The sequence below is a fragment of the Melitaea cinxia genome, chromosome 20 (assembly GCF_905220565.1).
Source record: "Melitaea cinxia chromosome 20, ilMelCinx1.1, whole genome shotgun sequence".
Lineage (NCBI taxonomy): Eukaryota > Metazoa > Arthropoda > Insecta > Lepidoptera > Nymphalidae > Melitaea > Melitaea cinxia.
Genome location: NC_059413.1, coordinates 6,533,252 through 6,600,405, shown reverse-complemented (window position 1 = coordinate 6,600,405; position 67,154 = coordinate 6,533,252). Strand labels below are relative to the sequence as shown.

The window sequence follows — 67,154 nt, the reverse complement described above, 5'->3', positions numbered from 1 at the left end:
TATCACGCGATACTCGTCCTAATTTCATTACAATGCAACTCAAAATAAACGCGGCGAAATACGGCGTGATAAGTTATGAAAAATTAACGTAAAACTAAAAAACCTCACGTCAGATTTTTTCATAAAAACTAAACTGCATAATTCTAAATTTTGGTCAATTGTTTGTATCATGTACTAAAAGTAACATAAAAACAATAAATATTCAATTTATTTCATTTTTAATATATATGGGCTTTCATGAATTCATAATAAGTGGTAATCAAAAGCAATATTCAAAAATGTAACTAACTGTAACGCGCTATCATGCGATATGACGCGGACGCCGCACAAAATTGTGATGTCACACGCTGGTAAAGATAACAAGGAATTGAAAGAAACTCCAGTCAATGCGAAGAAAAAAATTTGGTAAAAATAATAATGATTCAGCCTGTAACATCCCACTGCTGGGCATCTCTTTCTCCATATAGGCAAAGAGTTGGTGCTTAATTCAAAATCTATAAATAATAGTAAAAAAAACAATTTCTAAACAATACGATACTTGTATATAAATAATATTCATTCAACATTTAAAGGATAATTCACGACAACATAAATTTAAAAAAATATTTTGTATGCATAAACAAACGATTGAAGACGCTTTGGGTGAAGACAGAAATAGACGCGCGTGCGCTGAATACGGCATGGCATTACTATAGTGAATCATTCACGTCACAGGAGAGTGGAGATTTAATATTCTATAAAAAATTAATAACAATGGGGGTTGAAAATACCTTCAACTTATACTTAACTTATAATAAACTTCAACAAACATCTCAAACCAAGGGTACAATGTACTTTTTTTTTGCTGTAGATGACCCTTGAAATTGAGGAATACGGCGAAAATAACACATAATTTGAGTGAGCTTTAGGTATTCGTAGCATGGGCGTTGTATCAGGGAAGATAAATGACATGTGTAAGTAAGACAAAAGAATAGAGACATGACGACTGGGCGGAGACAGTGGAAGAAAAGAATACGACCCAATATAAATAACAGTCGAATTATGATCCAAAGAGTGTATATATAACTAATATGTAAACTATATAAAGGTAAAGGTGACTTGTCTATTTGTGATTCCTATAGAGGCATATCACTCCTAAATGTGGCAGGTAAAATTCTCTCCCACATCATAAATAAACGCCTAGGTAAGATAGCTGAACAAATCCTACCGGAGAGTCAGTGTGGTTTTCGGCCTAATAGGGGAACATCTGATGCCATATTCGTCGTCAAACAGTTGCAAGAGAAAAGCCTAGAACAACACCGTGATCTGTATCTGTGCTTTGTCGACCTCGAAAGGGCGTTTGATCGAGTCCCGAGAGCTGCACTCTGGATAGTACTTAAGAAAGTGGGTTGCCCAGAGAAGTTTATCAACATAATACGACATCTTCACGATGGCATGTTTGCCAGAGTAGTACATGAAGGCTACTTCTCTGATCAATTCCCGGTGACCAATGGTGTCAAACAGGGTTGTGTTATGGCACCTACACTTTTTGCTCTCTATTTCGCTGCAGTGCTGAAGGATGCGCTCCGGAGTAGCAGCGGTCAAATAGTTATAAATACAAGAACTGATGGCGGGATCTTTAATTTGTCTCGATTTAGAGCCAAAGGCAAAGTTCAGCAGCGTCCGGTACTGGAAATTCTTTACGCCGATGATATCTGTCTAATGGCTGATAGCATGAGTAACCTCAGGCAGTATATGGAAGATCTGAACAAATCTTGTCAAAGATTTGGATTAACGGTAAACGCGTCTAAGACGCAGATATTAAAACAGCCAGCTCGAGGCATGATTGCTGATCCGTCCGCTATACACCTTAATGGAAGGGAACTTGACGTAGTCTCGTCATTTAGATACCTCGGAACATTGCTCAAAAACGATAATCGCTTAGATTCTGAAATCGCCTCGCGTATAGCAAGAGCTGCGGCTGCATTTGGAAAACTACATGCAAGGGTATGGAATTCGCATGACCTGACGCTTAAAACCAAAATAATAGTATACAAGGCAATAATACTTCCAACCCTAATGTACTCCGCTGAGACCTGGTGTACATACAAAGGTGATATTAAGCGACTTGACAGCTTTCATATGAAGTGCTTGCGTACTATTCTCCGAGTGAAATGGCAGGATCGAGTGTCTAACTCTGAGGTGTTGCGAAGGGCGGGAATGGAAGGTATTGAATGCTTACTGATGACCAACCAACTTCGATGGTGCGGACATGTAGTACGGATGGACGATACCAGACTGCCAAAGGCATTGCTTTGTTCGGAGCTTAGTTGTGGGAAGAGGAAAGCCGGAGGTCAATACCTCCGATATAAAGACGTCCTTAAGCGCCACTTATCGGCTTGCGGCATGTCTGTGGACTCGTGGGAGGAGCTGGCACAAAATAGGACAGAATGGAGACGAACCATCAAATCAAGTATATCAATCTTTGAATCCAGTCGCTTGGCAAGCCTAGATGCTAAGCGCGAACAACGGAAATCTCGTCCTAAGCCCTCCTACGACTACACATACAATAAAGACGGGCAATTGTACTGTTTCTCTTGCTGCCGAACGTTTAAAACAAAGTTTGGCTTCGCTAGTCATCTCAGAGCGCACGCCAGGCGCTAACAGAGGGTCGCCGTAGACGGATACGTCTTGGACGACATCATCATCATCATATAACTAATTAACTATATAATTCGATGCCTAACAGCCAAAAAGGGTTAAGCGACATTTTTTGAGAAACTGAGTTATATATATATATATATATATATATATAGTTGTATTCGATTCTAACTATATATATAACTCAGTTTCTCAAAAAATGTCGCTTAACCCTTTTTGGCTGTTAGGCATCGAATTACATACTGTACGGTTTTATGCAAAAACACATAATTATCTTGTCCTTGACCAAGTAGTAATGGTAGTTATTAATAGTAGTCGTGTTTTGGTGTGGTTTATTCATACTCTTTATTGTACATGACAAAAATCAAAAGAATAACATATTACAATTAAAAACGGTCTTATCGCTAGAAGAGCGATCTGTGGTACGCATTAGACAAACAAAGAAAATCTATGCTGCATGGTGGATAAAAGAGATTTTTTTATTTACAGCTGTAAATTCACAATACTGTCAAAATATTAGAAGCAAATAATAGACCGATTTATAGTCCCAAAAATCTTAAGCAGCTGCTGGCCATAATATAAACAAGTGAAAACGACTTTATTATCAACTCGCTGCGCCCGCTACTTCGTGCGCGTGGAATTTAACAAAATAGTTATTGTTCAGTTCACAGTTATAAAATAAATAAAATAATCAAAAATAAAAGTAACCAGAGTTACTCCTTATTACATCAGCTATCTGCCAGTGAAAGTCCCGTCAAAATCGGCCCAGCCGTTACGGAGATTAGCCGAAAAAAACAGACAGACAAAAATTGTAAAAAATGTTACTTTTGGTATATGTACCGTGTATAAATCCATATGAATTTAGTAGAAAAGCGGCTATTTTAATATTATAAACAGACACTCCAGCTTTATTTAAGTGTATAGATAAATTTTTTCAAGTGTACAGATCGATGGAAATTATAATAACAGCGGTTAAATGGTGCTTATGCTTTAAAGAAAAGTACCAAAAAACCCTTTACGAACGTATTAGGAAAATACCTTTTATGTAATATAATCTATCTCATACTACGAAACATATTTCATTTAGGTCAATAAAACTTTGTTAATAACAACAACAAAAAAAAAAAATTAAAAATGTATTTCAACAATAAAAATGTGTTATTAATTTTGTACAGTTATGCGAATCGCTCAATACTTGTACCTACGCACGGCGCATACGAGTGAAGTCAAGGGCATTTGCATCTGCGTGCACGCATCAAGGCATCCACAGGAACGTATTTTTATCACAACATAATTTTAGGTGCAAAGAATTAACACTAACTCTATATACCTACATAGATCTTTCTTGATAAATTAGGATGCCTAATGAATAAAATTTTTATCATCCTCTAATTTTATTACAGTTGACAACCTGCAAGTCTCTCTCTGCTGGGTAAAGGCCTCTCCGCTTTCTACTAGGGTTGAAACGTAACCCACCACGATGCTCTATTGCAGGTTGGTTCATAATTACTGTACTAATAGCAGTATTGTTAACAGGTGTTAATAATAGCAATCAGGAGCGACGGTTTTAGATATTCTTCGAAACATAATAAGTGGCCTACAACGACTAACATCATCACTTCAGCCTATCACAGTCCACTGCTGGCTGACTGCCTCCACAAGTTAGCGCCAAAAATGGCGTGAACTTATGTATGTTGCTTATAGTCATCACGCTGGGCAGGCGGGTCGGTGACCGCAGGGCTGGTTTTGTCGCCCCGAAGACGTTGCTGCCCGTCTTCGGCCTGTGTATTTCAAAGGGAGCAGTTGGATGGTTATTACGCCATCGGTCGACTTTTTAAGTTCCAACGTGGTAGTTGAACTATTTTATCCCTTAGTCGCCTCTTACGACAACCACGGAAAGAGAGGGCGTGGCTATATTCTTTACTGCCGTAGCCGCAAAGGTAGACCAACATACAGAACAAAAACAAATATTTCTAGAAATGAAAATAACCTTTCTGAGCAAGAATCGAAGCCAAATCAGCCGGCGACATATCAGAATATTAGTCCCTTTTAATATAGCAATAGCAAATGTAGTAATAAAATTTAATTTGGTATTTAATTAAATGAACACAAAAATACTTTTTATTTTTTAACACAAATTCCTTACGTTATCGCGCACTTCGATTAAAGTAAGCATTACAAAAGTAGCTTTATAAATAAAAAAACGTGATGTGTTTGCTTATTATGGAATGAAGGAAAATTACTTCTATAAATATAAATGATGACTTATAGTCTAAGATACGAACTACACATGATCATCACCCACCTGCTTAGTGACGAAACTGGTCGACCACACATTACAAGTGCAGCATAAATCAGAATCCTGAAGAAAATTATCAAAAATAATCGTCTTGCTCGAGCTGGAGAACTCACAGTGCAATGGAAGGACATGATTCACAAAGACGTCTCAGTTCATACTTGCAAAAGAGTCCTAAAAAGAATAGGTTACCGATTTTACACCGCTAAGGAGAAACCACTGTTGACTGCTGTACAAAAAAAAAAGAGGTTGAAGTTTGCTCGTGATCATTTAAATTGGATTTCCGAACAGTAGCGTAACATCATTTGGAGTGATGAGTCCAAATTTGAAGTGACAGTCGGCGATGAAAGGAAAAAAGTGATTCAGAACAATGAATGAAAATGAGGCATTTCATACTGATTGTCTCAAACGAAAGTGAAGTTTCCGACGTTTCTTATGATATGGGGCTACATGTCTGCACAAGGTGTTGGTGGTATGCAGTTTGTGGATGGTTCTATCAATTCTGCAAGGTATCAAAATCTTTTGGAAGAGAATTTACTGCCCTCTATTCCGTCACTCAAGCATCAAGATTCCTTCGTTTTTCAACAGGATGGTGCTTCCTGCCAAACTGCAAGGTCAACAAAGACGTGGCTTCTGGCGAAAAGCATCCCTACAATCGAATGGCCATCTAACAGCCTGGACTTGTCGCCGATCGAAACCCTATGGTGGAAAATGGATAAAGTTCTCCGTAAAAATCCATCAAGATCGAAGAGCGACTTAAAGGCTAAACTCTTGGCTGTCTGGGAGTCAATTACGCCTGAGGAATGTGCAGCGTTGGTTGCAACCATGCCTCTTCGCATCAAAGCTGTCCTTGAGAGCAAAGGCGACACAACTAAGTGGTAGACGAACTATTTTGCGTGAGTGACAAGGGTAGACGAATACTTTTGCGTTATGTTTTTTAGAATATTTTTTTAAATTTTTTATGTTATGTAAAGTCATGAAAGAATTTCAGTTATGTTAAAATAAACATTAAAATGTTCGGCGAATTGTGGTTTACTTTTTATTAAACGTTCTTAATTATTTTACCAATATTTACTTTCTATATTTTACGCACTGCACTACTTTCCATACTACAGGAACTATTTTGCATCGGGGCTCGTATATATAAATAAAAATGAATGTTGCTAAGCGCATAACTCGAGAATAGCTCGACCAATGCGGCTAATTTTTTTTTGTATGTTCCATAAGGCCCACGGGAGGTTTTCATACAAAAAAAAATCTTTTTAATTTTTACGATTAACTATTGACAGAACGAAGTCTGTTCGGGCAACTAGTATAAAGTAAAAATAGAAACAGTTGATGTACTCGTATAAAATACTTGAAGTATTTATTTTTTAATTATAGGTGAAGGTGGCGATTACAGAGGTAAATAGCAGTAGGTACATAGGTATGGACAAAAAACTTTACGATGTCTTTTGAAACAACAATACAAAAATTCGCTCCAAGCGGGAAAGTGCGATTCTATTCGATTCAGCCTATAACATCCCACAGCTGGGCATAGGCTTCATTCTCCATGTAGAAGAAGGATATGGGAAAACCCGCGAACGTCAACTTATTTTTCGTCATCATTATTTTATAACTGTCAAATTAGATTTGTTTAAAAAAGGTTTAGATAACCAACGATAAGTCATGAGACTTATTAAAAATAAATAGTACGTAGGATTTAAGATTACTCCTCAATTTTAATTATTTAATATTTACGTATTTTCCGGTTTAATTTACTCTACGTGTCGTTACGGACCGGTTTCACCAGGTGTGGATAAAGGTTATCCTGCACATAAGTTACGAATCGTCTTTAACAGCTGGAGGTAAAATAGGCCATTAGGACCAGATTCTCCTTAATTAATTAACTACAACTTTTAGATTCACTATTGCGTATAGAAATATTTTATAAACACAGTAGAATTTAATTGTAAAAAGAGAATTATATCATAAACTTTTATCTATTGAATACCGTCATCTGTCGATAGCGTTATCAACAACCGGTGAAATTGGTCCTAAAATTTAACATTTACTATGATTTTAAATTAACCTAACGTAAAAAGTAAACTATTTTAAACCATTTAATATTATTTACTACATTTTTGTTAAGTAAATTATTCCTACGATTATGTGAATCTAGTTGTTTGTAAGATTGATGCATTTAAGAAAAACAGACAAAGGAAAAAAATTATTTTTCTTTCATCTCCAGAAGTCTAGGTTAGCATAATCAATCAAAATTGTTATTCATCAATACAAACAATGCAATTATTTTATCTGACAATATTACCGTCCACAATGTTCTAGTCACTGCTGAAGATAAGTGGAAAGTTTATTTTATCCATTGAAGTCACAATTACCAGACTATTCTTCAAAACTCTTTTAAAAAATTAAAAAATGCAATAAATATAATAAAGTGAAATTTTTTCCGTCGAAATATTCCGCTCTTTTATGAAATTGATAACACGCATACGATAATTTTACGTTAAACAAAAGCTAACGGGATCTAAGCACTATTTACCTACGACGACGACGTATTGACACTATCGTTACTCCACCCCTCACTACAGTCATAAGTTTGCATAGTATTTTAGCTTATAAATTACTTGTGGAAATAAATTTTATGACGCTATAGAGGTATATTAAAAGGAGTAGAGATTATATTTTACCCCGGGTAATATCCAAGTTTAGCGCGGTCAAGGAAACCTTTAAAAACTCTACTGTACAAAAAGTACTACGGCCACCAGTAGAACTGAGTAGACACGGCTGGTACAGTTTAGCTCAAACAAATTATATAAATTAAATGAATAAATATTGTCATCTTTATAGACTATTTGCGATAAGAAAATAGTTAACGCATGTCTGAATGGCACACTTCAACAAGTTTTGAGTATAATATGATTCATTAAAATATTTCTCGTCGACCTTCACAAAAGTTTATGCGTTGTGTATTCTAAATTAATATATATATATATATATATATATATATATATATATATATATATATATATATATATATCGTTATCGATAATAGACTCGTAGTTTTGATTAAAAGTTTAAAACCTCTTACATATATCATGAAGTGAAACCACTCACATAAAGTTTAACGACGTGTAATCAATACATATCATAAAAATGTAACAGGTTGCTGGCTCTACATTTAAAATATATGAGAAAAAATATTGGGACCTTTAACAACGCAAATAGAACCCAAAACAATGATTGCCACATTTTTTTTCTGTTTGTTTGTGCGTTTGTGCACGCTAATCTCAGAAACGGCTTATCCGATTTAGATGTGGTTTTTACTACGTTTTTACTTTTTTGTGGCAAGCTTAGCTTAATATTTAGTGTTTGTTCCATGGTAATCGGTTCATAAACAAAAAAGTTATGGCAATTTAAAGAATCACGCAGAACATGTAGTCACTATTCCACGCGGACGAAGTCGCGAGCACAGCTAGTTTGAAATAAATATTAAAACAATTCTTATAACAATAACGTTGATAGAATATTTAAATTAAGAAGGTTTTATTCAATTTATAAATTAAATTATAAAAAATAAACTGTCAATGTTAATGATATGAACAGAAATAACATACTCCACCTGAATATTATCTAATATATAAAATTCTCGTGTCGCGGTGTTTGTAGTTAAACTCCTCCGAAACGGCTTAACTGATTCTCATGAATTTTTTCTGCATATCGGGTGGGTCTGAGAATCGAACAACATCTATTTTTCATACCCCTAAGTTATGGGGGGGGGGGGTTAAGAGGGTTAATAAAATATATGGCAAAACAATGTTTGCGGGGTTAGCTAGTTATTATATAATACTATCAAACAAACAGAAGTTCATAAGATACAATCAAGTGCAACACAGTTTCAACATAGTTTATAATGCTTAAAATCCTATGTAAACAGTTTGATAGATATTTTCGAAAAGACGAACCTATTCGAGGCGGATGCTATTGTACATATTGTACATAGCGCCCGAAGGCTTTTCATTCACTGCGTGTTTCTATATGAGTAATAAAAATAGGTAAAAAACTTTTTAAGTTAAACGGTTTTATGTTAAACATACATTGCAATGTTTAAGATAAATGTACTAAAAACCAAAAAATAATAAAATAGATACAGTCGTGGGAATTATAAACATATGCATAGACTAGACTAAAATAAAACCGTGGGGCACGTCAATTGTCTACAAATTATCGGCTTAATGTGCGATAGAAGAATCGTTTAATTCGTCGTTAAAATAGGCAGTTGGCCCGCAGACGGTGAGGAAATTACTTACTATTTTCTTGCTCATGGAACATGAAACCCTAAAACTCGCTTATAATCGAGCTTGCTAGCTTGTTTCCACATTCTAGCCCTACTTATCACACGTCCATCTTTGTCGGTTGAACAACTGCCTAATTATAGTGTAACATTACAAAACAAACATTTTAATCAACGATTGTAGACAATTGACGTGCCCCACGGTTTTATTTTAGTCTAGTCTATGCATATGTTTATAATTCCCACGACTGTATCTATTTTATTATTTTTTGGTTTTTAGTACATTTATCTTAAACATTGCAATGTATGTTTAACATAAAACCGTTTAACTTAAAAAGTTTTTTACCTATTTTTATTTTCTAGTTTTTAGTTTTTATTTCGCATTCTGTTTAATTCATTTAGTGCTTCATTATTGCAACACTTCAGCCTATCGCAGTCCACTGCTGGACATAGACCTCCCCAAATTCGCGCCACACATCCCGGTCTTCCGCAATCCTCATCCAGCCTACACCGGCAATCTTACGTAGATCGTCAGTCCAACGGGCCGGAGGACGTCCCACACTGCGTTTGCCAAGACGCGGTCTCCACTCTAGGACCCGTCTACTCCAACGGCCATCGGTCCTGCGACACAGATGACCAGCCCACTGCCACTTCAACTTGCTAATTCTGTGGGCTATGTCGGTTACTTTCGTTCTCTCGCGGATAGTCTCATTTCTAATCCTGTCTTTGAGAGAGACCCCAAGCATAGCCCGTTCCATTGCACGTTGAGCGACTTTAAACTTGTGGACCAGTCCCTTCGTCAGTGTCCACGTCTCGGCTCCGTATGTTAACACAGGCAGGACGCATTGCTCGAAAACTTTTGTCTTCAAGCATTGCGGAATCTTCGAAGTGAAGACTCGACGGAGCCTGCCAAACGCCGCCCAGCCCAACCGAATCCCCCTATCGGCCTCCTTCTCGAAGTTGTTGCGGCCTAGTTGGATAGTATGGCCTAGGTAAATATAATCCTGAACAACTTCGAGAAGGGTACCATCGACCGATACCGGTATCGGTATGACTTGGTTGTTAAACATAACTTTCGTCTTATCCAAGTTCATACAGAGACCGACACGTCGGGAGGACTCGTTTAGGCCGGCCAGCATTTGGCCTAACTCATCCAGCGTCTCCGCAAAGATGACAATATCGTCGGCGAAACGAAGGTGAGAGATGAATTCACCATTGACGTTGATGCCTCGTTCCCCCCAATCCAAGGTCTTAAAAACATCCTCTAGCGCAGTGGTAAACAGTTTCGGTGATATTACATCCCCCTGTCTTACCCCACGCCGGAGGGAAATAGGTCTTGTTCTTTGGTCATTGACATGAACGGTCATCGTCGCCGCGTCGTACATAGATTTCAGTACCTCGATATATCGCCAGTCGATATGACATCTCTGCAGAGAGTCCAGGACAGCCCAGGTCTCGACAGAGTCGAAGGCTTTCTCGTAGTCCACAAATGCCATACACAGCGGTTGATTATATTCTTCCGTCTTTTGGATAATCTGCCGAACAGTATGGATGTGGTCCACGGTGCTGTAGCCATTTCGAAACCCAGCCTGCTCTGGTGGTTGGAATTCGTCGAGTCTTCTGGCGAGACGATTCGTAACAACCCTCGAAAACAGCTTATAGACGTGGCTCAGAAGTGAGATCGGTCTGTAATTCTTTAACAGAGACTTATCGCCTCTCTTAAAGAACAGCACCACCACACTCCTGGACCACGCCTCCGGCGTGGTACCTCGGTGGATGACGGCGTTAAATAGTCTTGCCAAGGCTTTCAGGACAGGTCGCCCTGCGGCTTTAAGGAGTTCAGTGGTAACTCCGTCATCCCCCGGGGCCCTCCCGTTTTTAAGCTGTCCGAGCGCTGCACTAATCTCGCCCTCTTCGAAGTCCGGGATACTCTCCGAATAATGGCGCAACAATGGTGCCCGTGGATCTTCGGTGTCCCAAGTCGCAGGCTTGCGTGCGCTCGACGAGTACAGCTGTCCATAAAAATTCTCAACCTCTTCTCGGATCTGAGGGCGAGAGCAGACGGTTCTGCCATCTGCTGTTTTAAGCTTCGCAAGAAGGCTTCTCCCCAATGGTCTTTGAAAAACTTTGGACCCCCTATTCTGCTCAATCAGAGTAGTAACCTCTCTGGTATTTGAGCAGCGGAGGTCTCGGCGAATAAGCTTCCGTATCCTCTTGGAAAGAGCCCTCTGTTCTGGCGAAGCAGCCGGCAACTCGTGCCTCTGCCGCATCAGATCCAAGGCTTCGGGAGAAAGTTTGGACTGCTTCGTTGGCTTTGTTGGTGGAAAGTGCCTGCGACCCAGTGTACACACCGTCTTCACCACGTAGTCGGTTATCTCGTCCACGTCGCTAGTAGTTTCCAGCGAATCGAATCGGTTTTGGAGTTCCAATTGGAACTGCTCGGAGCCACATAGTATTTGGGGCAGCGTAGGTCGGAGAGTAGATTTCATCAAGCGGGTCCGCTCCTTTCGGAGACATATATTCAGAGTGCCCCGTACTAGCCGGTGGTCGCTGCCGGTGTTAAACCTGTTAATCACTGAGACATCTCTGAATATATGCCTTTTATCCGCTATGATGAAATCTATCTCGTTCCTCGTCACAGTATCGGGGCTTTGCCATGTCCACCTCCTTTGGGGCTTCTTCTCAAAAAATGAGTTCATCAAGAAGAGCCCCTCCGATTCGAGGAAGTTGACAAGCGTCTGCCCCCTGTGATTCCTGTGCCCCAATCCGTGTGGTCCGATGCTCGATCCGTCGCGGCCTTGTACTCCCACTTTAGCGTTGAAGTCTCCCATAACAACGCTGTAGAAGGTCGAAGTAGTGCCATGTATGGCCCTTGTAATATCTTCATACAAGGCTTCGACTTCATCGTCAGAGTGTGCCGAGGTCGGCGCATATACCTGTATCACTTTCAGGGAGTACCTGTCGGTGAGCTTAAGTACAAGGTACGCTACCCGGGTCGACACACTACTGACTTCCACAACGTTGTTAGTGAGAGTCTTGTGAACCAGAAAACCGACGCCACCTTGGGAAAGCCCATCACCTTCACGGAAGTAGAACAAGTGCCCGGAGTCCAGGATCATCGTGTCCTCACCCTGTCTTCGGACTTCAGACAACCCCAGTATGCTCCACTTAATGTGACTAAGTTCCACTTCAAGTTCGGTAAGGCGATGGTCCAACCGTAGCGTGCGTCCATTATACGTAGCCAGGTATAATTTATGGCAGCCTCTCGTACCCCGGTGATTTTTAGCACCCTCTACCCCACCGTTACCTCGGCCGCTGCCATAGCCGGGAATAGTGGGGCTGCCGGGAACTAAGGGCCTAAATTTTTGGCGCGAACTCATGGGTTTTTTTGCCCGTAGTCACCACGCTGGGCAGGCGGGTTGGTGACCGCAGGACTGACTTTGTCGCACCGAAGACGCTGCTGCCCGTCCTCGGTCTGTGCATTTAAAAAGCCAGCAGTTGGATGGCTATCCCGCCATCGGTCGGCCTTTTAAGTTCCAAGGTGGTAGTGGAACTGTGTTATCCCTTAGTCGCCTCTTACGACACCCACGGGAAGAGATGGGGTGGCTAAATTCTTTAGTGCCGTAGCCACACAGCACATATTATCATATCATTATTGCAAGGCCCATCTTAAATATTGAGGTTGTATAGTGCACTGTATTCTTCTTGTCAAGCCCTTTTATTTGATACCCATATTGGTGGGATTGATAAAAAATTGTTATCAGACATTTGGTAGCGGCGGCCAGCTTAGATTTCAATTTTGCATAGTAAATTGTATTCTACTTGTTGAGACCTTTCATTTGATACCCATGTTGATGGGATTGATAAAACCTAAGTTATCCGCCATTTTGTAGAGGCCGCCATCTTGGATTTTAATTTTATATAGTACATTGATTATACTGGTTGAGCACTTTCATTTGATACCCATATTGATGGGATCGATAAAACCTACGTTATCCGCCATTTTGTAGCGGCCGCCATCTTGTATTTCAATTTTTTATAGTATATTGTATTCTGCTTGTTGAGCCCTTTCATTTGATACCCATATTGATGGGATTGATAAAACCTACGTTATCCGCCATTTTGTAGCGGCCGCCATCTTGGATTTCAATTTTTTATAGTATATTGTATTCTGCTTGTTGAGCCCTTTCATTTGATACCCATATTGATGGGATTAATAAAACATAAATTATCCGCCATTTTGTAGCGGCGGCCATCTTGAATTTATAATGATAATGAATAAACATAATTGTATTGTCACCAAAATCCAAAGTGTATACAAAATTTCAGATTAATCGGTTGACAGGAAGAGGGTGAAATTTGAATTACTAAATTTGACCCAAGAATAAATAATAAATAAAAGATTAAACAAACGGGGTGAGCTAAATAAAACCGTTTAAAAACAAACAGATTGATGTGCTAGTACGACTTGTTTTGCAAAAGACGAGGTTATTGAGAAAGGTCGGATCTACTTTGAACAAGGTTGAATCAGTTCCTGATCCGGTATCCTAGAACGCGAAAATAATAACTTGCGAATAATAATTAAAGAATTTGAGAAAGTGTCATTTTTTACATAAAATAAGAAGTTCTAATTTTTATTTTATTTTATTTTTATTTTTATTTTATTTTATTTAGGAAACAAACAGTACAGTAATACAAAGAAAAAAATCATATAAAACTAATACATAAACCAATAAAGTTTCCAATAGTAAACAATTCATTAATAAGCTAAAAAGCACACATTAATAAGAAATAATCGATACACACAAAAATATAAATAATTCAAACAGTAGTAAATTGAATAATTAGGTAAACATGTACGAATAGAAACATTTCATACAATCATCAATTAAATAATAAATAATTAAAAGATAATAAAATTCAGATATATACAACATTAAAAATTAATCATACCAACTATAATACAATCATAATTAAATTAATTTATAACAAAATCAAGCCAACCCACTAGAAATTCATGAATTATGTAAATAATTAATGATAAATTAAAAATTTATTGCATATCGTAATTCACTCCTTAAAGATTGCACTGAACAAGTTGCAAAATCAATGTGATGAAAACATTGGTTGTACATTTTACATGCTCTAAAAGTAAAATTATTCTGCGTATATTTGGTCCTAGTTCTAGGCACATAAAATAGGGACTGATTACGTGTATTAATTTTGGGACACCTAAATAATATATGACTAAGTAGATAAGGGGAATCAATAAAATTACGAAGTAACTTAAATAAAAATATTTGGTCTCTCTCCAATCGACGATTTTCTAAAGAAGGAATATACGGGATATCTTGAATATGCGGCGAAGCTTTATAACTTAAAAATTTTATAAATTTATAATTAATTTTTTCCAATTGAGCAACATGACATTTGTAAAATGGATTCCATACAGTTGAGCAGTATTCCAAGATAGATCTTACAAAAGAGTTATAAAGGAGAATAATTGTGCTGACATTTTTAAAATCACGTCCCACTCTCAACACAAAGCCAAGCATTCGGAATGCTTTAGCAGTAACATAATTAATATGTGACTTAAAAGTCAATTTGTTATCGATGTAAACACCCAAGTCTCGCACCTCGGTAACTCGTGTTATTGGCTCTTGATTAAGTTGATAATTAAAATTAATTGTGTTAGTCTTACGAGAAAAGGATATCACGTAGCATTTTTTTATGTTCAGATACATAGAATTCACTGAGCAGTAATCACACAATTTGTTTAAGTCACTCTGAAGTAGTATGCAGTCAGAATTATTAGATACACACCTAAAAATTTTCATGTCATCAGCATAAAGAAGTATATCTGAATTCTCGAAAATTTTATGTATATCATTTATAAAAATATTGAAAAGTAGAGGACCAAGGTGCGAGCCCTGGGGTACACCAGAAGAAACGGGCACAAACGAGGAAACATGCCCTTTCACTGTCACTGCTTGGCTACGGTTATATAGGTAAGAAGAAAGCCATCGAAGTAGATCGCCATGTATACCGACTCTTTCTAGTTTATTTATCAATATTGCATGCGGTATCTTATCAAATGCCTTAGAATAGTCGGTATACACGACATCCACCTGGTAACCCTGATCCATAGCAATAGAAACGCGATGGACAAACTCACACAAATTACTCTCCGTTGATCTCCCGTCCACAAACCCATGCTGCTGACTCATTAAGAAAGGTCTAAGACTCGGATAAATATTGTCATACACAATTTTCTCAAACAATTTAGCAACAGTAGACAATTTTGAAATCGGTCTGTAATTTTCAACATTATGCCTATCACCAGACTTGTACACAGGAACAACGTAAGATCGTTTCCAAATATCAGGCATGATACCCGATCGTAAAGATAAAGAAAACAAAAGCAGAAGCGGATAAGCTAAAGATTTGTGGCACAATTGCAAAAAAATAGGTGGCAAGCCATCCGGTCCCGAACCCTTATCAACTTTCAACTGCTTGAGATATTTCATAACAATATTAATGGTAAGCTCAATACGTCCTAACGACAAATTACTATTAGAAGACACATTACCTTGGGACCCATAAGAACTAGCAATGTTAGGCGGCGCTGAATAGACAGATTTAAAGTGTTCGTTAAAAAATTGACATATTTTACTTGCATCGGAGGTGCACTCATTCTTGAAAAAAACATCTTTAGGTATATTTACTGAAGCCCTTTTAGACCTAATGAAAGCCCAAAAAAATTTACTATTCCTATTAATTTTTAATTCTGATTGATATATATATTTATCATAACACTCAATTTGGACGTGTTTTTGACGGTTTCTCAGATAGCTGAACATGTTGTAGTCAGATACTCGACCATAGATTTTCCATCGCCTATGACAACGCAACTTATCACATATTATTTTTATTAGACCATTAGTATACCAAAAAGGATACCTTTTATCGCCTTTTAAAGTTTTTATTGGAACATATTGCGAAATTATGGAGTTAATAGTATCATAAAATAAATTAATAGCATCAGAGATATCACCGTTACTAAGCAAATGACACCAATCAATACCAGATATGACTTCATTTATTTCATTATAATTAGCATTTCGAAATAACCGTACCTTACGAGGAATGGAAAAAGTAGATCTATCATAAGCAATACTTAATTTCACCTTAAGTGTGGGATGATGGACATCTTCCTTTGTAAGAGGAGAATCATAGCGACTCACAACACAGTGAGAGTTGCTAATTACTAAATCCAAATATCGCCCATTTTCATTAGGGACACTATTAAATTGTTTTAGGTCTGTAATATTTAAGAAACTGAACAAAGAATCAACTCCAGGGTCACTATCATCGAAGTTACACATGCGCATAAATTTCCCATCCAAATCCCAAATACAGTTCGAAATGTTAAAATCTCCAACTATAAAAAAATTATCATCGGGATGCGTCAAAACTTCATTTGTGATATGTTCAAAACAATCACAGAGAGATTCAACATGGAATCTACTGTGAGGAAAATAGCAACAATAAATATGAAGCTGCTTAAGGAGAGGTCCAATTTCCAAAGGAATAGAGACTTTAATTACTTCACCAGCAAAATTCTTCACATCAATTGATACTGACGATCGAACCGGTATATCTGTCTTAACTGCGACTAAGACACCCCCACCCATACTATCACCACGATTTTTATACTCACGATCACGCCGATATACCAAATATCTAGAATCAAACAGTTCTTCGCTGAAAATACCATCACAGAGCCATGTTTCAGTCAAACAGATAAAATCATAATCCACACCCAAGACGCTCCTAAAAAATGAGTTTGTTTTAGTACGTAAGCCGCGGACGTTCTGATACAGAATTGAGAAATTCTTAGCCATTAACAATCAGTTTAAAAATAATCACAAATATAAAGGTCAAAACAAGAGAGAGTCCAATATTGTACTCAAAGAAGAGTATGTCCCAATATATAATAATAATGTACCCAAAACCAAAACGCAAAAACACACGATATACCATGATCAATTTCAACAATAATAATAATAACAATATAAAAGTAAACACAATCAAACACACATTAAAATTAAAATTAAATAACATAACTATATGTACAATAATCCTCATGCAATTTTGTTTAAATCTTTCAAACTTGTAAAGTGCAAAACTGGACTAGTATCGGAACGACGAGCCATAATACTGCAGTTTTTCACCCACACATATTTATAATTCTTATCACTTGCAGCCTTCTTCACTGATTGCAATAACGTTTTATTTGTGCTGGTGAGATGATCGTTGAAGAATATCGAACTGTTACCATCATTAAAACCAATATCAGTACCTCTGAGCTTTAATTTTCTGACAACTGATAAAAATTCATCTTTCTTCCAGCGGCATAAAAAACGTACAATAATCGGTTTGGTTTTCTTATTTTCAGACTTTTTAGAGGCAACCCTAGTAACGAAATCGATATCAGTACTCATATTTATTTGTAGATCTGTCTTATTAACTATAGTCTGTAACAGAGAAATAAGATTTTCATTTTTCTTTTCGGGAATTCCATATATTTCTACATTAGACTTACGAGCCCATTGTTCTCGATTATTGTTTTCGGACTCGATTTTTTCAATGGAACTACTCAGTTTACCGATTTCGATACATTTCTTAGATAAAACCTTAATCTCCTCCTGAAAACTATCCGTGCGCTTAACCATTTCTTCGAATTTCGTATTAATATATTCCAAACTTTCTCTAAAATTTTCAAATTCTTTCTTAATTAATTTTATTTCTTCTTTAATTGGATTCATAATAACATTGATTTCCGCTTTAAAAGATTACTAAGATTACACGTAATTACAGAAACAAAAGATTACTTTGAAAATAATCGCTGCAGGTTTTGAAAAGGTTTAAAAAAATAATGAGCAGACTGCGACCTCAGCGTCAAGTCAGTCCTGGATTTATAAATAGGCCGTATAGGCCGCGGCCTAGGGGCGGCAGCGTCCTAAGGGCGGCAGATTTCAGAGATTTTCTCTCTTTCTTAATGACTAATTCATTCGTTTATTTAACTTGGCATGGTTGCAACCAAAGCTGCACACTCCTCAGGCGTAATTGACTCCCAGACAGCCAAGAGTTTAGCCTTTAAGTCGCTCTTCGATCTTGATGGATTTTTACGGAGAACTTTATCCATTTTCCACCATAGGGTTTCGATCGGCGACAAGTCCGGGCTGTTAGATGGCCATTCGATTGTAGGGATGCTTTTCGCCAGAAGCCACGTCTTTGTTGACCTTGCAGTTTGGCAGGAAGCACCATCCTGTTGAAAAACGAAGGAATCTTGATGCTTGAGTGACGGAATAGAGGGCAGTAAATTCTCTTCCAAAAGATTTTGATACCTTGCAGAATTGATAGAACCATCCACAAACTGCATACCACCAACACCTTGTGCAGACATGTAGCCCCATATCATAAGAGACGCCCGAAACTTCACTTTGCGTTTGAGACAATCAGTATGAAATGTCTCATTTTTGTTCTGAATCACTTTTTATCTTTCATCGCCGACTGTCACTTCAAATTTGGACTCGTCACTCCAAATGATACTACGCCACTGATCGGAAATCCAATTTAAATAATCACGAACAAACTTCAACCTCTTTTTCTTTTGTACAGCAGTCAATAGTGGTTTCTCCTTAGCGGTGTAAAATCGGTAACCTATTCTTTTTAAGACTCTTTTGCAAGTATCAACTGAGACGTCTTTGTGAATCATGTCCTTACATTGCACCGTGAGTTCTCCAGCTCGAGCACGACGATTATTTTTGATAATTTTCTTCAGGATTCTGTTTTCTGCTGCACTTGTAATGTGTGGTCGACCAGTTTTCTTCAAACAAGAAGTTGTTCTATTCTTTTTATAGTGCTGAATGATAGATTGGACTGTAGACCTGGGAAGTATCAAGTCTTTACAATTAGACGAACTATTTTGCTTATAACTTCTTCGAATTTAAAACAGGATATGTATAAATTTAAAAAACTAAAATAGATTATTGGTTCATAATTAAAAAATGGCATAAGTAACGCGACATGCGATAGTAGAACAGCTTAATATTTTATATAGATATACTCGTACAAAAATAATGAAGTTAGAAAAAATCTCACAGAGAAAATTTCACGCTAGACGAACTATTTTGCATCGGTTCTCGTATTATTTTAAATTTATTGTAAACTTAGCTGAGCCCGCGACTTCATCCGCGTGAAATTTAACAAAAGAGTTATTGTCCAGTTCGCAGTTATAAAAAAAAATCTAAATAAAAGTAGCCTAAGTTACTCTTTAGTGCATCAGCTATCCGCCAGTGAAAGTCCCGACAAAATCGGTCTAGCCGTTTCAAAGATTATCCGGAACAAACAGACACACAGACAAACAGACAAAAATTATAAAAAATGTTTTTTTGGTATATGTACCGTGTATACATACATAGAAATTTAGTTAAAAGCGGTTATTTTAATATTACAAACAGAGTCCAATTTTATTTATTTGTTTAGATCTAGATAAATCCGGATAGTCCCTGGACTTTATAAAAGTTAAAAGAGAATAAAAACTCCGAAAATAAATTAGTAAAAGCTAATTAGTGTTATAGTTTTATTATACATGCAAATGCAAGGATTTCTCGAAGGTTCAGAAATTTCTAACGAATATGATATTACATTAGAACATTTAACTACTCTATACCTATATATGTATTTTTTTTCAAACCAAACAAACGACTTCAATTTACACGTAAAGGGATAACTGAAAAACTTTTTATCAAATTTCGCTCAATTTATGGATGGAAGAATATGGATGGACATGGAGATTTTTTTATTCGGTTAAAAACAAAGATGTTTTTAATGTGTGTCACGTGTTTCGAATTGTATCAGACCTTGTCAACAAATCTATTCTTAGTTATGAATAGAGTATTGTGACATGTTTTACACAAGGGACCTACGGCGCATACATTTTGCAACATGCTTGCAACTTAATACACACTACATTATAAGTACTCAAATCCATCTAAAAATATATCGTTGACAATAAGATGATAAAGCCCGATTCCTTCCTATATTCAAGAAACTATTTTTTTTTTAATTATGTGATATATCCACAGGCTTATTATGCCCGTGCCTTTGTTATTCCATATATTATTATTATTATTATTTTAACATGCATCGGTACTTCACCGCAACTTAGAATCTAGAAGCCTTAATAACTAGTCTTAAATTTCAAATTTCTAAAAGTCGACGCGAGTCCACTGACCAAGACTATTCTACATATTGCTTTTTTATATTGCTATATACTAATTATTTTTATTATATTTACACTTATTTGCTAACTACAATTTTGGTTGTCAATCAAGAAACTATTAGTTTTGCTCACGGATATTTAAACTTAGAAGACAAAAAAGTTTGCGGTAGGAATGTGCATGACAGAATAAAACGATCACCAGGTTAATGTTCTTGACGTACTCTCCGGTTTATCTCTATAATTACAGGTAATTTTCTAGCACAAAACTATCGATTCAGCCTGTAACATTCCACTGCTGGACATAGGCCTATCGATCGAAGGATAGGATCGAAGTTTAACCCAACACGCTGCTCCACTGGGGTTTGGCGTATTCTCTACTATGAGTAACAACTGCTATCAGGTGTATATGATAACAACCGGGACCGACACTTGCCCAACGTGTTCTTCGAGGTACGGTAGGGAGAACCGCAAGTGCAAACATCAAATCGAAAACAAATATTGTAAAAACACAAATATCCATCTCAAGCGGAAATCGAACTGAAATCCACCGGTGGTTAGGCGTCGACGCACGCACGAAGTGGTTGTTATAAAGTAAAACTAAACATCGTTTTAATAAACGTTCCCGTAGAACACATTCGAGGCCACCGGAACGTTTTTTTTTTACCATACAATTAGGTCGGCAAACAAGCGTACAGCTCACTGCAGGCCTAGCATGCGCGCCACGACAAAATTTTGTCTACCCCTTTTCTCGTATTATCTCTCTATGTCTACAGTAGCTAACATGCGTGCACGCGATACTCTTCTCGTTACGTCAATAGAAGAGATAATCATTAAATTTTAGTGATCTGTGATATTTATCTCTACGGAAGCTAACATGACATCGTAATTTTGTCGAATTTTGTCGTTTTAGGAAGAGAAACTTCTCGTTTTCAATATTATCGACGAGAAAGACGATAAATAAAACCGGGTGCCTATTTTTTGTATACCATGGCGTTTCCCTATTATAATTATATAATTTCGGTATACGAAGAGCGGGAAATGCGAAGTCGAGTGAAGTGTGCCATATAATGACACAAAAAACGTATTTGCGCCCTGTTGCTTCTTATTCTAAATAATAATAATAATAATACTTTATTTCAGACCAAAGTATAAGTCCATATTGGGTTAGTACAACAAGGTAAGACAACATTCAGAATAAAAAACAAAACAAAATTATATTAAAAAAATCAATAAGTAAAAATAAAATTAAATAGAATAAAAGTAAAATCAATAATCAAAAAAAAAAAATCAAAAATTCAAAAAATTTTAAAAATTAAAAAAAAAAAAAACAAAACAATGCGTGATAGAATTACAATTATCTAATGTGCGACAAGATATAAAGCACAACACGAGCATATTGTTTTACATATATAATTAAATTCATTTACTTACGCCGTTTTATTTTCCATATTAGATTTTTTAAATTACACTCGCGTGCAACTGAATCGACTCAAGCCGTATATTGGTATAAAAGTTCGATTTTTAGAAAAATGGCTTATCCGATTTTCTTGTTCTTTTTTTTGTTTGAAAGCCTAATCTTTTCTCTTAAAAAATGTTATCCTAATGAGAAAAATCGGTTGAGTATTTATTGATAAAATTTAATTTGACAGAAATGCATAAAAAACGAAGAAAAATGAAAACAACAACATAATGAATAAAAAAATTATTTTTGATAGAAGTAAAGAAAATTAAAATTTTCAATACTTTTTATTGCCTCCCCTAGCTTTTATAATGGCTTGCATGCGATTTTTCATTGATTTTATCACTTTTTTGATAAAATCTTGAGGTATCGTATTCCATTCTTCCTCTAGCGTAGTTTTGAGCTCGACGATGCTTGATGGAGCCGTATCTCTAGCTCGCACCCTCCGTTTGAGCTCATCCCATAAATGCTCAATGTAATTCAGGTCAGGACTGAGGGCTGGCCACATCATCGTCCTAATTTGCTTTTCTTGAAGATACTGGCGAGTAACACTTGCTGTATGGCACCGAGCATTATCATGCATCAATAGAAAATCTTCTCGTATGTACCCTGCATAAGGTACAACATGATCGAGGAGAATGTTTTCCACGTACTTTTGAGCTGTTAGACCACCACTCCGACCACCACCAGGCACGAAAACAAGCTCGGCCTTCCCTTCATAAGATATTCCAGCCCACATCGTGACTGAACCACCGCCATATGATACTGTTTCAGCGAAACAGCATTGCGAGAACTGTTCCCCTGGACGCCTGTATACTCGGTCTCTTCTGTCATTGCCATGGAGACACATTCTGCTCTCATCAGTGAACAGGATGGAGCTCCATTGCTCAATAGTCCAATTGAGGTGTTCACGAGCAAATTAAAGTCGGGCTTGACGGTGACCTGCGGTCAGTTTCGGGCCTCTGGCCGGCCGTTTAGGAGTTAAATTAGATTTCTTCAGCCGTCTTCTAATTGGCCACTGACTGACAGCCACTCCTCGAACCCTTCTGAGCTCCTGTTGCACATCAACGCCCGTGAGATAACGATTTCTCAACGAAGTTGAGATAATGAAGCGATCGTCCGTCTCAGATGTGCTCCGGTGTCTATTGGTTTGTGGTCTCCGAACGGAGCTACCGGTCTCTTGAAACCTTCTGTATACTCATGAAACAGCTGATTGGCTCATGTTAAGTTTACGAGCGACTTGCCTTTGATTATGGCCCGCTTGCAACAAACCTACAACTTGGACCGCTGCATCTGAGGTATTGTCCATTGGATCGCGATTAAAATACTGGGAGTTTAAGGAGATGTGTACCTGTCAACATCTGACGAGTGACTGATAAGAAATATGGGTCACGTGAGCTCTTATACATGATTTAGTCTCGCAACTCATGGGTACCGCAACGGGTAATTTCTGTAACGCTCATGTTTGACCGTATTTATTTAAAAAGTTTTTTCATTGTTTATTTGAAAATGGCTATATTTATGAAAAAAAAAATATATGTCTTTGGAATAAAAAAAAACTTTTACAAAAATCGGATACGCCATTTTCCGAAAAATCGAACTTATATACCAATATAAGGCTTGAGTCGATTCAGTTGCACGCGAGTGTAGATATACACTTTTTATCTTAGCCAAAAGGCCGAGAACATTGTTAAATAAAACATGTGTCACTCGTTTGAAATTATACAAACGTTGGCTCATCCCGGTTTGGCACGATTGGTCAATAACCTTGTAAATTCAACTTTACGACATAAGAAATAAGAATGATATTCAGTTGTGATTATGGTTGATAATGTTTCTCTACTCGACAAGGCGAAGTCTTCGGAAGAGAATTTTGTCTCTCGTAGTGCGCATGTTAGGGTAATCGAGAAAATACTCGATGTAGACATTATCTCTCTCTCTCGTCAAGAGATATCTCGTTGTATGCATGCTAGGCCGGCTATGTTAAGCGATTACAGTAGCTTACGTTACGCCTGCAACACCAGAAGGATCGCAAGCGTGTTTCCGCACCTTACTCACCACAGGAACACAACACTGCTTAAAAGCAGTATTATTTAACTGTGATCTTCTGTAAGGTCGGGCTGCTCTAGATGTTGAGCAAGATATATTATGCTGTAACCCACCTCAGTTCTGTAGTATTATTTAAACATTATTCAGTAATATTTTTGTAACAGAACAAGATCGTCGGACCACGCCATAGCGTTTCTAGGTAGTCTTAGGACTGCTGGTCTGAAGTGCCAGATAGCCAATGATAAGCAAGAAATTGCACGATTTAAAAAAAATTGGCACGAGCAATTAACAGAACATGGATATTGTAAGCCAAAAAAAAAGTTTAATTTGTATGATTATAAAAAAAATATATATTTTACCTAAATGTCACGTGTACAAAGAATGCGTCGTTTTTTATATAACAGTTATGTATTCCATATATCCAATGACAGAAAAAATTCGACGCAGTTATTGTGATTTTAATTGAAAGAGCATCTGTTACGAATCAACTAAGCGACGTAACTAAATATTCGTTTGTCAAACTTTATTGGAGTTTCTCTTCATCTGCTACTGATGAATCGAAATTATTTATATATTCAGATCTCGGAATGAATATTAGAGATACTTGGTGAATTATCTGTAGTCATTCAATCACACAATAATAATCAACCCAAAAATACAACATTCGACATAAATATGTACATCATTATTCATTAAACATATCATGTTATTTATTTGACCGTTCGCTTGTCAACACGAACCCAACAGGCGTGAAGGAAATTCGGTAATTTAATAAATTGTAATTTAATATTCTTGTGACATCTATAATCCATTTGCTTTTTATATTCTTCATGGACATATTTCTGTAATAAAGTACAAGGCTAGTACGTCATATCAATTAGCTATTAGATATTATATATTTACGTTGTAGTATAGACGAGTTTGAAACTTTGCGAGATTTTTATAACGAACCGATCGCACGTGATCGATTTTCTAATCTAAATGTACTAAATTTTACTGTTTTGGTATAATTTTTAGGGTTTCGTACGTCAAAAGGAAAAAACGGAATTCTTATAGGAGGATCATTTTATTGTCCGTCTGTCTGTCAAGACCCTTTTTCTCAGGAACGCTTGGAGTTATCAAGCTGAAATTCATATCAAATACTCAGGTCTACTGTTCCTAGGGGCTGTGAAAAAACCAGTCTAAGCCAACGCAATCAAAACAAACAGCTGTTTGCTGCAAATTTTCGACACTCGCAAGGGAATCAAAACCTACAGGGTACTTCCTGTGAACTCAGAATATTGAAATTTGGTAAGAATCAACGTCTTATATAGCATAGATAAAGAAAAAAATAGCGAAAAGGAGTAATTTTTTTTTTAACTTAATATAATTAAAAAATTATGTGGTGTCATGGGACACCAGGTAGGATCAAGTTCCTTTGGATAGTATAGAAGCAACACAATTTGAAAAAAATGTTGGATTTTATATATATTTTCTAGTTCTTGATTTTTTTTTTATTTTTTTTTTGATTGGTTTTTAATTAAGTACATAAAAGTATTTAGGAAATTTAGTATTTTAGAAAATAACAAATACCGTAAAGTAAAATAAATCAAACAAAATAATAATAATAATAACTATTAAGTGAAATAAAAAACATGTGTCTTTATTTATTTTTATCGACAGTATAAAATTACATAAATAATTTAAAAAAAGTTTACTAGTAATATTTTACAAACGTCATATCGATGGCTCCTAAGTATACTGAGTCAACTAACAACTTTTGATAATTTCATTTTTTAAGATATTAATAACATTTACTTCATTTCCTATCTACCTATGTAACAAAAAAATAAAGTTATTAAAAGTAGAGTTGACTCAGTATACTTAGGAGCCATCGATATTATACAGTCGTGTGACTGATATTACGTCACTTCCTTTTTATATTTTTCTTACGGTTTTAGTATCACATTTTTTTCAGTTCGGTCGCTCAGCCAAATGTCAAGCCTGCCGTAAGAAACTTCGTTCCAAAAATATTTTTGATAATTTTGTTTGTACGGAACCCTCGATGCGTGAGTCCAAGTCGCCCATGGCCGATTTTTTGAGAAAAGTTATGAAAATATTTCATCACTTGATTATTATAATAAATATATTATTAAAATATTAGGAAAAGAATGTGTGTTTTTCCAGCACGCGACCGGAGATTATTAATTTAATAGTCACACTTGTAATTTACAGTGTGACTAAACTATTATGTATTAAGGTTGTTTTTGGGGTTTTTAATGAACATATCAGTGAATTTACAATTGTTAAACGATGTTTTGACAACAATGTTCCTTTAATTGGTAAATTTTTTTATTTTAAAGGTAGGTTCATACCAATCTATGTATTAGTTTGCGATAGCTTTTAAAGCATAGATATATATATAAATAAAGTATATTTTTTTATTTCTCTGATCTGTAGCAGAAACAAATTATTTGCGGCAAAAAGGTCATTACTATCCATTACGCAAAGCAGTTATCTAAATTATCATTTCCTAAGTGACGGTCTAGACGTCCTTGATAATAAAACCTTTACCTCATTGATAACTCGCCATTATGTTATTTATGTAAAATACCTCCACAGTAAACTGTTTACGTGTGAGATTCTACCTATCTCCTTCTAGTGTACTCGGCTTTCAGAGCGTTTTCTCTTTCATGCGCCGCGAAAACCAGCGTGTTTCTAAACGCCCTTCAGAGGCCCCGACCTTGACAAGGACGTGAGGCTGACTTATAAACAAACAGTCTAGCTTTAGACTGGAGATAGACAACATTATAAACAGCTGAATAAATAAAATTGACATTCGAATTATTTATTTGAATTTGTGTGCATTTACATAGTCTGGCTATGAATACTGTTACAGTTAAAAATAAACAAAACATTACATTTTAATTTAAAATGTCGTTGTTATATGATTGTTTATTGTGTTTTCTCATTTTCGCGCTAAAACATTGTAAACTGTAATATTAAAATGGAGTGGGGTGATAAAAAGAACCGAATCGCTGTGATTGCATTACACAAAGTAGGTATGGAGCCAAATACAATTTTTAAAACTCTCCATACGCTTGGTATTGGTATTAGTCAAATGTTTGTGTACCGGGCTATTGATAGATACAATGAAACTTACTCTGTTTGTGACAGAAAAAGATCCAGCCGTAAACGTTGTATTCCGAAAGCAAAAGATTTTATCTTTGGAGATGTACATATCGCCTAGAACCATGTGGCGTATTTTAAAAGATGACTTAGGAGTTACAGCCTATAAGAGACGGACTGGCAAATTTTTAACTGATAATTTAAAATAAAAAATAGGGTGGGAAAATCAAAACAACTAAAGCGGTACGTAAAGGAGGTCAAAATTTTTACAATTGAGCAATATTTTAACAAACAAAATGACCGTATTAATACGGCAGCTCCCCAATTAGTCACCAGAGTACACCTGTGCATTAATCCGACCTCAGTGATGGTTTGGTGGGGTGTTAGCTATGGAGTGACCGCTATATTTTTGTGAAAAGGGTATCAAAACATCGGTCCAAGTGTATCAAGATACCATTCTTGAGAAGGTAGTTAAGCCCCTTAACAACACCATGTTCAATAACCAAGAATGGTCTTTTCAGAAAGACTCGGCGCCGGGTCGTAGAGCTCGATCCACCCAATCTTGCTTAGTAACCAACGTTCCGGACTTCATCAAAGCTGAAGAGTGGTTGTCATCTAGTCCCGATCTTAATCCGTTGGCTTATGATTTACAGTCAGTTTTAGACAGTATGGCTTGATCTAAATGTCATGATAATTTGGAGTCCCTAAAAAAACCCATACGACTGGAAATGAAGAATTTTCCCAAGGAAAGAGTGCGTGTTTCTATTGATAACTGGCGTTAACGGATACTAATAAACGTTACGTGCAATAGAAAATTGTTTTTTTTTTCTTTGTAACAATATTTATGGCAAGACTATGTATTTATTTATTTATTATTTATTAATACTTTATTGCACAATACATTAAAGAACTGTACAAAAGGCGGGCTTAATGCTAAGAGCATTCTCTACCAGCCAACCTTTTTAAGGACTATATATAAATATATTATTACGGCTTTAATCTTAGAAAAAATCTTTTGAAACAGCAAAACCTACCTCAAAATTTTAGCGGCATATTTTATTTCATCACTCATCATCACTTCAGCTTATCGCAGTCTACTGCTGGACATAGGCCTCTTCAAGTTCGCCAAAAATGGCGCGAATTCATGTGTTTTGCCCATAGTCACCACGCTGGACAGGCGGGTTAGTGACCGCAGGTTTGGCTTTGTTGCACCGAAGACGCAGCTTCCCGTTTTCGGTCTGTGTATTTCAAAGCCAGTAGGTAGATAATTATCCCGCCATCGGTCGGCTTTTTAAGTTCCATAGGTGGTAGTGGAACTGTGTTATCCCTTAGTCGCCTCTTATGACACCCATGGGAAGAGAGAGGATGGCTATATTCTTTACTACCGTAACCATGCATATTTTATTTAACAGGTTTTAAAAGTAAATTTTCTCACAATGGTAAATTGTTTCAGCTTAAGTGGTAAATACTTTAATACAGACATTTGTGTTTACAATATAAATAGCTATCAATCAATTGTAATAAAAATTGGTAGGTACCTTGAAACATTAGACAGCACATAATAAAACCTTTAAAGAAGGTTTTTTTTTCTATGGGGCAGTAGGAAAATCATAGAAGTGAGAATTAGTTATAATCTACTGCATATATTATAACACATAAATTTTCACTGGGTGTATCGATTTTAATCAAAATAAAAAAAATTAAAATTGCTTTCGAGAAGTGGGATGTGTCATATGGTCCCATTTAAATTTAATTGAAATCTAACAAGTACTTTATGAGTTACATCTAGTAATTTTAGCTACATATTTGTTTCTCAATTAATTTACATATAAATAATAAATATATTACACCCAGGCACTCAGTGGGAATTAGGCTCACAATACTGGGACTAACATCGGGCCAACACTGCGCCAAAGGGCTATTAAAAAAATTGTGTTACTATAGATATATTAAACGACATCTAATATCAGATATAAGTTTAGTTTATAGTAGTAAATATGGTAGGTAATTAATGTAAGGCTATCATATTTGATGGAAATTTTTATATAGTAACGAAAATCATGTTTCATAACATATTTTGCCTATACATAGAATATTAGTCTTTATTTAAGAGCATTAGAGCAATGTCACCTGAAAAAAGTGTCACCTGAGATGAGAATTATTATTATGTAAGGGGTGATCCCTAAAGAAGATTGTCTTGGTTACTCATAATTAATAATTTATGCAGATAAAAGTAGGGTAGAGTACAAAAGTACAGTCAGCAAAAATGTGTTAATTTTTTTTAAATATTAGATCCTTATTTACTATACGTATGATATATTAAAAGCAATAAATATTTTGTCTAGTAAAAATAAACATTTAAAGCTACAGTGGGTTCCGTCTCATATAGGGTTAGTTGGAAATGAAGATGTGGACCTTCTCGCGAAAGAGGCTTGTGTAGATGGTATACCTTTTGATGGACTTCCATATTTCAGTGAGCTTACGAGATTAATTAAAATAAAATGTAATGACATTTGGAACGAACATTTTGATGTCCGATCGCTCACTGAAGGTATTTGGTATAAGACCGTTCAACCTTCACTTCCGCTTACACCATGGTTTTCTGACGTAACAAAAAAAAAGATTTAGTCACGGCTTTTCGACTTCGATCCGGCCACATTCCCTTGAATAGCTTTGCAAACCTTGTAGGGAAAGCACAGTCTGCAAAATGTGCCGAGTGCGACCAAATCGAAGATGTTTATCACATACTCATGGAATGTGTGCGGGTCGAACTGGAAAGGTAGACCTTTATTGATGTAAACGATATTAATCTGCTTGATATAGGTATGGTTAATGTAATCTTAAGTCATCCACAATCGTCAGAAGCAAAAATTCTATATTATATTTATAACTTAGCATGTAAGCGAAGGTAGTTTTAAGATGGTTCTATGAGGTTGTCATTTTCAACAAACCCTCTTTAAATATTAAAGGAAAAAAAAATAAAAATAAAAAATTATGGGCAATTATTATTGGAAATCCTGTTTCCATTTATTTATTTTCAGGTAGGTAGTTGTTCTTTTAACAGTAACATACAATTATTGACTCAGGATTTACCTTACTTATAACAAGCCTTTATTAAGTTGATTAGTTATTAAAATAGTAATATTATTGACTGTTCGGCAATTATTATGTACTTAGCTTTGTAAAAACATCAGATCTTCTTTGTATCTTAGTATCTTTAAGAAAATATTGTAATTTATTGTTACAAGACACACATAACTTTTAATAAATAAGGAATTAAACTTAAATATTTAAGGAAAATAAAATGAAGGTAATCCAATAAATATCTCAATCCAATAAAAATCTCATTTCTTTTTACAATAATTCAAATCTTGCTTAATAAATCAGTTTAAAAGCAATAGAAATACTAAATAGATTGAATAATAAATAGTTAACACTACCTTCATTACTTTCAATCTCAAGGTTTTTTACCACTTCAACTTGCATATTTGAGAATGTTGGAAGATTTTACAACTTAAAATTATTTATTTGCAAAGATATATTCGTGAGATAGGCTTTGTACTTGACCTATGATCTTATAGGCCAATTTTAATACATACATTAATAAAATCTTTAAGATTAAAAATAAAAAAACGAATATTAGCGTGGAATATGCCAAAACTAATACCTTTAAAAGAAAGAAAGGAGTTATGCTTATGTTGTGTTCCGTAGCTCAAGGTTGATAAGATGTTTCAATTACGAGCAACAACTATTGTCACTAATCGTAAGTTAGATATTCAATGCGCAATAAGATCTTACCTGATTATGATGACGAGGGATTCACACTCAAAACTTCTACACAAAATCTAACGTTCGACGAATGGCTAAGCAATTATTGAAACTACCTACATGTAATTTTCTTATCACCCAAAAAAGCATTAACATCGGACGGAAGTTGACGGAACAACAAGAGAAAACATAGCACAAAATAAATGAAATAGCAAATCGCCAAGACATAAGAGTAGCAGAGACAGAATTAACTGAATGATATAGGCATAGACAAAGTCAGCTGTTGACACTTGACAAAATGTAAAAAAATAATAAATATTATTAACCAAATTGAAATAAAGTGGTTAAAGAGGAAGGTTTACATGTATAATAATATCCATTAAATAGTGGAGAAATACTATTATTTTTGAGGTTTCTAATGTGATGTCGTAAGTAATTACATTTTCTCCGCTTACATTTCAAACGCAGGCTGAACCCTACGAGATTTATCAAAATAATGTACTAAGTATTGTACGCATTGAAAAGATCTACAGAAAACTCCGCTATGTCTATCCCTTATGGATATCCCATAATGAAAGAATAAATAAATAAATAAATCCCACAATAATATTTTTTTGTCATTTACTTTTTACGACAAATAATGGCTAATTTTCGAAGCGATTTTAACCAATACGGCATTAATCCTTATCTAATTAAATACCTTAAAAACGGGGGTAAAACGGGGGTTGGAAGTTTGTATGAAAGTCCTATGTTTTTGAAGTAAGAGACTTGAAATGTAAAATGTATGCTCTATAGATGGTGAGAATGTGTCCAAATAATGCAGCGTAATCTATTTTCTAAATTTTGCAGGGAGGTAAATTATAGTTAGTTGATGTCCGCTAAGAACGGATTTTGCGATATTCCACGGCTAAGGGGGTTTAATTGGGGTTAATAGTTTGTATGAAACATATACAGCAGCTATAAGTTCACCTGATAGGTTATATATACTGCAGTCTGAAAATAAAACTAAGAATGTTGTGTATAGAGGTTTTATAAAAACAACTATTAAATTATAATAAATTGTGCCTCTTAAAAAGTTACTCAGTATGATAAGCATTTCAAGTGACTGAAATTAAAAAATAATTTGTGTGAAACATCTTAATAGTAATGTATATCTTCATACCCAGGCGGACGTAGTCGCGGGCAACAGTTAGTGTATTATAAAACAAAATCCCCAATAGTGTATGTGGTCGATTCCCTTAAAATCTACTGAACGGATTTTCATGCGGTTCAAGAGGAAGGTTGACAGAACGCCTAAGCCGATTTTGATGAGAGTTTCACTGGAAGTTTGCTGGGAAAACTTTGTGACACACTGATTTCAATGCAGGCGAAGCCGCGTACACAGCTAGTTTGATATAAAAGCTTGTCGATTCTAGCTAGTCTTGAGATTTTAGTTCTCCTATTTACTTAGTTTGAAAATTTTAAAATTAAATTGAAATCAATCAGATCAAGTTATTTAATTTCCTTGTTTATTTTTAAAGGTAAATCTTGGGATAAGCTTTTATATCATATTAATCGTGTACCATACCGTCCATACCCGTATTGTAAGAGTGCATTAAAAAATAAAAGTAAATAGTCAGCCATGTTGGATTTCGAACAAAGCGCAACACGGAGGGGAGTAGCCATGTACAGGCGTTCCCCTCTGTCAAGGTAGAAGGCCAAATGGCCATATGCGTACAATAAAACTAGTTGCAGCCGCACTGATCACTAGACTAAATCTAGTTGCTCGATTGAATCAACGTCCTTCAAAAAATGCCAAATTGTTCTGTTTTTTGCTTCAAAAAAAGATCTGCCACATCAAATTTACTAAAACATGGCGTTACCTTTCATACGTAAGTATTTTTTAATCACATTATTACTTGTATACTTCTTTTAAACCTTTTTTAAACTTAAAAATTACAAATATTATCGGTCGTGTCGACTCGATTTGTTTACTAACATAGGCCGCTCGCCCTCATACAATATGCGGATCGGTCGAGCGACTGATCGGAGTCTATTTCCGAGAAGTCACTGTCGCCGAGCGATAGTGTTGTTACCGGTTCGTTTGTAGATGGTTATCGATAAAAACGGCATTTTTGAGATTTTGATTTATTTAAAATATTATATTGCTAGCTTTTTTTAATAAACATAGTTATATAATAAAATTGCATTAAATTAAATATAATACACGTATTATGAGTATTAATACATTTTACTAGAATTACTTAATGTGAACTTCGACCATAATGTTTTATATAAAAATTTGGCAGGTTTTCTAAAAATCCAAATGTAAGGGATACATAGAAAAAATGTAATAACAGATTAACCTGGACGCCCACAAAAAATACTGTAATTTGTTCAGATCATATCAATACCACTAACTTTCAAGTGTTGGCGAAAAATAGAAGGATTAGTCGAGGGCACCAAACCAACACTAACGCCACACTATTTTTGTCTTGTAAGTTTTTTTTTTTTTGTCTCATGTACAAGGTAATCAAGATATGGTTCACCTTAGTCATAGTAGTGAAATGAAGCTTAGATTTATCAAATTTGAAAAGTAACAATGTTAAATCCATCCTTTCAGAGTCATCAAATCATTCAATCTAGCAGATGACAGGCTATCATCTTAAGAGTGCATTAGTGCTACGCTCCCTATTCCTGATTCGTTGACATCACCGTGTACATCGTCAACTCCTCAAAATGTATGTTAACTTTAAATCGTTTATTGTAGACTGGCATTGTTTGGTACAACAACGTTGCAACAAACGTATTGTGACATAGTCATAATAGTTAGACATGTGCTGTCGCGACACTTTTTAACCGACTTCCAAAAAGGGAGGAGGTTCTCAATTCGACTGTATCTTTTTATGTATGTTACTTCAGAACTTTTGACTGGGTGGACCGATTTTGACAGATACAATTATTGTAGATAATGATGTGTTCTACAAAGTCTTACTTCATTATATATTTCTATTATCATTAGTTTTTGCAGCGCACGCAATGTAAGGAATTTTTTAGGTTATTTTTTTATCCCTTGGGTTACATTATTGGTGTTTTAGTAAGGATCCCCAATATTTTTAAAAATATAGTATAACCTATGTCACTCAAGGATAGTGTAGCTTCTCAACGGTGAATTTTTTTTTTGAATCGGTCCAGTAGTTTCGGAGCCTATTCAATGCTAACAAACAAACAATCAAATCTTTACTCTTTATAGTCGTTTATTTTACATGAAGATGTTTGAATTGTAGTATATAATAATATAAGTCTATTTTTATAATAACATCTTACTTTCTATCACTTTAAAAACCTTATTTCCCTAACCGAGGACTTGAATTTATCAATAATGGATATCGACAGTTGTTACAACCACGGCTGTAAGCAACTTGTCAGTGTAGTTGCGGCGTGTCATAATACTGTAATGAAACAGAATGTATCTATGTGTGTGTGAAAAATGTAAGTGTGATTTTAATTTAGTATGTGTGAGTTTCGTAGTGACAGACAGTTATTTTTGTGTGGGAATTAGATAAAGTGGCATGTGTGTAATTTCCCCCCACAAAAAATAACAGACAGTTTTGTATCGGTAACAAACGCAATGGCTACTCCCCTCCGTGTTGCTCTATGATTTCGAACAAGATCAACCCTAACAAACACACATAGTTACATACATTTCAAGTTAAATAACAACTTTTAATCATAATAATTAATAAAGTTGACAAATCTAAGTTTCGTTTCACTACTATGACAAAGGTGAACCATATCTTGATTACCTTGTACATGAGACAAAAAAAAAAAACTTACGGGACAAATACAGTGTGGCGTTAGTGTTGGTTTGGTGCCCTCGACTAATCCTTCTATTGTTCGCCAACACTTGAAAGTTAGTGGTACTGATATGATCTGAACAAATTACACTATTTTTTGTGGGCGTCCAGGTCTGTCTGTTATTACAAATTTTTTCTATGTATCCCTTAAATTTGGATTTTCAGAAAACCTGCCAAATTTTTATATAAAACATTATGGTCGAAGTTCACATTAAGTAATTCTAGTAAAATGTATTAATACTCATAATACGTGTATTATATTTAATTTAATGCAATTTTATTATATAACTATGTTTATTAAAAAAAGCTAGCAATATAATATTTTAAATAAATCAAAATCTCAAAAATGCCGTTTTTATCGATAACCATCTACAAACGAACCGGTAACAACACTATCGCTCGGCGACAGTGACTTCTCGGAAATAGACTCCGATCAGTCGCTCGACCGATCCGCATATTGTATGAGGGCGAGCGGCCTATGTTAGTAAACAAATCGAGTCGACACGACCGATAATATTTGTAATTTTTAAGTTTAAAAAAGGTTTAAAAGAAGTATACAAGTAATAATGTGATTAAAAAATACTTACGTATGAAAGGTAACGCCATGTTTTAGTAAATTTGATGTGGCAGATCTTTTTTTGAAGCAAAAAACAGAACAATTTGGCATTTTTTGAAGGACGTTGATTCAATCGAGCAACTAGATTTAGTCTAGTGATCAGTGCGGCTGCAACTAGTTTTATTGTACGCATATGGCCATTTGGCCTTATACCTTGACAGAGGGGAACGCCTGTACATGGCTACTCCCCTCCGTGTTGCTCTTTGCTTTTAATAAAAAGATACAGCTTTTTTAAACTCTAATCTCTAAACTCTTTAAGAAATCCATAGACTAATTGGAATGGTGATGCAGATATCTATAATATCTACTATTTTTATCGTATGTCAAACTCAGCCATTGACTATAGACTCTATTGAGTAAGTTTAGTTATATTGTAGACTTTTTGGTTAGTTATGCTAATAGTTATCAGTGACCTCAAAATATAATAATATGTTATAAAACTTTGTCAAAAATAGAATAACGATTATTATTTAAATTTAAGTTTAAGTAATTTCTAACAAGGAATTAATGGTTTGTGAATTGAAAAGCGTAACTTGTTATATCTAATTAGTTTTATTAAATAACCTTTCGTCATTGTGAATAGATACTTTGCTAATGATCTTTAATAGTGAATAAAATAAGTCCAGACAAAATAAGTATGGCTAAGGAAGAGGATGATGACAATCTGCCCGATAAAGATGCAGCAAAGGAATTCTACGCTAAATATGAACCGAAGGAAATTATAGGAAGGTAAGATTTGAATATACAGTATTTTATACAGATATTTATATCGATAAGCTCATTGTAGTGTAACTGTTACATTTGCGTTGTTGCCAAAATCGTCATATGAACTTCTTCCCTGAGCAAATTATTAAATAGTCAACTAAGAAACAAAATATTATTAGCTGTAGCTATAGCTTATAATATTTTTTTGTTTTCTATGATCTTGTTCGCTTGAATATATAAAGCTTAATATGAGATCAAGCTTTAACAAGGACTAAATTTACTGGACAAAATAATAAAGAAAAATTCTATATAATTTGACATTGCGCTAATTAAATATTTGGCAGAAGGAAAATTTTCTTTTTGCATTGTCGGGATCAACCACGCTTCAGTGGCACAACTGAAGGCCATTATTTCAATGAATCAATCAATTTTGTTTTACATTAATCACTACAAATTGGGGACATTAATGTGTTCCATAAAATTTTTTCTTGAAAATATTAACTCCATATTAACTGTTTTTTTTTTTTTTTTCATCAGAGGCATAAGCTCAACAGTTAGAAGATGTGTTGAGAAGGAGACTGGGCGCGAATATGCAGCTAAAATAATTGACCTCAGTCAAGAGTCTCAAGACGGTGTAGACACCCACATAATGAGAGATGCCACTCGGCAAGAAATTTCTATATTGAGAATGGTTGCAGGTCATCCTTATATTAGTGAGTGAGTTATGTGACTATTAGGTTAAATTAAAGGGAAATCTTTCTTAATGTATGTACCCAGAACTTTTGTGTTCCAGTTGTGGTGATTTTAATTTAATTATAAATCATTATTACCTTACGGATGCGATATTCCATTTTACATTTAAATCACAAGTCTAAGTGACCATGAAACTAATTAATTAAAGTAATGACAATATTTAAAACTCTAAATTCTAAGTAATTACATAGTCACAAAGAAAATTTTCATATTATGTAATTTAAAAAATCAAATGTGCTGTAAATATTTTATTTTAAATAATGATAAAATTTACAGTTGAGCTGCAAGATGTATTTGAATCGGAAACGTTTATCTTCTTGGTTTTCGAACTCTGTAAGAATGGTGAATTATTTGACTATTTGACATCTGTGGTAACACTGTCAGAAAAGAAAACTAGATACATTATGAGGTGAGTAACATTGTTCATCAAAAAGGCAATATACCTTTGTTTTTGGAAGTGTTATTTAATTTTTCTTTGTCTTGTTACTTTTTTTATTTTAAATTAATAAAACTATTATAGGATTGTAAAAAGATGTACTAATAAATATGCTAATACTGTTTAAATTAACAATAAGTAGGTATATCGATTGTAATTTTTATTCTAAATAGTATTTTTTGCTTGCTATGATTCTTTTATATTATCTTTAAAAGATTAATGCACTTAAAATTTTGAAATATTATTCTTAGTAGTTTTTATAATAATAAGTCCTTTCGATCACAGGTGTTATCCCATCTATTACATAGTCACAAACAACTAGAATTAAAGGAAACTCTTTACATCACCTTACAGAAAGCCATCATTTTAAATACATGTGGAATCGTAAGAAAGTTCTTCGAAATTGATGAACAACAACATTAACACACTAAATATACAGCACCATTGCATTATGCTCCAGCATTATGATCTTAATTTTTTTTTTTGCATTTTAAAAGCTCGATGAGTGTTTACATAATTACCCCTGAAAATTAGGCCATATATAAAATAAGATTAGATTATGAGATGCCTATGAACCTATTTCAGAAGTTGCTATTTGGTATGTGCGTTTGAAAACATAAAAAACCTATCTAACTTATTGCCTAATTTAAGGATATGATCTTTACCAGTTATATATATGTATGCAAAGTTTACACCTAAGAATACAGTGGAATCCACATTATCAATGAGCGAGTTATTGTAGGTAATGTTAATTTTCGAAACAGTACTATTAGTAGTTTGAAATTGCATGAACTTTGTTTTCTATAAATTTATTTATTATATATATTTATTATAAGCCACTATTCACTACGATTTTTGTTAATGTTGGAAAGCTCCAATTATAGAGGCCCCAAGATACTGCCTTAAGGTACACCATATACATTATGCTGGTAGGTACACTGAAACACCTTTTTCGTTATTGACAGTTATCTTATATCTTTGTACATTTTTTTGAGTAAAATTGGGTGAGAGACAAATTAAAATTTCTTTAGTTGTGTCTAAAAAATCAATAAAGATTAGATTATTTTATTTAGACATTTAATAATTTGCGAAAAACATGCCAATTTTGTCGAGCTTCCATTTATAAACCCAAATTGTGATTTTTTAAATATATTAAGTGTTTTAGGTGTTCAGTATTTCTTTTTAAAAAGGTTTGAAAGTACTGCTTGAAGTGTTCTTGGCCTGTAAGACTTAAAAAAATTGAATGTCATATTTTTTATATGTAGGTTTCACAATTGACTTATTAAGCGCAATGGGAATTTTCTTTTTGTTTTAAGATTAGTTGTACCATTCAAGATTTTATAAAGTTACAAGGAAGTTGTAGCACATGTACTTCAGGCTTATTGTTATTGATATATTCTACAAATAATTAAATATTTGATAGACATATTGTAATAACATTAGCTAAATATTAATAATTCTTTCTTATCATGTTCCACATATGCGTTGCTTAAGTAATAAAACATGTTCCGGCTTCATTAATGATGCACCTTTGATTGACACAAATATTCTAGAACTAGCGACCCGCCCCGGCTTCGCATGGGTGCAATGCTGATACTAAATATACTACAGAATATCTTTATTTATAGTGTGAAGCTAGCTTATGACATGGTTATTAACATGATAACAACAAATTCAAATATGCGTCATTAGATTACACGTTGTTACAGAATGCGTTGAAGAAATAAAGGTTCACTGCTCGTTCCCCGTAGGTGATAGTGTGATAATATGTAGCCTATATGTTGACCAGACTTCTTCATAATATTCGTGCCAAAGTTGAAGTAAACCCATGCAGTACTTTTTGTGTTTATCCCGGACATACATACAGACAAACAGACAAAAATTCTAAAAACTATATTTTTGGCTTTGGTATCGATTGTAGAGCACACTCCAAGTATTCTTAAAAAAAAATATTCAATGTACAGTTTTGACCTTCCTACCATTTTATTATACGTATAGATTTGTAGATAGAAAGATGAAAGTTATAGTTTAATTTAGTACGTATATACTAATATAAATCCATAGTTTTTTTGTTTAGGGAAACTAAACTATAGATTGTGAGCCATTTTCATTTTTTTAAAAAAATTTTTTTATGAGATTAATATCTTTGTTTTAAAATATGTATTGTTGTGTGACAACAATATACCATAATACATTTGTGTAATATGCAGATGGCTACACTTGGTCACAACACTAGTTTTTATGTCATCATCATCATTACAGCCTATACAGTCCACTGCTGGACATAGGCCTCCACAAGTTTACGCAAAAATAGCGTGAACTCATGTGTTTTGCCCATAGTCACCACGCTGGGCAGGCGGGTTGGTGACCGCAGGGCTGGCTTTGTCGCACCGTAGACGCTACTGTCCGTCTTCGGCCTGTGTATTTCAAAGCCGGCAGTTGGATAGTTATCCCGCCACCGGTCGGCTTTTTAAGTTTGAAGACGGTAGCGGAACTGCGTTATCCTTTATTCGCCTCTTACGACACCCACGGGAAGAGAGGGGTTGGCTATATTCTTTAGTACCGTAGCCACACAGTAGTTTTTATGTATGACACATAAATGGAATATATCAGTAAGATCTGCCATAGTAACAACAAATGGAATTTCAATCAAAACCATTTATATAAGGAATAGATACTTTCTTGTTTACACTATTGTTTTCAAACTAGCCGCATTCACTTTGTTGGGCGTTATCTTTGGGATGCAATTATGTTGTGTAGTTCTTAGTACTAAGTTTTATCGGGGTCATCAGGTTTATTGTTTATATAATTTCGTTTCCTTTTATTTCTTGTTTATAGGTACTATTGGACGTGTACTTATATTAACTGTTGATGACTTCTCTAAAAGCAATATTTGTTGTTATTTTATTTTCTGGCAGAAAAATATAGTGGTTTTGGGGAGTTCTAACTCGAGATAAACCAACATGTAACTGACCATGAGAAAAACACTCTTTTCTTAGATCAATCCTACCCGAAAATGTCTGCTCCTGATCCTTATTTATTGTAAGGGAAAATGACACATTCACTGGAAACTGCAACCTTTTGAAAAGGATAGGCAGGTTCTAGGAATCATCGGTATCAGTGGTATATGAATAAGTTGTCCCAATGTTAGTTAGTATGTTCGCTACAATTAGATTTTTGCGCGACCCTTTTATCAGCAGTCTTGTGTCACACATGTTCGGAAGGTTCAAGTTGCATAACAACATGATAGTAACCCCGACTTTTAGCATAAGGAAGTAAGAAGGCAGACTAGAAGAGTTCAACTAATTTAATAATTCTTGAATAGTGTACTGTGTCCTCAATGTTGCATACTGGGCCAATAGACTTATACCTATTGTTCGGCTTGACCAGGAACTTTTTTTAAAATCAGTTTATCGATTTCATTCACTGTTTCGTTTCTGGGCGATACTATAGCCCTTGGACAGAGCCAACGATGATGTTTTGAATTTTCATAAACGGGATATATTGCGTCTATGAGAATGAGAGTATTTGTTCGTAAATTGAGAGTATCAATAGAAATACACATGGGAGATATAATTTTAAGCATGCTCTGATGACGTCAGCGCGTGTCCCTTTTGTTATCACAGGCAGTTTTTGCCAAAAATCGCTTCCAAACACGAAGGTAAACTCCACCCATGATCGCGTATGACCTTTTGAGATCTTGAAGTGCTCGATTAATATTCTAATAATGTCGCGTATTTGTTATTTTAAATTGTCTCCTAAATATAATACTTTAAAGGACAAATTTTATCTTCATAAAATTATCTTGATAACAAAATCATTTATTTTGATAAATATTCATGTTTTGTTCATGAAAAAGACATCTCAACTTCACATTCAAATTCATTCTGAACTTCATATTTGACTAGCTCGTTGGCGCAGTTTGTAGTGAACCTGTTTTCTGCTCAGCGGATTTCGGGTTCGATTCCCGCCTGAGTCTGGGTGTAATATTTGTATTTATATATATATGTGTAATATTTTTATGTATATTTATCGAAAAAAAAATAGCTATTTCAGCCGGCTGTTACTACAATAACTTACAACACAAACATTAAATTACTTACTGTAGGAACAGACGACCGTGTGTGTATGTTATAAGATATTTATTTATTACTAGCTGACTCGGCAAACGTTGTCTTGCCGCTAAACGCTATTTAAAAATAGGGGTTGGTGGTAGAAGGGTGAAAATTTAGGGTTGTATGTATTTTTCAACGACAAATCATATTAAAATAAAAAATAAATAATGTATCTAAAAATTAAAAAAAATTTAGGGGTGGACTACACTTAACATTTAAAGGGATGAAAAATAAATGTTGTTCGATTCTCAGACCTACCCAATATGCACACAAAATTTCATGAGAATCGGTTTAGCCGTTTCGGAGGAGTTTTAACTACAAACACCGCGACACGAGAATTTTATAGATATAGAGATGATAGATTTATTTACATAAAATTTCTCTTTCTTTAAAAAAAAACCTTTGTAATTATTCAAATATCAAATATTGCTTTCAAAGCGCATATTGTGTTCGTCTATATCGAACCATTTAGCCAGCACGCGTCAGCAAAGCATTACAGTCATCTTGCCCGCTATTCTCCGACTTGATTCATACATTGATCATACACAATAAAACACAGCCTATAATCACTCCTGAATAATGTAGCTTTCTGTCAGTGAAAGAATTTTTATGATCGGAACAAATAAACAAACAAAGTTAGAAACTTTACCTCTATAATATTAATATAGATTAAAAATAACAGTTAGTACTGCAAGGCTGTGAAAATGTTGACTATATTGTTCAGAAAGATTTAGAGCTAAACTCGGTAACCGTTACATTGCAATACATGTATTAAAAAATTGCTAGAATATGTATGTGTATATTCAAAAATATGTGTATGTGTGTATACAAAAATATATGTATGTGTATATTCAAAAATAAAAGTTAGCCCTTGTGCATTTTTTTATCAAAGTTTTATTTAAACATGTGCCTATTAAGAGGAAAGGGTACCGAAGAGACTTTTCAAAAATAGGTATTTGAATAAAATGTTTCTGTCGCGCTGCATGCCGCTACCGCGCCCCGCACCATCTCCGCTCCGTTTTTTCTACGTGTGACTGTCGCGTTCTTAGTGTGCGTGCGCCGGCTATTCAGCTATTAATTGTTGACGATATTTGAGTATTCGCATCTTTCGTTTCTTATTGACTACGAGTACATATAGCGCATAGTGCTATTTTTCTGAATTTGGCTTGTTTTATTGAATTTGTTCTGCATCGTATTGCTGTGATTCGGCTTTACTATTATTGGATTTCGTAAACTACTTATTATTATGTTTTATTATTTTGACTTGGATACTCTTTGTGACTTGATACATTACTATATTTTTGTGGGTAATTATCGAAATACTTAGGTACTTTATTTATGAATTAGGTATGTAATTACATGGTTGAGGTGTGTGTAAGAATGGGTATTGAGATACATACATAATTATAGTGTATACATGTAGTATATAGTATAAGTGTAAGAATAATATATATATTATGTAATGTAGTACATACATAGTATAAAACGTTTGTCTTAGTACCTAAATAAATCACAACAATTTCACACATTATGTACTGTACACTCACAAAAATCATGAAGGCGGCTTTTTCAATTATTATTTTAATTATGTTTTTTTAGTTAGGCAAATTACGTAATCTATTCAATTTTTTTAAAGAGTGGTTGATTAACATGACATAACATAACAATACACTTTATTGTACACCAACAGAAAATAATAATACGTATCAAATTGATTTTTAACCGACTTCCAAAAAAGGAGGAGGTTCTTAATTCGACTGTATTTTTCTTTTTTTTGTATATATTTTACTTCAGAACTTTTGACTGGGTGGACCGAGTTCGACTTGTACGCAAAGGAAAAAAAGCCGACTTCAATTACATCGACATGTAATACAACAAAGGTAGACGAAAATATAGTCAAGTAAATACGCGTTATTAAAGATTACTCAAAAAGTTCTTATCAGATCTCGGTAAAATTTAAATATGACTACACGATAAACATCAGCTTACGATTAAATTAAAAATCATCAAAATCGTTACACCCAGTAAAAAGTTACGCGGTATAATACAACGTAGGTAGACGAAAATAGTCAAGTAAAAACGTATTATTTATATAACTCGAAAAGTTGTTGTTAGATCTCAAATAAACTTAAGTGAGACCAAATGACACACACCACCTTTCGATTAAAAAAAAAATTGTTGAAATCGGTCCACTCAGTCAAAAGTTCTGAAGTAACATACATAAAAAATACAGTTAAATTGAGAGCTTTCTCCTTTTTTGGAAGTCGGTTAAAAATAGAAACCGATTTTACACGTCTATAGAATTCCTAAGTCGACAAGCTTGAACAGTGAAAGATTTAGTATAAAAGAAAGAGGAGTGAGAGGGAAATTCAAGAAGTAAGCTTTCCTCAGAACGAAGACTGCGTTCATTGGAATCACTAAGAAATTTAAATCGTCGTTTTAGATAAGCAGGTACAACAGGGTTAAAAAGAATAGAGTAAAGTAAGTTGAGAATATACGTATTCCCGCAGTAGGGAATTGGGTGCCACTCAGGGCGTAACTACTGCCGTATCAGCCGTATCAATGATACAGGGCCCCCTATTTACAGGGTATTATAACAAGTAAGGTGTGTAAGCAAAAATTAGTAAAATATTATCCACAATGTCACTTAATCTTGTGCTTCCTGGAAAAAAGAATAAAAAAATGGCATACATACCTATAGAGTTTTCACTTCAGAAATGACTGAAGTCTGAAAAGCAATCCCCTTTTATCCAAGTCAAGCGTGCGCCCAATTGTGGATAACATTCTGTATCGTTTATTTCGGGATTCAGTTAATCATTATGAACAATGAATTAATCTTTTTTTATATAAGAATGGGGCACACAAGCAGGCGAAGCCATCTGATTTATAATGGCTACCGTCGCCCATGGCCTTTAGAGAAAAGATGTAGACACTAGACGCTTGAAAACCCCCAAATTTTAGTAAGGTCATTCCACACTTTGAATGTACGCGGAAAGAATGCACACGAAGCTCACACATTGGTTGCAAACCACTGGTGGATACTATTAGCACCACTAGACTTCTTGGCATCGAAAGAATGCAGAACACGACAAACGACACTGCTCATAGTGCACATTACGCATCGCGTGCTCGCACCGTGGAATGCTCGATGGTGCTTTTCCCTCATCGTCAAGAGTTGAATTCGACGCAAAAAGAGTGCAAAGAATTTTCGCTTACTTTTTCGCATAATGTGCCAGAGAACCTTCAGGTTCGCGCAATGATGGAAGTGTAGACTAAAAAACGTTACCTTCGGCAGCTTTTGTAAGAAACAAAAGGCACGGGTTCCATTTGGAAAGCCCAATAGTCTCTCGCCAATTCTGCTGTGTTTGAACTTTGCCCTAGCGATTTACTACCTGTAAGACTTGGAGGCAGCGTTGAATCTCTTCTTCAGGTTATGCGCCTGTGAATCCCCCTTATAGATGCGGAAGATTCATAGGAATTCACTAATAGTATTGGCCTCACAGGCTGAAGCGAACGATCCCCCGCATCTATTGCTGCAGGTCAAGGCTAATAACTCTCCAGCTTGGAACTACAAGCTCTTTAAATTAGCTTAAAATCCGAAATTCAAAACATTCATTCCATTAAAGAACTCATGGAATTATTACTGATAAAATTCAATAACCTTGCATCCAGTTTTCCGGAGGTATTAACTTGATGTTTTTCAAAACTAAAACTGATAAAAAATTAACTAAGGATTTCGATGGAACAGGAACAGCTACAGCAGACTACACTCACTATTGTCTATTCTAGGAGGAAGTAATAACTTATAATCAATAAATATTTATTTTAATTCAATGCAAGAATTTTTTTGTGAGAAATCTTTACCCATCATTTGCCTGCCCCCCCCCCCCCCCACTAATTTTGATACAGGGCCCCAAGGTTCCCGGGGTTCCAAGGAATGCTACGCCAGTGGTGCCACTTGAGTTTTTTACGCAATTCAGAAATATGATTCTATTTGCGAAGTCCAAATACGAATCGCATAGGTACATAGATTCGACCTAATTTAATAATCTGCTCCTCAGTAATGTCAAGAAAACAACTAAGCAATTTTTTACCGATGAAAAAAACAGAGAAGGTTCTAAAGTCGCTACGTACCTATATTTATTTATGTTTGACCATGCATAACTTTTTACAGTGTACTGTGTGGCTACGGTACTAAAGAATTCAGCCACCCCCTCTCTTCCCGTGGGTGTCGTAAGAGGCGACTAAGGGATAACACAGTTCCACTACCACCTTGGAACTTAAAAAGCCGACCGGTGGCGGGATAACCATCCAACTGCTGGCTTTGAAATACACAGGCCGAAGACGGGCAGCAGCGTCTTCGGTGCGACAAAGCCAGTCCTGCGGTCACCAACCCGCCTGCCCAGCGTGGTGACTATGGGCAAAACACATGGGTTCACGTTGTTTTTGGCGTGAACTTGAACCTATGTCCAACAGTGGACTGTATAGGCTGTAATGAATGAATGAACTTTTTACAGAGTATTCCGAAATTGATAAAAAAATATATTGGAAAGAGTAAACCCCGAAGTTGTTTTTCGCCTAGCAGGCGAGGAAGAAGCGCGGCTCGCAGCTTGCTTGGCATAGGCATGGGAAAGAGCAGAGTCCTAATTTTTTAAACTTTCTTATTCTATTTTTTATTAGTATTACGGTAATAATAATCATAATATACTTTTTTCAAATCCTTGTATTGAGCCCTCTAATTTGATACCAAAAACAAACAACACAGGTTTTTACCATAATTATCATTGTTATTTGTTAGCGAAACCCTTCGTTAGCCCAGGTTTACACAGTGTTACAATAAAAACCGCATATACAAATACGGTTTTATTGTAGTTATGAAAAGAGAAATTATTTAATTTTGTTAATACGAATTTTAGAAAATATCGACTAAAAATTACATCACTAGTGTATCGATATAATTATCGACTATGAGGCATCACTTCGCTGGCGTATATACGTATTGCTTTGACCCTTCCCTCCCCCAGACCTATCCCCCAAAAAGCAAGAAAGGGACAACTGCAGCTCAGACCGTTTTAGGTAGATAATTTTTGACCAAAACAGTGTTTCGTAGTCGACTGTTTTCTCCTCAAAACATGACAATTTTTTTTTAATTTTTTTTTTAGAAAATAAAAGAAGACTTCGGCTATGCCCCTATGTTCTCATTTTTTTGAAAATATGCATATATTTTTTTAAATGAGTGTCTGAAAATGTACAAAAAATTATGCAAGATTTCGAGTTTTTGAAGTCTCCTAATTCCTATGATAATAAGAATATGAAAAAAATCAAAACATAGGGGCATGGTCATGGCAGCAAAGAGTTCTATGACACAAAAATATTTGATCTAGTGTCATTATCCAGGGAGAAAACAGTCGACTACGTTTGTATGGAGAAAGAGCCGGTACCCTTTCCTCTTAAAGCTTAAACCGTAAATATTATTTGCAGAAAGTTAGTCAACAGACGTTGTTTTTACCAATTTGTAAGTAGTGTAGTATGTGTAGTGTGTAAGGGCAGTCTTAGGACAGGTGACCTAAAGTCTTAAACCTTATGTAGATAAGCAGTTTAAATGGCATGATATAGAATGATGTTGATGAATATAATTGTGTTTTCTCGCAAACGAAAAAAAAACTGACTTCAATTACATCGACGAGTAATACAACGTAGATCGACGTAAATATAGTCAAGTAACTACGCGTTATCAACGATTACTCAAAAAGTAATTATCAGATCTCAATAAAATTTATATGTGACCACATGACAAACATCAGCTTTCGATTAAATTAAAAATTATTAAAATCGGTACACCCATTAAAAAGTTATTGCGGATTTTCAAGAAGTTCCCTCGACTTCTCTGGGATCCCATCATCAGATCCTGGTTTCCTTATCACGGTACTAAACTAGGGATATCTTCTTTCCAACAAAAAAAGAATTATCAAAATCAGTACACCCAGTAAAAAGTTATTGCGGATTTTCAAGAGTTTCCCACGATTTCTCTGGGATCACATCATCAAATCCTGGTTTTCTTATCATGGTACTAAACGGGGGATATCTCCTTTCCAACAAAAAAAGAATTATCAAAATCGGTACATGCAGTAGGAAGTTATGCGGTATGATACAACGTAGGTCGACGAAAAAAGCGTCAAGTAAAAACGCATTATTAGATATAACTCGAAAAGTAGTTGTTAGATCTCAAATAAATTTAAATTGGACCAATTGACACACACCACCTTTCGATTAAAAAAAAAAAAATTGTCGAAATCGGTCCACCCGGTCAAAAGTTCTGATGTAACATACATAAAAAAAATACAGTCGAATTGAGAACCTCCTCCTTTTTTGGAAGTCGGTTAAAAAATTGTTTGGATTTTTAATTCTCTTAATTTTTACTTTCCGCCTGTTATCAGCTCATTGTATCGATTGCTAACAGTGAAACTATACGATATGATCGATAAGAAAATACAAAATTACTAATACATCTTTTTTCTATTTTGGTAAAACGAACTAATTCCACTTTGTCCTACATATATTTCTATTCGCTACCTAACAGAGAAAAAGGTACGCTTGTTTACCGACCTAGTTGTATAAAAATAAATAATAAATTAGCTATATATGACACTAAGCTTAAATGTATAAAGTATGTATTATAAAATCATGATTACATAATAAAAAATGTGTATTAAATTTATATTTGACCCTATTTTTAAGCTATTAAATCAGATCATATGTTGACCCTGCCACATATTTTTGATAAAATCCTCACCTTTTTATTTTACGTCATCAACTCTAGTTGCGTATATTACGTTAGATATATTATATACATACATATAAATAAAATTGAAGTGTGTGTTGTGTGTCTGTGTTATTTCAAAACAACTGTGTTGTTGTGTTATAGTTATTTACACGATACTAAACAAACGATTTTAAATTTTTTGTCTGTCTCTCGTTTGTCTGGACTAATCTCCGAAACGGCTGAACCGATTTTAAATGAACTTCTTCTGAAGGATAGAGGAGGCTGTAAAGCAACATAGGCTATTTTTTACTCCTCGGAATTCCCGCGCAAATCCTGATTTCGATCAGGATCATGCTATTAAACAAAATGAGTATCCAGATAGAATCTCCCATGTAAACAAAGTCGCGTGGAGTTGCGCGTATAGCTAGTATGTACATATAAACAAAAGTCACATAATAGGATTTAAGTATCATTTCGGTCCGGTTTGTTTTATACGAACGATCAGGGTAGTTAAGTTGATTCTCTTGTCGTGTTATGAACTCCTGGTAGTTGAGCGCGACACTTCATTGTTAAAACACCGTGTTCCTTATAATTTTTTTTTTTTAAATATAAATAAAGTTTATTAATAAAATGTCTCTGAGGATCAGTAAAAATCGATTTCAAGCAAATAACTCGTGTTTGGAAGCAAGATCACATATTTTCGAATTTATCAAGTTAGTATTAACTCGTAAATATATTGCATATGTTAAATATGGATACGCCTATTAGTCTATTAGTCTTTGTGTAATATAAACTCAATTGAAAAATTAGTATTTAAAAAAAAAACAACTAGTGTGGTTTAGACCATACGACTGAAGTAAAACTTCTTTAGTTGCCCCTAAAGTTATATACGAAACGCAACTCTCTCTTTCTGTTTTCACTAACTTGTATCTCCCTCTCAACTTCCATTCGCCTCGATCACACTTCATAACGCTCACAAGCTTTTAGCAAGAAGTTTTATTTCAAAACCATATAATTCTGGCTATAAACCTGCTACGCGTCCACTTAACTATCAAATAACATATTATACCATTTCAGAATTTTTCTGGAGACATTCTCATTTTCACGGCGTTTTTCAAAATATCTATACCCTTTTTTTATCTTTGGTATTTTCAAAAGAATTCCTGGTACAAGATAAGAAGAGTTTGATCTTAAAAAATAAACAAACAATAAGGTGGTTCAAAACGAGTGGTCTAGGAGTTCAATCCACACACTAAATTTTTATTTAAACTATTTTTGAATGTAATTTTGCAGGCAGGTTCTGGAGGGCGTACGATATATCCACAGTAAGAACATTGTTCATCGCGATCTGAAACCAGAAAACATTCTTCTCGACGATCAACTTAATGTTAAAATAACCGACTTTGGCTTCGCTAGGGTGCTCAAAGATGGAGAAAAGCTATTTGGTAAGTAACCGTTACCGTTAGTTAGATTTTTTTTTATTACAATTGTTAATTACAATTATTTTGTAAGTTATTAACATTGATTAAACCTAAATATGTTTTTTTAATTAACATACTGATGAAACACACGATTTCATTTCATATGCGTTTATGTTTCTGCGTGTATGTATCGTAGCGTGATGTTTAATACTATACAGTAATATTATATTATAAATACTCTAGCAAAATAATTTTTAGTATTCTACAATAGAAGCTTTACAATAGTAGATTTTTTTTTTAAACTAACGAGTACTGCGTGTCTGATCGTAAATTTCCGATATTGACAAAGTGAGATGGGTCATTGTTAGGGGTGAAGCCAACGTCTTTGGTTTTGTTTTGAAATTGTAAAAGCCTGTTTATATTGAATACTTCTAATATTTACTGTAGAGAAATTGAAATTATATCTATATTTAATTTTTTTTTCATACATAAATAACAATCAATCTCTTCAGTTTTTTTTCTTAGTAAGTGAAATCCACTTTAGCTACTCCTTGTAATAAAATACATAGTTCGAACTTCATTAATTTTATAACTTTTGTTATTTGCCGCCACGTAGCCTTTCGCTTCAGCCCAAACGATCTCAATGGACTTAGTCATCTCGTCTAAGCCAAAATTTTTCAAAGCGATCTTTTTTTTTTGTTTAACTAACTGTATCCAAATGACATACGAATGACAATGAATAACATTGATACGTCACAAGCAATATTTATCGACTGTGGTCAAAATTTTCGGTACCCGTTTGTTAAAAAATAGACTATACCTATATACTATACTAGTATAGTATACCTTAAAACTATTTTTAAACATACTATATTAACAATTGTATGATAGTATGCTATTTATTGTTACTTATAGAATATCGTGCGTGCTCTTATAAAAAGTGTTACGTATTAAATGTTATGTAATGTAATAGCGCCGCTGTACCTTAATAATAAAAACTTTATTAGAATGACTGTAAGAATATACCATATGCATCGAAACTGAAAAAAGTTATATTGTAGCCTCACGACATTGTGTCAGTTGTCAGCTATTGTATAAGTTCAGAATCCACAAAGTGACAGTTATGCTCTGTTGCATAGTAAAACATCATAAAACATCTCGTATTACAACATGATGTCACACACGATGTTTCATTTTAATTTGTAATTGTATAAATATATTAATATGACCAAACAGAAACCCCCCACGCATAAAGTCGAAGCTAAGTTTCTTAGTAGTGTTACAGTGCTATTAATTAAATGAAAACATTTGTTTTCTAATGTTTACGCGAATTTCACTCATTATAATGAAACAATTTTTTTTTTAGGATTTTATCGCGGTATATTAAGTTTTTTTTAATATTATATTAGTTTATTTATATGTAGTCTTTCGACTAATTGGAAGCTCCTTTTCTATATTTGCAAGGCACGGGCGTAGGTTATACTCGCACTCTTTACAATACTATGTAGGTAGTACTTGAAATGATTATAACAAAATTATAATGCGATTCGATCCAATCTATCGTGTGGCATAGGGAGTAACTCAGAGCAGTGCCTAGGACTTGCGACCCAGGTGTAGGTTTAAGGAGATCTCCTTTGAGATACGTATCAACGCTCACCTTCACTGCTCGAGTTATACGCCTCGCCTAGCCAAATTAATCGTAATAGATAACAATTAATTCGTTTGCACAAATTAATTATTGAATGAGTCTAGGTTAAGCTACTAGCAGGATACAACAAGTGTATCGTGCCAAGCCAGAGCCAAGACTGCCTTAGCGGCGGTTCCACTGTTCGTTTTATACACGTCAGAATAACTCGAGTGATATAATAAGTGAGGGTAGTTGAATATCGAACGATGTGCATCTGTTGTTTATAAATTCCTTACTAATTGCGTACGACAGTGCTATTGCTGACACGGCCAACCCTGACAATCGCACGACCTCGTGCGTCCATGTCGTGCATCCGCCAACTCGGCGTTACTCCTCCCGACCTATTCAACTGTAACGAGTGACATTAATAACTGTTCGGCTATTCCTGACCAAAACGCTGAGACTGTAATGCACTAGCGGGTCGGGCGTACTGGGCCCCTTCATCCCTTCCTAACATAGCATGGCCCGGGCGTACGTGGCCCCTTCAACCAGCTTACTAACCGTGGGTCGGGCGTGCTAGGCCCCTTCACCCTCACTCTGTAGCGTGGCCCGGGCGTACAAGGCCCCTTCAACCAGCTAACAACCGTGGGTCGGGCGTGCTAGGCCCCTTCACCCTCACTCTGCAGCGTAGCCCGGGCGTACAAGGCCCCTTCAACCAGCTACCAACCGTGGGTCGGGCGTGCTAGGCCCCTTCACCCTCACTCTGTAGCGTGGCCCGGGCGTACAAGGCCCCTTCAACCAGCTACCAACCGTGGGTCGGGCGTGCTAGGCCCCTTCACCCTTACTCTGTAGCGTGGCCCGGGCGTACAAGGCCCCTTCAACCAGCTACCCATGGCCCGGGCGTACAAGGCCCCTTCAACCACCTTACTAACCGCTAAGAATACAACAGAACGACTGAAAAGAAATTAAAATACCGATGTACCCACTAATAAAAGAAAATAAAACGATGATCGATGTACCCACTAATCACCACCAAATATTGCAACTAACTTGCACACTAGCTAAAAACAGATGTATCGTCAGGTGGGCCTATAACTTCAGCTACTTTCTGAAATAGCTTCCACACCGGAAGCGAAGAGAAACATTTCTTCGTTCAATGTAACTAACTGAATTAGTTAAATTTTGAAAGTGGGGGTGGATCTTATCCCACTTCTGATGTAGTCTTTCGACTTATTGGAAGCTCCTTTTCTATATTTGCAAGGCACGGGCGTAGGTTATACTCGCACTCTTTACAATACTATGTAGGTAGTACTTAAAATGATTATAACAAAATTGTAATGCGATCCGATCCAATCTATCGTGTGGCATAGGGAGTAACTCAGAGCAGTGCCTAGGACTTGCGACCCAGGCGTAGGTTTAAGGAGATCTCCTTTGAGATACGTATCAACGCTCACCTTCACTGCTCGAGTTATACGCTTTGCCTAGCCAAATTAATCGTAATAGATAACAATTAATTCGTTTGCACAAATTAATTATTGAATGAGTCTAGGTTAAGCTACTAGCAGGATACAACAAGTGTATCGTGCCAAGCCAGAGCCAAGACTGCCTTAGCGGCGGTTCCACTGTTCGTTTTATACACGTCAAAATAACTCGAGTGATATAATAAGTGAGGGTGGTTGAATATCGAACGATGTGCATCTGTTGTTTATAAATTCCTTACTAATTGCGTACGACAGTGCTATTGCTGACATATATTATTTTTTTCCGGAGGCGTGGTCCAGGAGTGTGGCCGTTCTGTTCTTTAAGAGAGGCGATAAGTCTCTGTTGAAGAATTACAGGCCGATCTCACTTCTGAGCCACGTCTATAAGCTGTTTTCGAGGGTTGTTACGAATCCTCTCGCCAAAAGACTCGACGAATTCCAACCACCAGAGCAGGCTGGGTTTCGAAATGGCTACAGCACCGTAGACCACATCCATACTGTTCGGCAGATTATTCAAAAGACAAGAATATAATCAACCGCTGTGTATGGCATTTGTGGACTACGAGAAAGCCTTCGACTCTGTCAAGACCTGGGCTGTCCTGGACTCTCTGCATAGATGTCATATCGACGTTATGGCGACGATGACCGTTCATGTCCAGAGAACTAGACCTATTTCCCTCCGGCGTGGGGTAAGATGTAATATCACCGAAACTGTTTACCACTGCGCTGGAGGATGTCTTTATGACCTTGTATTGGGGGGAACGAGGCATCAACGTCAACGGTGAATTCATCTCTCACCTTCGTTTCGCCGACGATATTGTCATCTTTGCGGAGACGTTGGATGAGTTAGGCCAAATGCTGGCCGGCCCAAACGAGTCCTCCCAGCGTGTCGGTCTCTGAATGAACTTGGACAAAACAAACGTTATGTTTACCAAAGTTATGTTTGGTGGTACAACCAAGTCATACCGAGACCGGTATCGGTCGATGGTACCCTTCTCGAAGTTGTTCAGGATTATATTTACCTCGGCCAGTATGGCCAACTAGGCCGCAACAACTTCGAGAAGGAGGCCGATAGGATGTTCGGTTGGGCTGGGCAGCGTTTGGCAGGCTTCGTCGAGTCTTCACTTCGAAGATTCCGCAATGCTTGAAGACAAAAGTCTTCGAGCAATGCGTCCTGCCGTGTTAACATATAGAGCCAAGACGTGGACACTGACGAAGGAACTGGTCCACTAGTTTAAAGTCGCTCAAAGAGCAATGGAACGGGCTATGCTTGGGGTTTCTCTCAAAGATAGGATTAAAAATGAGACTATCCGCGAGAGAACGAAAGTTACCGACATAACCCACAGAATTAGCAAGTTGAAGTGGCAGTGGGCTGGTCATCTATGTCGCAGGACTGATGGCCGTTGGAGCAGACGGGTTCTGGAGTGGAGACCGCGTCTTGGCAAACGCAGTGTGGGACGTCCTCCGGCCCGTTGGACCGACGATCTACGTAAGGTTGCCGGTTTAGGCTGGATGAGGATTGCGGAAAACCGGGATGTCTGGTGCGAAGTTGGGGAGGCCTATGTCCAGCAGTAGACTGCAATAGGCGGAGCTGATGATGATGATATTAAGTTTTTCAAAAGCCCGTCGATTCGGATCCTATACAGCAAATATGGTCACGGGAGGACTGAAAATCCGAAAAAGTTGTTTTACAATAAAACATTTGTGTTAACAAGGACAAAATATTAATTAATATTTTCAACATCATCATCATCATATCATCATCATCATCATTATATCATCATCATCATTATATCATCATCATCATCATATCATCATCATCATCATCATCATCATCATCATCATCATCATCATCATATTATCACCATCATCATCATATCATCATCATCAGTTCAGCCTATTGCAGTTCACTGCTGGACATAGCCCTCCACAAGTTCGCGCCAAAAATCAAGTCACCACGCTGGACAGGCGGGTTGGGTGGCTTTTTTGCACTGAAAACAAAACGAAATATTTTCATTGCATTTAATTTATCTTGTATAAAGGTGTAAATACCGTGTGTATAAAGGTGTTTATCGTCTATATGTGATATTGCCCAGTCTAAAACACTAGTCCTGATAAATAGTTTTAGTACTAATCGTAAAACTAAAAACAATACGTTAAAACTTTTCAGAACTGTGTGGTACTCCGGGATACTTGGCGCCGGAAACTCTAAAGGCAAATATGTTCGAAGACGCGCCCGGATACGGGAAGGAGGTTGACATGTAAGAGATTTTATAACTAATTTATTTTTTGTAAAAATATATTTATCGATTTTTAATGCATAAACAAAATAAATAAAAAAACAACCGAATCGATAGAAATATTCTTATTACCACTGAATTTGGCTGTATAATTATGATTCTTATTGACATGTATCGATTTCATTTAAATTAGTTTACTAGATAATTATGCAATTATATTAATTATAAACAAAGAAACAATGTAAAACTTAAAAACCGATTACTTCCCCAATAAACAGTAGATTTAACTTCATATTTAAACATCTGCTTAAGTTATGTCCTTTTGTTACTTGCAGATGGGCGTGCGGCGTCATAATGTTTACATTGTAAGTGTCTTTCTATTTATTTGATTGTTCTTATTACAATGTGTACTCGCAATACAGAGATATATCGCTCGGCTGTGATCTAGAAATTATTTCGTCGCGGAATATAATTTCCTATATTGTACACCTGCAACCTGTGTAGGTACCTAAACACCAGTTGTCGCAGGTTCGATTCCCGCTCGGGTTGAATATTTCTTATATAATTATTTATTTATTGTCTGGGGTCTCTCCTAGTTGGCCTCCCCACCGTGCCTCAGAGAACACGTTAAGCCGTCGATTCCAGTTTTTACGAGTATCATACTAATGGTCGCCTAGTGGTCGAAATTCGACCATAATTAATTTATCAGTTTGAACATTAAACAAATGAGTATATACATATGCGTGTGTATACCTATGCGCGTGTGTCAAATACATGATATTGTGTGTAATATTTTTTTTTTTTTTAATTAATTTAATGTATTTTATGGATATAAAAAAAAAATTAGCATTCTGCACTCCTCTATATAAGGTATAAGTGCGAAATTTTATACTCTTCCGACCACGCGATTATCGTAAAAAGGGATACAAAGTTTTTGCTTCATGTATTAATACATAAATACGACTGATAGCGATCGTTACTAGTAGGTATATATCCGCCTCCCCACAGTGGAGCAGCGTAATGGATTGAACTCCTATTCCTACATGAAGAAGAGGGCTATGGCCAGAAGTGGGATTTTACAGTTTGAATCGTGATCGTGATCGCTCTCTTCAACATATGGCAGTCCATTACTGGACATAGGCCACTTCAAGTTTGCGCTAGACATCCCGGTTTTCCGGAATCTTTTTTTTTACGTGGGGAAAATCCGTCATGGATACCCTCTGGCGCCCTTATGTCAGTCTCCTACTGACTAAAAAACCACCACGTGTGAGCAGCTGTCCGCCTGGGTGGGGCGAGATGGGATCGCGCTAGCATTCGCCATCTCGTCCCAGGGTTTTCCGGGATCCTCAATCTAGCCTACACCAGCAATCTTACGTAGATCGCCTTGTCTCAGTAACTATTAAAATTCCTTATTTATACCCGACATTGTTTATTCTGCGAAAATCGAACGATATGTACTGACGGCAACGGCCATAACAGCATAATTCCCGTAGTGACCAGGGCACCCAATATACTAAAGTACCTTCTAAGTAGCCTCCATGTTACATAGAATCTACTAGAGGTTGAAGACACCTTTGACATAGCGGCTTTTCTTGTAGTTTACTGCAGAAACCACTACTTCTCAATACACATTTGAAGTTACTAAATAATAAATATCTACACAATACGCACATGGTCGTCTGTTCCTAAAGTAAGCAAGTTAATGCGTGTTGTTGTTGTTATAGGTAACAGACTGATATACTGAGACTGATATAGCTACATTTGTTTTTTCGATAAACATACATATAAATAATACATACCATACCATATTACACCCAGACTCGGGGTAGGAATCGAACTCACAACCCCGGAGCAGAAAGCAGGGTCTCTACAAACTGCGCCAACGGGCTAGTCAACTACTACATTATACAACATAGTTATCGGACAGTTGTACACACATACACACACACCAGTCTATTGCAGTCCACTGCTAAACGTAGGCCTCCACAAGATCGCGCCGAACATTCCGGCCCCAAAATAACCGGGAATAGTGGGGCTGCCGGGAACTAAGATCCTAAGGGAAGTTTTTGGCGCGTACTCATGAGTTTTGCATGTAGTCACCACGCAGGGCGGATTGGTGACCGCAGTGCTGGCTTTATTTCGCCGAAGACGCCGCTGCTTTGGTCTGTGCATTTGAAAGCCAGCAGTGGGATGGTCATTCCACCATCTGTCGGCTTCACCAGTTTCACTATGGTAATGAAACTTTGTTATCCCTTAGTCGCCTCTTACGACGAACTTCCACGGGAAGAGAGGGAGCTATTATTCTAAACTGCCTTAGCCACACAGCTAGACTGCTAATACTCCGAAACAATGAGTTTGTGTTTTCCTCTATAAACAACAACAATAGCTCTACTTTGAATAATCCTTTTGTTTCTGTGCGTTCCTAAAATTTTAATTATAATACAAACAGGTTAGTTGGTTGTCCACCGTTTTGGCACCGGAAGCAGATGGTGATGCTGCGTAACATTATGGAGGGGAAATACTCCTTCACCAGTCCGGAGTGGGCGGATATTTCTGGTTGGTTATGATAATCATGTTGTTCAAGTTATTAAATTATATTATGAAATATATTGTTGAAGTCAGCTTGTGACCGCAAAAATATAAACTCTATATTAAATATCCAACATAACTACTAATATTATTAATAGGAAATTTTGAGAAACTTTAAATGGGCAGATCTCGTTCACGCAAAAATTTAAATTGATTACAATTAAACATTGATATAAATGAAGTTCTAGAATTATCCAAAAGGATATTTTCTCGTCTAAGTATTTCGTCGTGGAGCGCAGTAGGCATGGCTAGTCTAAAATAAAGTCATTATTTTTCAATTGCTGTATAAATCGGATTTACTCTCTGCACTACTAAAACGAAAGGTATAATGAGATAATTATTCGATTTTTGCAGAGGACCCAAAGGATCTGATAAGAAAATTACTCGTAGTGGATCCAAATGAAAGAATCGACATTGAAGAAGCTTTGCTTCATGGGTTCTTCCATACAGTGGTGAGTAGCTCCTTGTGTTTTATTACGACCTGGTACTTTGCGCAAAATACTATTAGGCCTCATTAGTGAAAAAAAATTTATCAATGAAAAAATATAAGCTTGTCTCTTCTTTTTAAACTCGTGTTAGAAATTATAAAAAAAGTAATTTAATGTACGATTATTTAAGAATTAGCTTTCTCTTTTTTTTAAGACACTGCAAATGCTATGTTACACATACCAATCAGCTTTTTGTGTCTACTAGCAGCTCAGCTTTTGTATATTTAATTTTCCTCGTCTATTTTGATAACACGTAATTTCATTTAGGAATTTGAATATCTTGTCAATACCATCTACACTAATAGCTTTAGTGTAGAAATTGCACCAAGTAGAGCTTATTTTGCAATTAAAGAATTTATTTATACGTTTACCGTTTCAGAGAATTTAAAAGTTGTTAGCAAAAAATGGTAACGCATAAGTAAATTCTAATCACTTTCCCGCAGTGCTTGTGATATTGCATTAAAAAATATTTAATTTAAAAATTCTATCGACTTTTAATGCTATATACAGTAAACCATTTTTGTGTCAATGGATTATTATTTTTATTTCGATTTCTCGATCTGATGGCATGTCATTGTAATAATGTTCCGGTAGCTATGGGACCAAGACATGACACCGCTGAAGAAATCCTTTTCCAGTTCGAGCCGGAAAATGTCAAGAATCGACCAGTTGGCAATGGTAATGTTTCAGGGTTTTGTTTTTTAACAATTTTCATTTTTACTAACCATTTTGCATCTAAGATTTTTACTGTGCACTAATATGTACACACAAAACAAAGCATTTAACAGCTACAAAAAGTTTCCTTGTTCAATGAAGCGCATAACAAATACACATACGCAAATACACATACAACTATAAGTATAGTTACTTTTGTTTTAGTGTTGTTACTGTCATACTAGTACCAATTAAATAAAAACAATAAAGACATTATTCTTCATGTCAAGTTTTGAATGAAGTAAAAAATTAAATACACTTATATCCAAAGTAGAATCCGTGTAATTTTGAGAATTTAAGTAGTCTAAAGAACCGTAAGTAATTTTAAATAAGATTTACGTTCACATTGGTAAAGAAAACTTTTATTGTGTATTTTTCGTTAATACTAAAGGTTTATTTATAAATATTTAAATAATTAATTTCATTAACCTTGCTTTTATCCGATTAGTCATAATTAACGGTTTTATAATTCACATATATTTTGATGTAGTGTCTTGTAATTACACATTTAACATACATAACCTCTACTAGAAACACATTTTCTGTGATAATATAGATATAAGCTTTTACAAAAGCTAGAAAACTTAAGAAATAGATTTATTTGTTTCTACATAAGTGGAAATGTATGAAATTTTATACATTTTTACTCATTTAAACACAGGTTTATCAATCGCTTAGTGCTTTTGCCTATAAACACATTATAAATTTATTTATAAACAGGGAACGTTACGAGCGCGTATTGTTTTAATAATGTTAATTAACATTTTTTTTTTTACATGATGATTCAATTATGTTGTCAAGTGTCAATAATTTACTGTTTTTCAAACGACTTTCTGTCATGATTTTAAAACTACTGTTACTAAATTAAAATAGTTAATTTTTATCTGATTACAATTTTAGCATATACCTAACAGGAATGATAAAATTAAAAAATAATTAAACATTGATAATCTGCTTTAGTAACTTAACCAAAATCATAAATTAAGTTTTTGAAATTTCTGTTCATTTTTTAACCGACTTCAAAAAAAGGAGGAGGTTACTCAATTAGACCGTATATATATTGTTTTTTTTTATGTATGTTCGGGGATAACTCCGTCGCTTATGAACCGATTTTGATAATTCTTTTTTTTGTTAGAAAGGAGATATAGTTTACTAGTGTACCATTATAAGGAAACCAGGATCTAATGATGGGATCGAGAAATCGAGGGAAACTCTCGAAAATCCGCATAACTTTTTACTGTGTGTACCGATTTTGATGATTTTTAATTTATTAATAAGATGTTTATCATGTGGTCACATGTAAATTCATCGAGATCTGATTACAACATTTTGAGTAATCTTTGATAGTGCGTATTTACTTGACTATTTTTTCGTCTACCTACGTTTTATTACTTGTCGATATAATTGAAGTCGGTTTTTCTTCGTTTGCCTGCAAACAAAATTATTTAAATTTATATTTTGAAGTTTAAACGATTAGTAACAAAGAAAAGCAGTTTTCTAAGTTAGAAAAATATATTAAGAGTTAAAAACTATATTTATGTTATGATAAATCATCCGGTCCCTGAGTATAAGTAAACACATTAATATTTTAAGTAAAGCATTCATATTATGTTTATTTGTTTAATCACGCTTGTCGTATTAGTTGCATGTTTTACGTTGCATGTTCTCGGTTAAATAAAGTGATGAAATATCATTATGCAACTTACTGTCTTTATGTATTATAGATTTTTCGCTTAGGTTCTTTTGAAAATGTTCACATACTATTACAGATGAGTTTTAAATTAGTTTTATAAATTACATCGAATATACATTTTTAACTCCTTAAAGGATTTGTGTTTGATGGGTTTAAAAAACATCTACTATTTAAATATTATGAGATTATAATTGGGTTCTAATGTATATAAATAAATAAACAATCTGCGTCTTGTGGTTTTATCATTATTTAGATTATCTTATGTAGATTCTGACATAGAAATTTAGGAATAAAAATATTTATAACCAAAACGGTTGCGGCACGCAAAAACAAAAATTTAGGATAGATGATAAATTTTTGTACGTATTTCAGGGGGTCATTTTCAAAAATAGTCATCTCCATATTTAAATTGTTTGAAACAAAATTTTTCATATGCGTCTACCGAGCATGGATTCCATTTTTTTTTTGCAGAAAAGACATTTAATAAAAAAAGATGGCATATAAAAACGAATTTAGAATTACCATTCGAATGTTTCAAACGGTGTAAAAATGAAGGTGACTATGGTCTGTTTTTTTGTTTTTAACAAACGAGTACCAAAAATGTTGTCTGCGTTGTTGGTCCATGTCATCAACATAGAGTCTGTTCCACCCAAACGCTTTACTTACATGCACACTCAGTTGACTCAGCGACTACCTACTTTCCTGTAGCGTACTAAGCGCCCTTTGCAATCGACAGAAAAACAAATTACATACAATTTATTTAAATCACTTGAAAACTCTGATGGTAATAGATCACACAAGGAAAAGCGCTCTTCGAAATGTAGGCCGCAAACTATTTTCAAAATGAAACGCTTACGTTAGATAAAATCTTGAATATCATAAAAGATTCTGTAAAAAGCACTAAAAATTTGGGGGGTCAAGTGAATTATAATAATACATATCAGAAGTGTGCTGTGTGGCTACGGCACTAAAGAATTTAGCCACCCCCTCTCTTCCCGTGGGTGTCCTAAGAGGCGACTAAGGGATAACAAGGTTCCACAACCACCTTGGAATTTAAGAAGCCGACCGATGGCGGGATAACCATCCAACTGCTGGCTTAGAAATACACAGGCCGAAGACGGGCAGCAGCGTCTTCGGTGCGACAAAGCCAGTACTGCGGTCACCAACCCGCCTGCCCAGCGTGGTGACTATGGGCAAAACACATGACTTCACGTTATTTTTGGCGTAAACTTGTGGAGGCCTATGTCCAGCAGTGGACTGTATAGGCTGTAATGATGATAATGATATCAGAAGTATTAATGGATTAGTATAAGGAGGATTGAAATACTTTGAATCTAATAAAATCGGTGACTATCACCAAGATATGGACGCCATAGTGTTTGAAAATTGGTTCCAAGACGTTTTACCTAAATTGGATGAGAATGCAGTTATTGTTTTAGATACTTAATGCATTCCCATCATTCTTGAAAACTTGACAAAGCATCTACAATTTCATCTCTCAAACAAGACAATATTGGATAGTCGAAAAATATTGCTTGTGACGTATCAATTTTAAAGTTGCAAATTTTTGATTTAGTTAAACAAAACAAAGATCGCTTTGATAAATTTATCGTAGACGCGATGGCTAAGTCATATTTGCATTCGTATCACTGATCTCAACTTAGTTGAACTTGTTTGGGCTCAAGTAAAGGGCTATGTGGCAGCAAATAACAAAAGTTATAAAATTGAAGTTCGAGCTCTTTTGTAATAAGGAGTAGCTAAATTAGATAGCCAAAAATGGTCGTCATGTGTCAATCGTGTCAACCTATATCGAAACGGAAATACGATGACAACAATATTATGTAGAAAATGTTAGAGCGGTTCATTATTCACGTGTCTGCAGAAAGTTCATCAGATTAAGATTACAAGAATTATATGAACAACATAGAATGTACTATATCCAATATTTTTTTTTGTTATTTATTTACGAAATTATAGATAAAAATAATTGAATATTCTCTGCATTAAATTTTAGAAGTATTCAATATAAACGGGCCTTTACAATTTCAAAACAGGAACAAAGGTGTTGGTCCCACCCCCTAACAATGACCCATCTCACTCTCAATGTCGGGAATGTGCGAGAGACATACACAGTATTCGTTTGGTAAAAAAAAAAAAAAACAAACTGTAATCAAGGATGACCTCCAGATGAACGTAAACAATGTGTATGCAATGATTCGGTCGATGTAACGCGCGGCGCGGCCCGCAGGCGCTGAAGTCGAGCGGGTTCAACGCGCGCGGCAAGCTGCGGCTGGCGCTGCTGGCGGTGCGCGCGGCCGTGCGCCTGCGCCGCCTGCCGCACACGGCCGCGCGCGCCGTGCCGCTCGCCGACGCGCTCACCGACCCCTACGCCATGCGCGCGCTCCGGAAGGTGAGCAGCGCTCCACTCTACTTCGACCTTTTTCGACGCTTTCCGTAGTCCCCCCTCCCTATCTAGGAGAAGGATCAAGGCTTAATCCGCCACGCTATTCTACTGCAGTTTAGCGGATATATTCCCTACTATGGGTGACGATCGCTATCAGCTGTATCATGTTAACGACCGGGACCGATGGCTTAACGTGCTCTCCGAGGCACGGTGGGGAAACTCATATGCATAGACACTCGAAAGTGTAAAGAAAGATTTGTACAAATACAAATATCTATCCCGAGCGGAAATTGGACCTCGTCGAGAGTCGTAAAATTATAGATTCATATTAGACATTTAATGAGTATTAAATATTTTGACTTTTTATTTATTATGTAGCTATTTTATGTTCGCACCCCAGTACGATGCTCAAAGCTCTCACTCTGTCGCCGTGCGCTCAATATTCGTGTTACACCTGAGCCTATAATATCCCACTACTAGACATAGGTCTCTTTCCCCATCTAGGAGAAGGATCAGAGCTTAATCCACCACGCTGCTCCAATGTAGGTTAGCGGATATATTCCCTACTATGAATAACGATCGCTATCAGGTGTACATGATAACAGCCGGGACCGATGGCTTAACGTGCTCTCCGAGGCACGGTTGGGAGACCCACAAAGACTGCAAAACACCCAGACCACGGCAAACACCAGTATGGCCAATACAAATGTTTGTCATGTGCGGGATCGAACCCGCAACCGCCAGCGCAACAGATTCAATCCATGGCTGTGACCGTTGCGCCAACGCGGCGCAATATTCGTGTAATTTCTCATAACTGAGTATATCTTCATTGACACTATTGTACACAACGTTCAAATAGTTCTGTCCCGTTCACGATCTTAGCCATATCCCTATAAAAAAATAAAAAGATTCGTCTTTTTTTAACAACCTAAAAGCACTTGTTCACATATAGCAAATGTGTACGTGACAAACACCAACTGTCGAGTACTTGTCAAACATGTCTGTGTGCCAATAAAATTAATTGTTTGGTTTTTCCGCTGAAACATTTTTAATTACTTAATCATTACTTTATCAATACATTTTGCCTTACGAGTAATATTGATGATAACTGATAATTATGTCAGTATCAAAATGGTGCCATAACAAATGCTATAATAGTTTTATTAGTGACGCACAGGATTACTTAGTAACGAAATTGTTGATTTCAATAAATGAAATTTTGCAAATATTTCATTTTATTCACGTCACGTGTGTAAACGTGTCTATGTGTCTAGTCGCTTAAAACACCGGCGGTTTACGGGTTCGATTCCCGCTCGGGATGACTATTTGTATATTTACAAATATTTCTTACCGGTTTGGATGTCTGTCTTTGTCTTTGTCTTGGGTCTACCCACCGTGCCTCGAAGAGGACGTTTAGCTGTGGAGCACCGTGGTGGATTAAGCTCTAATCACTCTCTTAGATGCAGAAAAAGGTATATGCCCAGCAGTTGGCTGTTACAGGCTGAATCGTATCATATCGATAAAATGTAAATATTCTCTGTCGGAGCGATAGCCAACGACTCAAATCGAAATTAATAATAATACTCATGCAAAAATTAACTAACAATAAGAAAAATTTATATAACTAGGTCGGCAAACAAGCGTAGGGCTCAACTGCTGGTAAGCGTTTACCGTAGCTTATAGACGTCTGCAATACCAAAAGCATCGCAAGCGCGTTGCCGATCCTATCCCACATTGCCCCCAGGAGCTCTGATCACCTCACCATCACGGAACACAACACTGCTTGACAACAGTATTATTTAGTTGTGATGTGAGTTTCACTTAATAACCACGTACCGGTTGTATTCGATCGGCAACGGTTACCATAAATTTGTAATTAAAACTTAATTCACCGTGGTTTGAGCCACAGTTTTCGATTGTCAAATTTAACTGTAACCGTTCTCTAATATTAACCTAACTGTAATTGCGTGTCGAGCAACTCGACTTTTGTAGCAGACAATTGACTTGTTTGTTTGTTAAAATTAATATTTTATAACTAATTTTAATTTAACTCTTGAATCCTAGCTGAGAGAGTCTTATGTCAAAATATTTAATGTGCTCTAAGTAAAAGGTTTCATAGCTTTCTCAAATTTGTGTACCTAATCACTTCTATTACACGAATGCTATCTCGATTAGGTGATCGACGGTTGTGCCTTTCGCGTCTATGGACATTGGGTAAAGAAAGGAGAAGGTCAGAATCGCGCCGCACTCTTCGAGAATATGCCCAAAACAGAGCTTAAGAGTCTTTATGTGAGCAACCTCAGTCGATAACCAATAAATCGATGTGTTTGGTTATCTATCTCCTTGCCGCAACTGTTCTCCTGGTAATTTGGTAAGTTTTTTTTTTTTGAGAATTATATTTGAAAAAATAATTTAATAAAGATAAATAAAATTATTCTGTGGTAAATCTAATAAATAAATAATAATAAAAAAAACCGTTATTCTCAACAGAAATACCAGGGCAGCAGTATTATAGAAGATATGAGTGAAGATCCGAGACGCGAATAAGCATGTGTGATGTAGGTTAGTCACAGTTGTTGGCCTTTGTAATTCATCTATTTTAAATGTATAATACGTCCATTAATAAAAAACACGTGTCACATTGATAAAAAGAATTATCATAAAAGTAATTACGAATAACATCAATGAAAATTGTACCATTTCAAATTATAAGAAGTCTGTATTGTTACTATACAACAATTTAAACAAAGTTTACAAAGTAGTTTTTTTTCTCATTAATTTTAAGTTAGTAGTACATAGTGTTTTAGTATTATTGAAATTGTAACTAAATAATTAGAGAATTTAAATTATTTTTATATAACTATGTAGTGTAAAGGCAATGTATATAGAATAATTAATTAATTAATAAATACCTACAGCTTGTGAATAGTTCTATTCATATTTTATGCATAATTGCCACATAACGGTTTTTATTACCTGGTGAGAAAATTACACAGACGTTCCCAGTGATTTTACTCAAGAAAAAAAATATAAGTAGGATTTTTACCTTCTGTATTCTCTATAACTGGCACGGATTCCTATTTTGCACAGATACATGTAGGTATATGTCACTTTTTTCTTAGAAATAAAATTATAAGTATATTAAACATTCCGCGTCACTTGAGTCTGTCTAAGACATTAGATATGAGACAAAATAAATATAACGCAAGTATAAACATATATAAGAAAAGTTTATGCAATACGTACCCACAGTACTGTTTTTGTTTTAAAATTATGGGCGCGCGGGGGAGAAAATTAGTTGGTCTTATTCAAGTAACGCGAAATATTTTAGTTATCTACCACAATTGTCTCAAGGACACGCTGAGTGTTCATGTATTCGATTTTTTATAGTTAAACTCCTCTTGTTATATATTTATTTTTTTGTTATATATATATATATATATTAGTTTTTTTTTGTACTCAGTAGATACAGGCTGAAGCGAATATATTTATTTTGTCTTAGATAGCAAAGTAAAATATGGTTGTTCTATTCATTAGGGTTTCCAGAACCGGTCTCTGTTTTTCAGAACGTGGATTTTCAGTACTTGGTTTTAACGCAACTGGGATTTCCAGGTTCTTTCGGTACTTTCGGTTCTTTTTAGGTTTTATTATATTAAATAAGTATTATTCTTCAACAGTGTACTACAATGTAACATTTAAGTATAGTTATTTTAAGATATTTCAATATATATTAAATTAAGAATTCATCACATCATCACATCAGGCTATCGCAGTCCACTACTGGACAAAGGCCTCCATAAGTTCGAGCCAAAAATGGCGTGAACTCATGTGTTTTGCCCATAGTCACCACGATGGACAGGCGGTTTGGTGATCGCAGGGCTGGCTTTGTCGCACGCTGTTGCCCGTCTTCAGACACCCAAGGGAAGAGAGGGGGTGGCTATATTCTTTAATGCCGTAACCACACAGCATTAAAATTAAAAAATTAAGAATTATCTATTCTTGTGTTTAGTAGTCATAAATTAGTAAGCAAGAGGTTCTAAAACGACAATTAAAGGTAACATTTGTAATGCTAGAGTTTTACTATTTATTATCGTACAGATGATGGCTTTTATACTGGCAGGCCTATTACCTCTCAGATGGAAGTGGAAGAGAAGGCACAAGTTTGATTGAAGGATCAAGTTTTGAGCGATTATCGCTGACAAATTCCCTTTCATTGATGTTCCGAATTTCTTGAACAACTAACTGAATATTAAGATATTGAGGCTTGCATTACGAATGAGGTCCTATTCCGAAGTCATTTAGAGAGTAATGCCAAACTGGCTGCCAAAAAGCTCAGGGTACAGAACAGGGCCAGACGATGTTTTGCATTGAG

The 67,154-nt window shown here is 35.5% G+C and overlaps 2 protein-coding genes across 2 annotated transcripts; one reads left to right on the top strand and one right to left on the bottom strand.

The window, feature by feature from the left end:
- Positions 1 to 17,371: 17,371 nt before the first annotated feature.
- LOC123663682 lies at positions 17,372 to 18,055 on the bottom strand. Its single transcript, XM_045598349.1, has one exon. It carries the CDS (start codon positions 18,053 to 18,055, stop codon positions 17,372 to 17,374), a length of 684 nt encoding a protein of 227 aa, XP_045454305.1.
- Positions 18,056 to 35,674: 17,619 nt separating this feature from the next.
- Positions 35,675 to 65,708, top strand: LOC123663339 (phosphorylase b kinase gamma catalytic chain, skeletal muscle/heart isoform). Its single transcript, XM_045598028.1, has 13 exons — positions 35,675 to 35,709; positions 35,937 to 36,082; positions 36,596 to 36,771; positions 37,088 to 37,220; positions 49,419 to 49,570; positions 54,825 to 54,915; positions 55,230 to 55,259; positions 57,344 to 57,450; positions 57,838 to 57,935; positions 58,566 to 58,649; positions 62,627 to 62,788; positions 64,958 to 65,153; positions 65,273 to 65,708. Exons 2-12 carry the CDS (start codon positions 35,991 to 35,993, stop codon positions 65,090 to 65,092), a joined length of 1,260 nt encoding a protein of 419 aa, XP_045453984.1. The 5' UTR covers positions 35,675 to 35,709; positions 35,937 to 35,990; the 3' UTR covers positions 65,093 to 65,153; positions 65,273 to 65,708.
- The last annotated feature ends 1,446 nt before the right edge of the window (positions 65,709 to 67,154 follow it).

Coding starts and splice junctions, on each gene's coding strand:
- LOC123663339 (XM_045598028.1), top strand. CDS start 35,991: ATGGCTAAGGAAGAGGATGATGACAATCTGCCCGATAAAGATGCAGCA. Junction 36,772..37,087: donor TGCAGGTCATCCTTATATTA/GTGAGTGAGTTA, acceptor TAAAATTTACAG/TTGAGCTGCAAGATGTATTT. Junction 54,916..55,229: donor TACGGGAAGGAGGTTGACAT/GTAAGAGATTTT, acceptor TGTTACTTGCAG/ATGGGCGTGCGGCGTCATAA.
- LOC123663682 (XM_045598349.1), bottom strand. CDS start 18,055: ATGAATCCAATTAAAGAAGAAATAAAATTAATTAAGAAAGAATTTGAA.